General features: G+C 29.1%; 4 protein-coding genes across 5 annotated transcripts; 1 reads left to right on the top strand and 3 right to left on the bottom strand.

The window, feature by feature from the left end:
* Positions 1 to 2,858: 2,858 nt before the first annotated feature.
* On the bottom strand, positions 2,859 to 5,979 carry LOC111034453. Its single transcript, XM_022315711.1, has 5 exons — positions 5,813 to 5,979; positions 5,020 to 5,279; positions 4,741 to 4,956; positions 4,108 to 4,444; positions 2,859 to 4,044 (listed from the first exon to the last, which is right to left on the bottom strand). The coding sequence occupies exons 1-3, from the start codon at positions 5,813 to 5,815 to the stop codon at positions 4,743 to 4,745; spliced, it is 477 nt and encodes a 158-aa protein (XP_022171403.1). The 5' UTR covers positions 5,816 to 5,979; the 3' UTR covers positions 2,859 to 4,044; positions 4,108 to 4,444; positions 4,741 to 4,742.
* A 14,896-nt stretch (positions 5,980 to 20,875) lies between these two features.
* LOC111034452 (esterase E4-like) lies at positions 20,876 to 32,078 on the top strand. The gene is made up of 8 exons (XM_022315709.1): positions 20,876 to 21,344; positions 23,978 to 24,115; positions 26,007 to 26,355; positions 27,982 to 28,172; positions 28,273 to 28,614; positions 30,135 to 30,291; positions 30,362 to 30,488; positions 31,790 to 32,078. Exons 1-8 carry the CDS (start codon positions 21,108 to 21,110, stop codon positions 31,998 to 32,000), a joined length of 1,752 nt encoding a protein of 583 aa, XP_022171401.1. The 5' UTR covers positions 20,876 to 21,107; the 3' UTR covers positions 32,001 to 32,078.
* Positions 32,079 to 34,206: 2,128 nt separating this feature from the next.
* On the bottom strand, positions 34,207 to 38,545 carry LOC111034467 (serine/threonine-protein kinase STK11-like). 2 transcript variants are annotated; one of them, XM_022315731.1, is made up of 8 exons: positions 38,420 to 38,545; positions 37,872 to 38,246; positions 36,252 to 36,425; positions 36,036 to 36,168; positions 35,828 to 35,964; positions 35,568 to 35,753; positions 34,642 to 34,808; positions 34,452 to 34,570 (listed from the first exon to the last, which is right to left on the bottom strand). In XM_022315731.1, exons 2-8 carry the CDS (start codon positions 38,213 to 38,215, stop codon positions 34,452 to 34,454), a joined length of 1,260 nt encoding a protein of 419 aa, XP_022171423.1. In that variant the 5' UTR covers positions 38,216 to 38,246; positions 38,420 to 38,545. The 2 variants fall into 2 exon arrangements, with proteins under 2 accessions (XP_022171424.1, XP_022171423.1); XM_022315732.1 differs by lacking the exon at positions 38,420 to 38,545 and having other exon boundaries at positions 34,207 to 34,570; positions 37,872 to 38,215.
* A 5,629-nt stretch (positions 38,546 to 44,174) lies between these two features.
* On the bottom strand, positions 44,175 to 56,167 carry LOC111034459 (glycogen debranching enzyme). The gene is given in 20 exon segments (XM_022315720.1): positions 44,175 to 44,252; positions 45,711 to 45,929; positions 45,997 to 46,182; positions 46,251 to 46,468; positions 46,535 to 46,898; positions 46,972 to 47,188; positions 47,251 to 48,195; positions 48,694 to 49,016; positions 49,410 to 49,675; positions 49,750 to 49,873; positions 49,968 to 50,097; positions 50,425 to 50,607; positions 50,666 to 50,878; positions 50,962 to 51,200; positions 51,664 to 51,882; positions 51,955 to 52,089; positions 52,472 to 52,655; positions 52,724 to 52,955; positions 53,032 to 53,135; positions 55,703 to 56,167. Coding segments are annotated over 20 exon segments (4,605 nt in total). The 5' UTR covers positions 55,729 to 56,167.
* Between the last annotated feature and the right edge of the window lie 4,781 nt (positions 56,168 to 60,948).

A 60,948-nucleotide genomic window follows, 5' to 3' on the forward strand; every position in this document is an offset into this window, starting at 1 on the left:
TGTGAATTTCAAATATCTGCAATTATTGGATTTCCAGTTACAAAAAAATAAGTGAAAATCACTATATGAGAAATGGAGTGAATATTCAATGTTGTCAAAATGTCAACTTCAAATGGTCATAAAAATTTAATTTGACTTTCACTTATAAGGAATCTTGTATTAAAAACTTAGATATAAATCGAAAAATATTTATGAATTTCGAACTCAAAATATTTTGCACATTTTCGTGACTTATACTAATTTTGTCAAAATTCAAACGCTTATAAAAATGTGTTGTCAAAATTGTATGGTTTATAGAAAACGCCGTAGTAAATATTCAGTAAAAATTTCATGTATATCCACGGTATTTTTTTTTTTTTAGAGTTACATCAATAAAACCAAAATCGATTTGGTCGAAAACGGGTTTCTGTAAAAATTCACTTTTTTCCTTAATTTTTTGTTTGTTTTTCCTGCCGCTTTTGAAAACTATATAGAGAATTTTTTATTTGGACCCCTCGAACTACCAATACTATTTATATTTCTAACAGAAAAGATGCTGTTGAAGAAAATCGAAGCACTTTTACTCTCCCAAAATAACTTAAAGACAGGAACAAAAAAAATTTAAAAAATAAATTGTAAAATCAATACACTCATCGCTCCGCTCGAAATCTTAAAGAAGTTTAAGGGTTAACATTGAAATAACTTTAAATTACCTTACGATCAGGGAACAGAAAAAAGACGACGACGAGCGGCGTTTGTATATTACTCGATCTCTCGTATTGAATGCATTTACTCTCAGAAATAAAAAATGTGTCTACATAGGGGTAGCATATTTCATGAAATTAAATTTTTATTTGAAGTATAAAAAGTAAATTTGACCACTAAAAAAATATGAAACCAAAATTAATTACTTTAAATATAGACGCTTTCGGGCTTCGGCGGAATCCTTGATTATTGTGTGTGCACTGCGTAATAAATCAGATACCTATGACTGAACTTAAGTTTTGCTTTGCCAACTGAAATTTTAGATCGATTGCGTCTTTGCAACTACTTAGAAAATCGCCACGGATCGCATTATAATTTATACTACGTCAATATGATAAAACCATAGATATATGGTATATAACAAATTTTTATATCAAAGAGGTCTGTGTTTGAGATTAGATCATTAAGATAATGAAATGAGTAGGTATAACACTAACCAAAATAGTTTATAATTTTAAAATTTAAATTACAAAAATATATAAAGTACCTATTATTTTAATTTTTAATTTAATAATTAATAAAGGTAGTGTTTAAATATTCGAAGCACAAGCATATTTTTCCATGAGTTATTAAATAAAAATTGTATTGTAAATAAATGTGATTACTACTTTTTAGATTTAACATAAAGGTATTCAGTGCCTAATACATCACATTTACGGTATACCGACTAACCAACCATAATTTGTAAAATTTCAAGTTCCTAAATCTTTTCTCTGAATACCTACTGTCGAGCACGAAATTAATAATTAATATTTTATGTATTCATTTTGAGTGCATTGGTTAGGTAAACTTTAAGCTATTCGAGAATATTTAAATTTTAAAATTACCTTATTTAATTTCCGACGGATATTCAATAATCGGCAGAGCGACTTTCCCAGCTTTATAACATAATTTGATGTTTGATGTACGACGGCTTCACTTTAATTCGCGGTTCGACCACAAGCAGACGGCATAGTAATATTCATATATTACTTAACATTTATATAAACTAAAAATAAAAGTTGTTGAATTTTGCAGGACATAAAAACTCCCGTGTACTACTGTAATATGACTAGTATGTACAACACTATTTATATCTATTTAATTTTATAAATATGTTATTATTCTGCGACCTAGATATGGATATGCCGTCGTCGTTTGTGATACCGTATTTTTTTGTGTTGCGCGCTCGGGAACAAAAAATATGCCCCTACTTCACACGGGTAGCAAATAAAATTTTAATTTTGAAACTAAAAAGTAAAATATTTAAGCCCCAAAAGAATAAGTAATCACTAATCAAACTTACGTATACATCGACTGTCCGGGTACCAAATACATAGCTGCAAGGCGCCATATCTTGAGTGCAGACACCATATCGAGGAACTTCTTCCTTCATCGAAATCCAAATTGAAAAAAATCGAGATTTTTTATACAAATTACTTGAGTTGAATGAAATAAGTGAGTAAATGTTCTTAGTTGCCATACACATTTCTCTTTTGTTCAATGAAATTATTAGAATTGCGAATCGTCTCCGGCGAGTGACGACGATCAGCTTTTGCCATAGATGATAGGTACCTATTATAATATAATATGTTGTCATCAGTTTTCGAGTTTTTGACTTCTTTGGATTACACGATACATTTTTTATTTCAAATTCCAAAACAGAATATTATTGGGAGTGTTTAAATCTATACAATGCAGAACACGGCACTCTGAGTATAGGCCATTTAGAGTTTTAGATACACTACTGTCGCGAGTCAATTTTTACGTCCGGCATCTAGCATTCTAGCAATATTGTTTTTAGTCTTAACGTTTTAACTATAATGTGTTATTTGTAATATGTATTTATTTATTTGTGGGATTATTGTATAATTTAGTTTTATAAAAAAGTAAGTTTTTATACATCAACTGTCAAAAGTAGCTGAAGTTAATTGTTATTAACGAGATGAATACCTTTATGTAACATGAAGACAAATATTTCCAAAAAAAAAAAACAAATGACGTTTGAATACTTGGCTTATAGAAAATAAAACCAAAAATTTGTTGGTATATTTTATGAACAACAGTAATTGACTCTAATGTAAATGCATGATAATAAGTAGAAATTATCAATGTTTTTTTTTTATAAGAAGTTTAATACCTGTCTCATACCGTTTGATCTGTTTTGTCACCTTTATTTAGATAAACATGTAAATAAACAATAAATAAAATATTTCTACATTTTAGCTATTGGTAAATTTAAAAGTACTTGCAGTGCTTGGACTTTTTTATTTAGCTGTATTGGATCAGCACCATCTAATACATTAACTTAACACCATTACAAAACAGTATTAATTTTTATACAGCAGATACCAACATTATATTTTAATGATATTTAAGCAGTCTTCAGCTTGACACTTTTCTTCGTACAAATAATAACATTTATCATATATGTTATCCGGATTTTGTCTCCTAAAACTAAATCCACAAGAATATTGTTAATGTGCTGGCATGGCTCTAAAAAATTGGTATAAAAATGAACAGAAGACCCATTTGAACTGAAAACCACAAAATACTATATTAATTTTATAGACTTCAAAAAGAAATTCGTGGATTTTTAACAAATAAAAAAACCTACACAATATTACATAGTATATTGTGATCTTTTTTATTATTATTTTGTCCCTTGTTTACCTACAATGGGCTATACCAAGGGCTATACAAGAAGTTAATTTATAAGTCCACTTTTAAACGCTGTACCAATTACAGTTATAACTGATAACCTAACGCAGTCAATCAAGAGAACAAGATTATTAAATTTGATAAACCTATTTATATCGGTAAATATACTTAACATTTTTATGTTCAACATTTACTAACACATTTTCTATATTTTGTTTAGAATTTTGTGTGCTCGATGTTTCCAAGACAAAAATGTATGACTATCACTATAATGTGTTTCAGAGACACTATATGGGGACAAGATTAGGTTTATGTATACTGATCAGTGTTGTAAAAAATACTTTTAAAAAGTATTTGAGTAATTACTCAAATACTTATAAAATAAAGTATTTAAAATACCACCCAAATACTATCTATAGTGAAGTATTTGAAATAATTTTCAAATACAAAACAAAAAAATCAATTTAATTCTGAATCATTCATAATATATTATATTAATCAAACATTTGAGTGTTGCATTTTAAGAACATTATTTGTTCAAAATGCTGATCCATCATATTTGATCTTTTTTTTGTTATTGTTGCACCACCAAAACTAAAAACTCTCTCTACTGATGCACTGCTAGGTAGTGGAATGTTGTACTTCACAAATAACTGAAAACTAAGTACAAATGTTTTTGTAATATTACTACTAATAGTACAAGAAGTTTTCAACCAATATTACTTTTTTGAGAGTGGGTAAATTATGCAAACATTCTAAATTCTTTGTTGGAGATGTGCCCAAATATCTATATCTATTTCATCACTAACTGTTGATTTTTCCTCTCGGGAATTTTGTGACCAGGTAAAAAAAGTAGATAAATTATCATTCATTCGGTTACCTTCTACATCATTATTGTCATTATCACTAGTATGTAAGTCATAACAGACACTTTTTAAATATTCTGGGGCCAATTATTTTATATCATTTTTAATCCATTATTTTTTAAAACGTGGGTGGAAGACTGCAGCATTAATTAAAAATTTGTCTATCAAATAATCGGCAAATCTTGTTTTCATACCTAAAAAACAAAAAAAATATCAATAAAGTTTATTTAGCTCATGAGTATATAAATGTAGGTACTACTACGCAGAAATATAAATATAAATAATAGATCAGCTGATTAAAATTTTACATTATACATCAGTAAGACTGTAAAAACTAAGAGACACTATATATTTAGTACTTAGTAAATAGTATTTACCAATAAAGTAAACCAAAAACAACTAAAATAAAAAGAAATTAAATGTGTACAATTTAAGCATGTACTTGGCTAAATAAGATTAATGTATTTAAAAAAAATTAATTATTACATACCATTAAGTATGGCAGTCACCAGAAGTTTCATATAGGTAATTAGAAACTGTTTGATCACTTGTCATTAATTCATATTTATAAATTAATCCTTCAATTGTAGATATGAGATGACCAAAGTACATGTTGGTATCACCCTGGAGTAAATCCAAGCTTATTGAAATTGGCCATATAATTGTTTGATATTGACACATGAAATCAATATCACTTCTATCAAATCTAGAAATAATCATAAAAAATTTAGATAAAATAATTAATAATATTTTAGGATTTACAATTTACCTGCCAATAGCCAATTCGTCTATTAATATTCTAAACTTAGGTTCATTATTTTTAATTAATTTATTAAGCAGCACCACTGCATCAAACAGTGAATTCCAATGTGTCTCGTTGGGTGTAATTAAATAAACACCAAGATTTTGTTTAACTAAATCAACTGACTTAGTAGAGCAACCTTCTTTGTTCCACAAAGCAGTAGACTTGGAAAAAGTGCTTCTTGACTGTTGTTTGTATGCAAGATTATATAAAGCTTTTTTAAAGTCCTAGAAAAAAACAAGTTATATAAATAATTATTTTATTTTGTATTTAATTTGTACAAATTTGTAATTAATAATAAAAATTAAACCAACATAATATATTGATATTTAAAATTGAAATTTGGGTATGGATCATAGAAAATAGTTAATGCCGATTATATTCATACTTATATCTTAGACTATTTTTTTTCATATATTTTTATCATTTAAATTGAAAAAAATTTAACTTTTAAATGTATTACAACTCATACAAATTTGATTATGATTATTAAGTGTTAAACCTACTATCTAATAGTTTTGATCACTATACTTACTCAAAATATATTCTTTTTGATAAAAATAATTTTAGTATTTTATAATTTAATCTTACGATTCTGACCTGGAGTGTCGCCAGTGGGCTGTAACCTTAATTGTTATCACTTAAGCTTATTATACATAATTTGTATAGATTGTTTAACTCAAATAAAGAACAAAAAAAAAAAAAAGTATTTTATAATTTAACTATATTAGGTTATCTACTTAAATAAATGTTTAATTACCATTGTTGCTATTAAATTTATTGTGTGTGCACAACATCGGTGGTGTTTTGGTAATACATATGGCAAATCATGGTCTTCATCATTTAGAATGTACAAGTTGATTGCGTCGATTCCTTCTAAATCATCAACAACCGTATTATTCACTAGCAATGTATCAGTATAATATAGTCATGTAGTCATGTAAATATCAACTACTTTTGTTAATGCTGCAACTAAAAACTATTTAATAAAACAAAAAATAAAAATAAACAGTACACATTCTTACTTTGACTAGTTAATCTTTTGCTGTTCAAAAAATCTTATAAAACTGGTTGTTTTTATGTGATTGTTTTAAAGAACTACCAGCATTATGCTTCAATGATCCATCATTGCATCTCTTTAAAGTGTTTTTGTTCGCTGCATTATCAACGTGATCAATTTTCTTTAATATAGTTGAATGTTGTGTCTGAAAAAAATGAAATAATATAACCTTTTACTTAACATTATAAGTTTTGATAAATAATTTACATTTTTTGATTAGTGGCGCAACTGAGATTTATTTTTGAGGGGGGAGGGGGTTATTTATTTTATTTTATTTCATATACACAAGAATACTGGGCCCCTCTGAGATGACTTGTGTGGGGCCCAGGAAAATTCATAATATAGAATAATGAGATCTATGATACATCTTAGGCACTTGAAATTTGACTTTTAAAAAGCTGAATGCCACTGTTTTTGATGTATTTTTGTAATATATTAGATATTTGTGGGGTATTTAAAAGTAATTTTAACACACAAGATATTATATGGGTCAACTGTCATAGGTAGGTATGAAATTAACATTGTACTTACACTTAAATGTTTTCTCTTATTAGAGTTTGAACGTGAATCCACCTTGTAACACTTTGTACCGACACAACTTAAGCACTTCACTGCCAGTTTCTTGTAAAAAAATTATCCTCAATGACTCTTAATACTTTAAAATATTTTAGATAATTTGGCCAGGGTAAAATTGGTTCTTCCGAATCTGCAACCTGATCGACTTCAGTTGAAGAATCACAATCACTCATTGTACTACAATTTAAAAAAATTTAAACAATGAAAACAAGAGTATACTGTTGATGCAATACAATTATTAACAATCTGTAGGAAGTAGGAACGTGAAGCAGACAACAGCGAACACGATACGAATGATAATAAATATTACAATAGTGTAAAATAGCGTAGGGGGCTATACATGCAATGTTGTAATAGTATAACTGATTGTGCCTGTGCGCTAATGACCAATTGGAAATTGGTTATTCGTAAACCGTACACATAAAAATAATATTATTGTATAATAAAATTATGAAAACAAGATAATACCATATTCCACATATTATTATGGTGCTTATTAATAGGCAATATAGCCATATTCATTTATTTATAGCAGAATCAGTAATCAGTCAAAATCTATGTTTATACTATGTTGTCTCCATACCTTTGATTATAAACAGCGTCGATAAGGAACGCAATTAGGTCTTTCAGTGAAAACGCGGATTACGACCATTTACATTATCGATTACGATAACGCTAATTACCTATTGAATTTATACTGTCCAAGATATCCAGATATACATGGCAATGCAATACGTATAAATGACGTTATAAAAAACGTTTTTATTCAGTTTCTATCGGTTCGCAGTCGGAGTTGTACATCTTTTCCTTAGCAATGCCTAATCCCGTGCCGCTTAAAGCTTTAATTTCTTAAAGCTTTTAATTTAATGAATGTAGAATGTATGTGTATAATATTCATAAAGATTATACCTAATATGTACATATTATAAAATATGAAACAATGCAAATGTACATAAAAATTTTAATTTTTAAAACATTGAAACCTGTCTACAACGGACACCTGTCTATAACGAACAATTATTTTGGTCCCGTGACTGTCCGTTATATACAGGTTTCAGTGTTTTACTGTATCAAACATTATAAAAAATAGCTATAAATTATTGTAGACGATTGAGATAGAAACATATATTTTCTGGTTCATAAATTGCATTATTTAAATTTAATAAAGGATAAATAAATTAAACTACTTGGCAATTATACATAATATATAAAAATGTAATGTTATAAAAATAAATCATAGGTATAACTATAAATTACCTATAAAAGGTATTAAAACAGAAATAATTTTTTTATGGAATGTTTTCGGGAGCTGGAAGGAACCTTTGAACATAAATATAATCATTAGGAAAAATCACAACTAAAGAACTACAATCATTGTTGTTGTTCATGAAATCATATAAGAACATGTTTGTTGATTGTTCAACATAAAAATATAATCAATGGTCAATGCACATATATGTTGTCACACATCGGGTATCGATTTGTAGCCATGTAGGTACATAATATTATGGAGGTAGAAATGTCGGACGACAGCGCTACAAGAGCATGGCCCAAAGGTGCACATTCTTAACTTTAATAATAGTTTTAATGTTATGTATATACTATGTACATCCGGTCACTGTCCTCCGCCAACTGGGTGAATCAATAGTTTTTAATGAGCTGAAATATGCAGGCCCGACGAAAATCAAGTTGGAAAGTCGTGATTTCACCGCAGGCATTGCAGTGCACATGACTTCGACTGGTGATACACCCGTCATCGCGGATTTGAACTAAAACGAACCCGCCGTTGCACCCGGCCAAAGTGTCATTATCAACGACATCTATATAATATTAATATATTTACCTGTCATGTACTCATGTCCCGTCTTCTGCCTTGACCACGTGTGCGTCCAAGTGTCAGCCATGTCGCTATGTCGCGACAGTCGTTGTTGTATAGCATCACGTATTATTTTATCAATTACACTGACGGCTTATGGCCGTTTTTGTTACATGTCCGCCTTAGCCGTAAGTGTCATCTTAATTTCAATGTGCATCCGTATTTTGTTGTGGCACATTCCGCCTTGAGTGTTACTGTCGAGTTTATACATTTCATCATCTTGAATGTGGTATGTCACGTTTGTTTGCGTTCCGTATCGCTGTGTTCTTGCACGCCGTTCTCATGCAATGACAAGTAATCCGTTCTTTTCCGTCCACGCTTCCCTTATACCATGGTTTAGTGGTATACTACTGTCGTGTTGGGCCGTGTTGCGTTTTCGTCCTTTGTCGAGTCGGTCACGGTGTAACAGGATAGTCATGGTATAGGCCCACTGAGTTTCATTAAATTATATATTTCTATACTCATGTTTGTACTCATTTCTCATTATAATAAAAAGAAAAAGTTACCACTTAACACTCATAACTGGCCCATATTTTGAGTGGCCCACTGGCCCACCGAGATTTCCTGGGCAGCTTGCCGATCCGACCATTGCCTGAACTGTTGAATGTCATACAATATATTCTTCTGATGTACCCTGGGCGTTTTGTTTCATTCGAGGGTGTCAGCCTAATATCTGCCCGCGGATCACGATACATATTGTTACATATACCTACAACATAATACATTTAATTCTTTAAATATTGGTTAGTGGTTACACAAACGATAAACAAATTATAATATTACTACGAGACATTCCTTGCTTCTGCGACGAACGGCACGTTTTTGTTACCATATTTTTGAAGGCCTCACTACACGCTCTTTACCAACCGCGATTGGATGACCGTGTTATTATATATTTATAATTTATAATATTAAAATAGTGATCCGTCCGACGTTAGATTATGATATAATATCGCACATGCAGTAGGAAGTGCAATCGTACATTATTTACACTTGACCCTATTCTGTGTATTACAACGTAGCTTAGGTAAAAGCGGACCAAGTCCCTCAAAGGCATAGGCGTAACTTGGACTCTAATCACGTGGGGGCAAAAATAATTTTTGACAATCTCTACACTCTACACATTTTCATAATCTTCTTTAAATTTAATATTTATTATAAAACTATTTTATCATTTTTACCACCATTCTTCATTTAATTCATTTTAAGCAAACATTTTTTTATATACCTATACTATAAGTTTTATACCAAACTATAATAAAATGACTACTTTTTTTTAAACCATAATTAATATTTATAATTGTAAAAAAATTAAAAAGAAACTTTGTAGAAAACAACTTGTTTTAAGTTTTATATTTTTTTTGTGTGTGTCTGTCATCACTCATCACGGTTTCGGGCAGTAAAAGTCCTACTTGGGTAGGTACTACATCTATAATTAGTATTTGAATAAAATGTAAAAGTGTATGTGTTTTAAATTTATAAGCACTTATTATTTTTCTTTATTGTACAATATTATTATATTAAAATATATTCCTATAAATATAATATAATATATCATATTATGTATGTGTTACGGTCAAAATGTATAATTGTACTACAACGCCCGGATGGCGGACAATGTATACAAAATACAAATATACAATGCCAAATTTCAATGGATAATGTGGACAATTATACACTTTGCCCAGGCATTGCACAGAATGACCAGAGCACAGTGGGCAATTACAATGGTATAAAACAATTTTTGTTATCTTAATAATTTACAATCATTTATTTTATGAATATTAACTATTTTTTTTTTTTGCAACTTAAGCTATTATGACATTTAGAAGTACATAGTTTACCTGTACCCCTACATTTACATTTATTTGTCTTGCATTGCTATTTACAGTTACACTGGTCATATCCTTGACCGCCAAGATTTGAAAACATTAGCTATGTCGTACCCGTACGGCCGTACGTGTGTACTGTGTACGGAGCATTGATTATAAAGGTTATATATAGTATTTATAATCAATGGTAGTATATGTATGTATTTTTGTCCGTTATGAAAATGGATTAAATATTAGTGTCCGTGTCCGTAATAGGAGTCCGTCATAGACAGGTCGAAATACATTAGAATGCCTATCTTTTTGCCGGGACCTGGTCATTTTGTCTGTTAAGTCAGGTTTCACTGTACCTAGTTACTTCTGGTGTGGATGTATCCTATGTAAATATAATATATCCAATTAATTCATAACGCTGTTTAAAAATTACAATACTAAGAAAAGTAGCTACATAAGTCCTAAAAAAAATTGTTCTTGTTCATTTACTCGTATTAGTCGTATTGATTGAAAAATTAAGTTTTTACAAGTATAAAAAATACACATTACAAGTATAGGACTGTTTATATTTTTGTCTATAATAGTAGATTTTAGGAGCCTAATTGGTGCCTTTAATTTTTTATTAAATTATTTCTATTATATTTCTAGTATATAATAATTAATAACATAGGTAGCCGATACTCAACTGAAAAATAAATGTATGTCTTTCTATTTTAGATTAAAGTTAGTTGGGTTATTGTGGTATTTGTGGATTCGAATGATTACAGCGCAGTACGAACAAAGTGAATAGTTCAAAATGACACAAATTATCTAAAAAATAGTAGTGTACGGTTTTGTAAATGGCCACTTGGTCGAGTAACCAGTACCTTACTGACATTTATGATGCCCTAGATCCAGAAGCAACTTGGTTTGAGTATGGTATTAAAATAGTTTGTGGCAATAGAACATGGGATGTAAAATAAAATCTATTCAGTAGTTTACAAAGTTTGTATTTATTATTATTTTAAGTATGTATTCATAATGTAGTATGTTTATGGTATCATAATAAATAACCAGTATGTTATATTTAAAAAAATGTAAACATTAATTTTAAAAATTAAATTTACTTAAAATGGAGAATATAAAACCACCAATAGTCAGTAGGTATCAAATATTGGCCAACTACACCTGCAGTTGTGAGAAAATGGTGATTGATGGCAAGAGCTTTGGGTAGTATTAAAATTATTAAATGCTCTTAAATCCGTGATAACTAAATATTGATAAGTCGTAAAACTTGATCGGTGTACCTACGTTGATTATTACTTTATTTGTGTATGCACGGTACTACGATGTATTCAGCTACGCGTTAAATATGAATTAATGTCAACGCCGTGACATCATGAAAGTTTTAAAAAAAACAATAATCATGATATCGAGAATGATAACCATTGATACGGTTCTGTCCATTTTTATTTACTTATGAAACCGGCGACCGGCCCACTGGAATTTCCTTATTTAAGCCTTATAATGCAGAGCATGACGGCACACCAACATAATATTATGTGTAATAAGTAATTATTTTACGCATACAAATAACAAATATGTAAAATATATACCTGTTAAACAATATTACTTAATGACCAAACCAGAAAAAGAGGGAAAAACAATTTGTTATCACCGAAATGTCTAAGCATCGTAACACTATATACACGTGATGCGGGCATTCCGGCGCTATCATATTATGCATGACGCACAAGACAATTAGTATTAGATCTGCACTCAGTATTTAGTAGTGTCTTGAGTGAATAAATTAAGATTTATTAATGGAGAGAATATAATACGAAGGACGAAGGGTTACCGCGGTAAAAAATGCAGTCCAGTTGTGGAAAACAGCAAACTGTAATCCAACATTGATACGTTTTTATAAAATTTTAATTTTATTCAGTTCAATATTATTGTTTGATTATTATTTTTTTTAAATTTAAAATCAAATTTGTCATCAAACGGTCAATGTGTGAAGCTGCACACAGTCTTTGAGCGCAGTAAACACAAACGACAAATGTCGATCACGATTAATATAAAAAAACACGCTTATACTATTTTCATTGTTGATGCCTTATTAAAGCTTAATATTTTAGGCTAGGCCCAAATTAAAACGACCAGTGTGATGCGTCGACGTCACCTCAAGCGGCCGCTTAAGTGGCCCGGATGAGTCGCGCGAATCGGAGCAAGATCAGGAAAAGAGCAACGATGTAGTGGCCGCGCACAACGACGCTTGTTCTATCGGAACTCGGAAGCACGCGTACGGGGTACCGATTCTCACACATTTATTTCAATGATATCGTAAAACCCATTAACACCATGAGCAACGGCGCTATATATCGTTTGAAATAATTTTTACGCTTGCTACAACCCGCCGGGGCCACGTATTGTGGCCACCAGTTATGGTATGGCGATAGGTGATTTCAGACAAAACACAGTCACTCAAATATTTAAAATTTGAAAATAAACTACGATGAAGACAAACCGATAACAGTAGGTTAGGATAACATTCAACCACTCAATAATATGGAAAGGTTCTTGTTTTATTTCATTAAAGTAGGCATACTCATACATACAGATCAGCCACAAGCGTACAGGTACAACCGTGAAAACCGAATCAAGGTAGGACCTTTGTCGTATGCAAAGTAATAGTCAACCGAACGACGACGTCAGCTCCTCTATGGGAAGACGGTACAAGTACCTAAATTCAGCTAAATATATTCTAATAAGTTTATTTCAATGAATTTGTAAAAACATTCATCCAAGAGCAACGACACACAGCTAGATTACCAATAACTGAGAAGATAAACACAATTTAGAAGGTCGAAACACAATGCTTCGAATTGAATTCCAAACATTGAAATGAACAAATTCGGGGTTTTTTTAGGTAGTTTTTATATGATGGATATAAATATATAATTATTATATTATGTAAATATAAACAGTTGTAGGTACTCATTTAATATTTTTGTATCTTACTAAGTATATAATACCTAGTAGGTATCTGTTTCATAGAATATTTTGTGATTTTTATTACATAATAAATATACAGTAATACTCTATTATAAACGCTTACACATACGCATAATATTTTTCTTTGAAAGACAACTAAATAATACTAATTTATAATTTTAAGGAATTAGTTATTATTTTTTGGTTAATTACTTACTACTTATTAGACAGATAACTACTGTTCTTAAAAATACAATTAGGTACTATTTGGAAATACTGTATGAAGTTTAAACATTATAGTTTCGGTAAAAAAATTAAGTACGCTAACGCCGTACAAATAAACAAAAAATTAACATTTTTTAACTTCATCAAAAGTTTTTAAAAAATTGGTATTCACTTTTAACTTTTTGTTATTGGTGCATATTAACTTAACTTAACCGAGTAAAAAAAATCATTAACTTGCCCAGCCTTGCAGTAAAATTACATGATAAAAATACAATATTTAAAACATTACCAGCTTCACTTTAAGACTTCAGACTTGTTATTAAAATATTTTAAATTAAAATACAAAACAACTTTTAATATACCTAATATCATTTGTAATATTTATTAAATGTGTTACAGTATGTTTAATGTTTATTGTTTACAATGGTAACACTGGGAAATAGATGGATCCGAATCTATAATGTACATTTAATTGTCATCAATATTTTGATTTATTTTATTTGAACATTACCTAACAAAAGACTCCTCGTGGAAGTGATAGACGGCTTTTTTCTCTTGAACGTATGAGACCGTGGATACCACAATTTGTCAACAAAATTCTAACCATAGAACGCATGGCCATCTTGTTATGTTGTACATAATTATATTTACGTAAAAATATGTAATTTTCGTTGAAAAATCAATGCCAACAATATGCAGTTCATGGAAAATTCGTAAATGTCTTTAATTTTAACAAAATAACTAAGTTAAGTTACAGTTATTTATTTATGAAATAACTTAGTTACTCTAACTCACTACCTATGTTGTTGTATAATATTCTATTTTTTTAAACTAGTTAAGTTTTCAAAATAAATTATTTATAACTTAATTTTTAACTTTTTAATTAGTGACTGCCCAACTTTGCCTTTTGTTTTCCCATAAATATGATTAAGCAAAGCAAGATGTACATATATGATATAATAGAGTGATCCGTTAAAAACATGATATGAGAACAATATTAACTGTATGATAATATATTGTTTCATGGGTGTGTTAATTTAGAGAAGTTTAAATTGATATGGTTCTATTTATACAAGTATAAAACGATGTACAACATGATTAAGATAAAAAAAAATATTTATCACACCATACTAGGTACTAATTATATAACTATTTTCAGATGGCTATGTTAAATTTGAGCAGTAGAGTTGTACACATCGATTTCAGTAAATATAATAAAACAACCGAGACGTTCATAATGGTACCTATATTGATAAACTCGTGGCTTTATCTTTTACTCTTAACAATTCTAGACCAATTAGTAATTACCATAATATAATAACTAATAAGGCAAAAGTTGCTGTTCAAGAAGCGTTCAAAACAAACGTGGAAGATGTTTTTCTTGGATTAGCTTGTTTGGTAAAAACAGTTTATTATAAAGAATTAGATTTAGATTTAAAAACTATGATTTGGCCTACTGCACTGTTGATTAGTATCAAGGTTATTGCCCAGCCCTGCCCTGCTTACATATAATGTACCAGTTGGGTCCCAAGGTTTGGTAAGTACTGCGATGTGTGACCTGTACTCTTGTATTTTAAAAACAATAATAAAATATCTGTTAAAAAATACCAACCTACCAACCACGTCGATTTGACGCAAGACGCCACGAGATTGCATATAAATGTATTGCGATTGTAATAAATACATTATTATTATTATTTGAAATATAATTGGGAAGTTTACGTATTTATATTTCCAAAATTACGACGTTTAAGACGTTTTTTATTGTTAATTGATAATGATAAAATCGCCGGAACAGCGAGCAGGTCGGTCCTATCTCTGATGTACCTACATACAGTGCGTGTTTCCTACATGATACAAACTACAGTACTACACTCTACAATTATATATAATAAAATAAAATCTTCTTATAACGAGCGTTCCCTATTCAAGAGGAAAATCTATTTACAACAGAAAATAACAACAATTCTGTAGAACCTATTCACCGTTTGTTTTAATCTACCTATAACGGAAAATTCAGTTGTTACCAAGCGATTCAATTATAAAGAGGGTTTTCTATAATATTATATTGAAAAAAAGTAAATTAACTTTGAACTTAACTTAAGTCATTATTTTCCTGAAAATGTGTAATTTAACTTAGTTATTCAAATTCTTTATATTATAAAATTAACTTTAAATTGGTTAACTGGCCCAGCTTCGGGAAACGGTCATATACTCATGAAAAATGGTCATAATTTGGGTACATATTGTACCTAATACCTATATTGTACCTATTTGCATTATTTTATTTATCCATCATTATTAAACTTTTATTGATGTTTAACGTCAAAACATGGAAGCTATTGGCCAACCAATACCATGTACTTAGTTATTTTATTTTACTAATTAGAAAATCTAATACTACACTAATTAAATTGTATCTTATTAGAGTATTAATATATAGTATAAGACGTATCAGTATAATTATTCGTAGTAAATAAATTTATGACCCTATATATATATTCGAAACGAGAAATGCAAATTCGATAACTTTATGCATCAGATAAGAGATTACCATTTTATTATTTTATGTTTTAGACTGATCAATGAATACATTTATTTTAAAATCATTTAATTTTTTTGTTTCTAAATAAAATTTATTTAGATATTAAAATAGATGCTTCGATATCTTTTCTGATAGGAATGTGAACCTATTTGTTACAAAAGGAATGGGGGGGGGGTCAAAAGTAAAAACTCTCAGTACTTTTCTCAATAAATAAGGAAAATAAAAGAAATTGGAAAAACAGAAAAAGCAATAATAATAGCATTTTTTATACATGGTACAAAAAACTTCCTTTTGAGCTATTTTTTAATATTTTAAATTTTGATATTTTTTTTGTTTCAGTAAATCAACAATTGTTTTTGTAAGTGTTTAAAGTTAGAATTTTGTCAAAATCACAACAATTTGCAAATTGAATGAAGTAAAAATTTATAAAAGGCTTAATTTATATGTTTTTGTCTTGGAAATGTATTACAAAATTTCTCTTAATTAGTTCACACCTTAACCAAAAAATCTGAAAAATTCAAAAATATATAAACACAATTACTAACAATAAAATAAATTCCAATAAAACTCCTCCCAAAAATCTCATTTCAATCAATTCGATATCCTTGATCAATTTCGTGTTACCTTTAAAAGGAAACATACTAGAATAAGTTTGTAAATTATTTGGATTAAATTATAAATATGTGTATAATTGAGGAATTCCAGTAGATTTCTGGAGTGGTATATCGGACTTAGTGATTCAGCAATTTTTATTTGAATTTGAGCGGAACGATGAATGTATTGATTTTAGTATTTTACAATGAAGAGTTTTTTTTGTGTGTGTGTCTGTGTACACGATAAGGAGTCTAAATAATGCTTCGATTTTCAATTTCAGTATGTTTTCCCTTGGTAAAGTGAATCTAGTTGGGAAGTTGGTGTATTTGGAAGATCAAAATTTTAAACGTCCAATAATTTTCAAAAGCACCGAGAGAAACTAAAAAAAAAAATGAAGGAAAAACGGCATTTTATAGTTATCGACAAAATTGATTTTGTTTTTTTTGTGTAATTCATGTAACGCATAAAAAAATTACCGTAGTTTCATAAAATTTTCTCTGAATGTTTATATTAGCATTTTCTATTCACTATACAACTTTCAAAATATTTTAACTGATGTTTATAGGCATATAGAATTTTTAATTGTATTAGTTATTTTAAAACTTACCTATGTCGATAAAAAAAATTTTGCTCAGTCAAAAAACTTAAAATATAATACAAGGTCCCTCATAATTAGTTCTAAGTAGAAATAAAAAGAAAGTTGAGATTAAATTCACAGTAGTTTTTTACGAGCTTCTGAAGTTCGAATTTTGACAAAATTGGAAAAGATCACAAAGATTCGCAAATCATTTTTGAGTTAGAAATTCTTAAAACATTTTCTTTTATATCCGATATTTTAAAATTTAATACACGATTCCTAGTAAGTTTTTCTACCTTTATCAAAAAAAAAAAGTACCAGAAAGTTAAATTATATTTTTATATTGTAGTAGTAGTTTAATATATATTAAGTTAAAATTTGTAAGACATTGGATAATTCACTCCATTTCTCGTGAAACGATTTTCTAAAATGTATACAAGATGTCTATATTAACATTTCCTATACTTGATAAAAATTTCAAAATATTTTGACTCGTATTGAGTTGCTTAAGGAAGATTTCAATTTTTATTTTTCATTTCTTTAAAAATCAATAAAATGTTGATAATTTGGTCAAAAAGCTTTTAAATATCATGCAAGACTCCTGATATATTGTTACAAAAGCAGTTAAAAATTATATAAATACTTGGGCACAATTTTCTTTATAAGTATTTAAAGTTCAAATTCTGACAAAATGTATCAAATTGAAAATTTACAAGCTATTTTTTAGTTAATAATTTATAAAATGTTCAAATTTATGACATAAATTAATTTAGCCCATTATATAAGTACTAATGCCGCTATTTTATAGTAAAATAAATTACTTAAATCACAATAATATCATAAAATAATAAGATATACCTATACTTAATACTTAGTAATATTATATAGGTTGACACACTGTCTTCGCTCAGAATCATTTTTCGTATACAATAATTTTTATCATTGAATTAAAATTTAACACATTCATTACAGCGACTTCCTAGGTTAGGCATAATATACAGCAGAGCATTATCCACTTACCCGCTTTTTTTAATTCTAAATTTTATTTTTTGGTCCTATTATTTATGATTTTTTAAATCCTATTCAATATCTTCAGTTCGTGTTTTTTGTCAACAACCATAATCCAAATAAAGTTCCAAATAAGTAATTTAGAATTGACTTATTCAAAAAGAAGTATTACCTAAAAGAATAACCATTTTTTTATATTATAGGTATTTTATATTTTGTTAACATATAACGAATCAAGAATACTTACCTACCTATTTAAAACAAATTCAATACAAATAAATACTCAGCTACAAGTCAACAATTTTTATTTTCTTCATCGCTCGATGGATATATTATCATTGCATGGCATATAAATGCCTCGCCAACAGCATAGAAATTATCTAAGATAAAATTACTACTTACGAACTGTAGAACAACATTCTACTATAATTAAATTTTTTATCATAACCTATAATTACACAAGTTTTAATTTATAAATACCAAACTAATATGAGTAATGAGTTTCTATGAATATAAAACTAAAAAATCACGTAACGTTTAAAAAATATACTTTAGACACGGATAAAACAACTATTTTAATGCCTAATTAAAAATAACTAACAGTGTTATAAAATGTATTCGGCTGTATAATAAACAATCTTATACATAAAATACTAATTAAAATAAACAGTTAAATACAGCAATTGAATAGGAAAAAAAAAAAAAAATGTATTACATATTCATAATATCATCAAACAAAATATTATGATACCTAAAGCCAACATACTCAGTGACTTCCTCAGTACTCTATCTAGTATTAACAATTCATAATCTGTAAGCATTGGGACCGGATAAACACAATACATCAAACATATTTATAATTTCATAAACCTTTCAAAATTGTACAACTTTATCTAATCTAACATTTATATACGTATACTTTCCTGATTTGTTCTTCTCTATTTTTAATATGTATACTAGTATACTTAGCTATAAGCCAATAATCTTTAAAGTTGTGGGCTTAAAATTAATATAGATAATACAAAAAAATATAAAATGTAATACTTACCATGCAAAACAGATATGACTATCAGCTTTTTGTCCTAATTTAATAATGTAGGATCTTAAATACAAACTGGATTGCGTTTTATTGGCGTTGTGTAAAATAGGAGGAAAACGCAGTTTTCTTCGACTTATATTTATTTTTATTCATACAAATATTATATTTTCTCAAAAGAAAAAAAGGTACCTTCATTTCCATAATAATAATGAACAAGTATTGAGAAATATAAATTGTTGAGATTTGACGGTTGTATTAGGTTGACAGTGATTATTTCGTAAGTGGCTTGATTAGGGAAAACGTCACTTACTCGTTTGCGACAACTTGGTAATACGTGGTATTAAAATGTATAACGTTGATCGGTTAACAAGTACTATATTATCATTTATCACAACAAAAAGTAAAAACTTGGAACGTGAGAAAAAATGCCGAATAAAACAAAAATATTATGTACGACGCTAAAGTTGACATAAAAAATAATAACATGATAAACTTCACAGAAAACAACCTTGGCGGTTTAAATGGGTGAACTCTACTTCGATAATATATTAATATACTGTGTGTCTGCGGAAAGTACCTTGTTAGTTGTTACTTTATCACTCATTACCCCGTAAACAATTTTCAATTCTGTTTGAGGGACATTCAACTATGCTAATGGATCATACATTTCTATGACTTACAATTTTTTTAACTTGTGTATTTGCCACATGCGCAACACAACTTAACCCTATTTTAAATATCATTTTTGTATTAGTCGGTTTTTTAAAGTAATTTTGATTTATCATCTTATCGCTGTATTTTTTTTTTTTAATTACACTTAGCTCTTATTTTGCAAAATTTTGGGTATACAAATTGATAGATCATAATTACTTAGAAAAAAACGATAAATCCGAAAATAATATTCAAAATAAGGGTTGCCATTTGATTAATATTTAATGCAGATGTTAAAATAATAAAATATACTAGTATATATAGGTATTTATAACAAATGGTACCACGACTACCACAGGTTACGGGGTAACGGGTAACCATCGGTATTGGTATAATAATGTACATTTATCAATGTAGCCATGTAGGTACCTTTTCGTCGTGCGGGATCATATTGTGTTTAAGCACGTTTACTGAAGTACTTAGTACCTACTTATACAAAGCCCGCGGAGAGTGTCTGTGACGCGTCGTGTTTTATTGTGTTAATCATACACTGTATACATATTGCATATTATTATCAAAGCTGAGGCCTACGGGCTGCGAGTGCTGCGACCATGTGCGACGACTGCGCCGAGCGAATGATTTACGATGGTCGGAGCGCAGGCGACGGCGTGACGACGATCGTGGGTCATGACGCAGTTGTTACAGTTTTCTCGTTGATAAGCGTCGAAGTACAATATTATAATATTATCTACGTATGATTAGAGGCGCCCGAGAGTTGTAGTAGCTCATATCGGACGGAATTTTGTTTTATTACACTTAACCGAGTAAACACTGTCGGTGAGATAAGACGACTCACGTCCGGTATAAAAGCATGTTGTGGCGACGATGATGAGGCACATGCGTTCAACAGCCATCACAGTGCACCGCTCAGCGTCAGTGTGGTCACGTGTGTCGCCGTCGCGGTGGTCCGTCCGTTCAACCGAATAATCGCGAAATCGACACGACAATAACGTCACACACACTTTTCGTCGTACGGAAATAGTTTGAACGCTTAAATCGTAGTACTATTACTGTTATTTTCTGAGGCAGTGAGGCCGCTAAAGCAGCAATGGCCGTATCTTCGTGGTCTATCGTCACGTACATCTGTCTAACGTCAGCGGCGATCTGTTACTCGACCGCGGTCTCGTCGTCATCGTCGCCGCCGCCACTGCCACTGCCGAGAGTGCGCATCGAGTCAGGCGAACTTTCCGGTGGCGTGGAACACACAGCCATCACCGGCAGACCGCTGTACGCTTTCCTGGGCGTACCGTACGCCAGTCCACCCGTCTACAAGAACCGCTTTAAGGTGGGTGTGTCAGGGGCGCACCCGCGTTTTTTTATGTTTTTTGGGGGGAGAAGGTAGATAAAATTATTTTTAAATATTAATTGTTTTAATTTTAAATATTTACAGAAATCCGAAAGCAAGCTTGTGCACGATCTTAATTAGATAGTTGATAATTTTTTCATATTTTAATATAAAGTCGATACCTATATTATGTACCTTAGTACATATATGTACTAAGATTAACAAAATATTATAGGATAATAGTTTATGAAAAAAAGCTTAAGCCTGTTAACCCCTCCTCCTCCTCCCCTTTCCTAATTGAGTACGGCGTTGGGGTGTGCAATGACCACCCGAGACTTTGTTATTATGATGATGTTAAACTACGATTATATAAGCTAACATTAAAATAGAAATATTTGTTTTTAAACTTATAGGTAGATCTCGATAGTATTTGTCTAACATCAGTACCCCGGATATAATGGATACCGAGGTCAGTAGAAACTCATTTTGGTAACTGCTTAGAGAACCTCAGACTCCATCCCTAAACGATCAACCTTGTATCCTTTGAGATTAACAAATAAATACCTATACACTTCGAAAAAATCTCAGTTGTGAATCATAGACATATATTATACGTCTATTATAGTCCATGGTGTGAAGGCACATATAACATCTATATGTTTACGATCGTTTATCTCGATTGAGAAACATTGTTAACAGCAGTCATATTTTGATGTAAAGCTATATGATTAATTGATTCTTATAAAATGATCACCAAGTGTCAAATTATATAAATTCCGATCGGAGTATAGACGATAATATCATTATACCAAATTATTACCAATCTATAAATTATAAAGTATTATATACCATTGACTTTATAATACACTATACTATACGAAACCTATGGTATTACATTTTCAAGACATGTAAAAGATGAAAATTGTATACATTTTTAACTACAAAATATTTTTAAATGTTCGTGATTTTGTTTGAACACACTCATTTTAAAAATTATGCCTGTGTAATTTTAATATTTTTAAAAAATTAAAAAAGAACAACTATCGAATGTCGCATACCAATATTGACAGACGTTACAAATAGTTGAATAAAATAACAATAGCTAAGTAATCTAAATATGTATGCAAGTATATGTTTAGTGTTGACGACGCAAATAAGCTGAGACAACAATTTGTAATTTTTTCATTATTACATTATAATACAAATTTCTATAGCATATAGGTCAACTAAAAATGCTTAGTTGCCCATACAATGTACAATACCTATTGAATACCAACAAAAAATTTTGATCAGAAGTCAGTCTGAAGATGTATGACGTAACGTATGTGTGTTAAAAATTTTAAATATCTATAAATAACTTAAAATTTATCTAGATACTTCAAAAATCTCATTGTATAAATAAAACAATATTTTAACAATATTGGAATTTTGAAAATTTAAATGATCAACATTTTTTTGAACAATAACAAAAATAAATCAGTTGAGGTTACATCGTTATAATATGTTTTTTATCCATTGTCAAAATTTGAAGTTCAATCGCACAAAAAAAATTCTGTGATTTTCCACTAATTTTTTTTTAATATCTTAAATTTTAAATTATTTTTACTAGTTAACTATAAATAAACTTATGACAAATTTAAATTTATAAGTCTATTATAGTTGATAAAATCAAACATTTTATGAATTGTAAATAACAAAATAATTTGCCAATGTTTGTAATTTTAATGAATTTTGTAAAAATTTGAACATCAAAAACTTATAAAAAAAATGTTGACTATACTTTCTGCAGTATGTATTTTTAATTCACTGACAAAAATGTAATCATTTGTAAGTCGTAAAAAAACTAAAAAACTTCTGATATTTCAAATTTATATGAATAGCACAACAAAATATATTGTGTCTAGTAAATGCAGGTGATATGAATATTTTGTAACAATATCAAGTCTCTAGCATTAATTTTTTTTAAATTAAAACAAAAAAAAATTGATATTGATAAAAACTAGTTTTATGAAGGGATTCTAGTTTTTCCAGATTATTTTAAAAAGTACTGTGGATTTTTTTTCTTTTTCATTTCCAAAAATACGAACTAAATCTAATTTCATACCAGAAACGGCAGAAACCACCAATAAGATAAGACGTATGTACTGAGTACGGATACAAAAAAAAATACACACCATTATACAACCAATACATCCTGAAATGTGTTGAATATGCAATGAATTAGAGCTTATTAAAACAGTGTAGCAAAATTATTTCTTTGCCTCGCTTTAAAACTTGAAAATACAGCTTCCTCCTATTCCACCTTCTAGATTGCACTTAAGCCCTGTCTATGCAGACTATAATTGGTATAACAGTTAAATAATTAAACAGATAAAGAGACAAACATGAGGGCTCATTTAAGCAAACAGTAAAAGGGTATAAGTATAATACCTTACCTTTATCACTCCCATTTCCTAGCTGAAATATTGAGCACTCGTTTCTTTTTCGTGACTTTCACCTGTCATCGTTCACATTACTTGATAATTGATACAGGTACTTACATTCTTTTGTTTAGGTATAGAGAAAAAATGCAATATAGTAGATAGGTGCCTTGATAAATAATAATTAATAATTAATATTTTCTGTTTTTTTAGGAGCCACAACCGGTAAAACCATGGGTGGGTGTGTGGAACGCCACCATTCCCGGGAGTGATTGTATAGGTCTAGACCACGCACAATTCAAGGTAGTCGGAAGTGAAGATTGTCTATACCTCAATGTATATACTCCAAAAGTAAGTTATATTATAATACTTTAGTAACAATTTTAGTTATGAATTGTCTTATTTGATACCAACTACTGTATTAACTATGTATATTGATTAGTAATTAATATAGGCTTTAGCATATAGGATACGTATATTTATCTTATTATTCTCGATCTTTATGCCTATTACCTATTAGGTTTATTATGTTACCGACATAAAAATTTGTATATCTCGGCACTATGCACCATTCCTATAATTATTTTAAATGTCTAAGTAGTATAAATTACAAGACCTTTACACTTTAAGGTCCATTAGCTTAATATTATATACTTAATAAGTAATAACCAATGATCAATATGATAAAAATAATATTAATGAACCATTTATACGATCCAAGTTTAAAGTATAAGTATAAATATCTAAGTTTCCTATAATATAGGACCTATATTATGATTAATTGTTTGCACCAATTCACCGTGTGACGAACAGATTCTACGTACGACGTGCCGGGTGGACTGAGTCCATGCCTAAATACAGTATTTGCGCCTATAAACAAAAACCTAGATTGTGCTTATTACAATTAAAATGTGTTTAAAGACTTGTTTGCGCCCCACAGTTACACTACAAATTAATACATTTGGCAACAACGCGTAATTCAAAAATATATTATTTATGCTATTTTATGATATTTATTTTATAAATAATATTATTTCATTAGTACATGCTATAACTGTAATTTGCAGTTGACTCATAATAAAATAACGTTGATACAAAATACAAATCATAAACAAAGAAATTCAAAATCAAACCTAAATAATTAATCTAAATTATTTACGAGTACTGATATAATATATAATATGGGAGATTGTAAACTCCGTCCGAATACCGGTTAGATAAAAAGGTAATGAAAAAGTCTAATGTAAACTCCACGATTTTCATTTTTTCACCTGTAATGGATATATGGAAATTCCGCCAGTGCTTATGTAAAACTTAATAATATATCTCAACTAAAGAAGCTCAAAAATCTAAAATGTTATAGTGTTAGAAAACTTTATAAATAGTTATGACTTATGATAATGGATTTGTATTAGACTGAGATGTCAGAATATCTACAAATAATATAATATTATATCAATGTTTATACCAGTCCCATCGACCTTCATATCCAGCATTAACAATAATAATTAAAATCAGAAGATGACATCTATTAAGAACGAAAATTGTCTACTCGATGTTGACTCAGCAAATATATTATTTTATTCTACTCTACAAATTCAAATTTTAAACTGCTTTGTTCAAATAACAAAATATTTATTATATTGTATATAAATCTGGCATCAATACACGACAATAGGTACCTACATATAAATCATCAAATTCTTACTATTTAAAAAATGAAAATTTTACTTTATTTTATAAAAATAACAGTCACTACCTATTAATTGGCACAGATATGGAGGAAGGGAGCTCAATGGGACTTATAGTCCCCCCAATTTAAAATTCCCTATTTAGTACTAAACACATTTATAATTTTTAGATTACTATAGGAGGGGGTTCCCCCCCACAAAAAAATTGAGATTTTTACGCCTATTTACTTATTTTAGTTACCTATATTTTTTTTGTATGAAAGTGTTCTATTTTACACCACAAAATAAAGATTTAATATTTAAAATTTAAAGCCATCACTGAAAAAATAGTCACCATTAGTAAAAAACTATTATAGGGAATTGATATATTATATCATAAAAAACGTGTGATAACTTATAAGTTGCAGTGTATAACTTGCAGTTCATAATGTATGATATAATTATACCAATACATGACACCAAAATAGCGAATAATCGTTCGATATACCAATAATACTGTTATAAGTGTCGAAAAAAAATCACCTTGTAAAGTGTATGTGTGCCTTACGCAGCTACCCCAAGAAGGGCTGATATCCGGCGGCCTGATGAACGTGATCGTGTATATCCACGGCGGCGCGTTCCAGTTCGGAGCGGGCATCGGTTACGAGCCTCACTACCTTTTGGACAGTGAAGATTTCGTGTACGTATCGATCAACTACAGACTGGGGCCTTTGGGATTCGCGAGCACTGGTGACGATGTGTTGCCAGGAAACAACGGCCTCAAGGATCAGGTGGCTGCCCTCAAGTGGATCCAGCGCAATATAGCCGCGTTCGGCGGTAACCCCGGCTCGGTAACCATCGCCGGAATGTCGGCCGGTGGGGCTAGTGTCCATTACCACGTCCTGTCACCCATGTCAGTGGGTAAGTCATCTAAAATACTTGCTACATTTATTTTCAAAGTCAATTTTGTGTTTTTGGGGCGAGTAAAGATGTTTTTATATTATTTTAAGACGTTACTGCTACATTTTAGGTATAAAAGGAGTAAAATTAAAATATTACATTTACTATGCACCCCAAAACATGTAGCTCATTTCTAAATTTTGAAATTTAAATGCTTATTAATGAAATAATGTTTAATAAAAGCTCCAATACAACCGATATGGTTGAAGGTACGAACGTTATTTTTATAACTTTTCGATTAGTTTAATTTGTTATCTCGATTCACGAATAGATATCCGAGAGTGAATAATATACTGAATATACCTACTGTAACATAATCATTCAGGTATATATAATATTTAGCATATTATAATATTCGTGTGAACAAACTTAGATCAAAGATCCAGGAATCCAGGGTCTTATAATTAATTTCGTTAACCTTCACGGTTTCACTTTTCTTAAAATATTAATCTGTGGAATAATAAGTAGCATATTATTATGTATATAATGAACCTTAAGTAGGTATCTTAAAAAAAATAGCATACCATATATACATATTTGTATTTGTATAAGTACTGAGATTAGCGTAAACATTAACATTAATCTTTTCTATAAGTAATATAAACACACGTGATGAACATTAAAAATGCAAGACATACGCACATACAATAAGGAGGTATATCACGATGTTTTTAATCCGTAGGTATCTTGTTACTATCAATTTTAGTTACTACGATAACACCTAAGGTTAGAAGAAAATTAAGGTAGTAAACAAATAGACGTAGGTAATAAGATGTGATAACGGATGCTTAAATAATTATTAGGTAAATGCGTGTCATTTTTCTAATTTTATTTTTATTTTTGATACTTTTATTAGTTTGTTTTTATTTTATAACCTACCTACCAAACGTCAAATGATGACTAAGGAAAAAACCGCCAAGTATTTTATAATGACATGAATTTCCAAATAACCAAACTGAAATTTACTTTCATAAAAAGGCTGTAGGGCTTCACTTAGAGGTACTATTGGTATCCAATGGTTTTCGAAATCAATTTCCGCTTTTCAACTATTTATACTTCTCTAGTCTAGACTCATTTAGTTGAGTGCGGTTCCTTCAAAGAAACTATTACATAACTTTTATTTTAAGTTTTGAAAGTTGAACTTTGAAGTTTGTCCATTACATGACGAAGTCACTAGTTACATCTCTTCCATTTTTGTTCTTAACCAATCGGCACACACTGACCATCTAAATTATAATATAGGGTGGTCGGGTAGAGCTATGTCAGATATTAGGTATGTACATTTATTTAGATTACCATATTTTTTAGGCATTCAGTGATTATTCTGCAAGATCTTAGATTTGTGTCCCGTATTTGTGCTCTCGCATTTGTATGTAGAAAAACATATAAATTATTGTTCTAACGACGTTTAGTTCATTTAAAATAGTAATATAATATAGGTACCACGTTTAACTTTTATCAGAGCGAGCGAATATCGAAAGTATTCAGTCAATATTTGAAAATTGTCTATATGGCCTACGTATTAACTATTAAAATCGGTAAATAGTACAATAATAATTCGTTAATTACACAATATCATACTTACAGGTTTATTTAATAGAGGAATTGCCGAAAGTGGAAGTGCTTTTTGTGGCTGGGCTTACACAGAGAACACTGTTCAAAAGACTAAGGAATTAGCTGAGTCACTGGGATGTCCTACATACTACTCGAAGGACACCGTCAAATGTCTTAGATCAAGACCAGCACTAGCCATTGCAAACTCTTTGAAAAATTTCTTAGTAAAAATATTTCTACTTAAAAATAATCGTTCAGTCTCGTAAATAGTATACTTTAAATATTAATGTACTGTTGTATTGTTCATTTGTTAACACTCGTTAGCCGTGGAAGTACAATCCTTTTACACCATTCGGTCCAACTGTCGAAACAAGCGGAACAGAGCGGTTTTTAACAGACTTACCAGAGAACTTACCAGCTCAAAATGTCCCACTGTTGTTCAGTTTTACTCAAGACGATGGTCTCTACCCAGCCGCTGAACTTATATCACTTGAAGAAACTCTGGTTGACCTGGAATCGAACTGGAACGAAATATTACCATTCATACTTGATTACAATAACACAATTTCAGATGAATCACTGAGGGCGGAAATCGCACAGAAGATAAAAACATTTTATTTTGGAAACAACACAGTGTCAATAAACACTAAAAATGAAGTCGTCGAAGTAAGATAATTAATATTTTAAGTTCATACTTCATACTGCATACGATATACATAGTTAAATAGGTACATTGTAGGTACATCGTGCAAGATATATCAAATACAAAATAGATACCTTATTAGTTATTATAATATAGTGAATTCCGCTTAATGTGATCATTTTGATGCAGGTCATTTTGATTCTTTAACCAGTTGATTCCATAAAACATTTAGGTAGAACATTTTTTTTTTAAATCCAATCATTTATTACAATTACATATTTATTTATAATTAGGTACAAAAACATTTCAAAAAACACGTCTGATCATGAACTGCAAAAAACTGAATAAACTGAATGACACAAGTACATGACGTACAAAGATAATTGAATGACGTAACGTACACCGTATACTGTCATTCTGATAAGTTAAAAAAAAATATGGGTTTTATAAATTAATCAGTTTCAAATACCATAAAAACGATAAGATTGTTCATACAAGTGATTCAATTGTCCGGTACTTAGAGATTCTAATAAAAGGTCAATTTTACATTAGTAACATTCGATTTGGTTTTGGATTTTCATTTTTGATTCTAACAAACCGTTGATTCTATAAACCAGTGATCACATTAGGCGGAACTCGCTGTATTATGTATGCGAAGGTACCTAGAACAATAATTATATACCAATTTAAATATTTTAGAATAATACATGTTAATTCTTATTGAATAAATATACTAAAATGTGTGAGAATTTAAACGGATCATAGATTTATGCGGGTCATTTATACGGTTCATAGACATGACGTGTCGTCGATTCTAAGTAGCTCAACTAAAAATTAATGATAGTATAACTACTAAAATAAAAATTTTAATTTATAAATCATTAGCGTGTCCAGAATACATTTGAAATTTTGAACCACCTATTTGAGAAAATTAAAGGGTAAATCTAAGAAAACAAGAAAAAACTGTTTTTACGCTACCAGTGATGCATGGTTATTTCTCTTTCATACCAATTATTTACTGTGGTAAAATTAAATATTAGTTTGCAAATGTTCACACATGATCCGTCTATCAATTGATAACACATTTCATTCAATATGTCAATTTGTGATATTTTATGACTTACGTCGTTTCGCAAATAGGTAATTTATTAGCACTGAGGCACTTATTTATTTTGCCCATTTCATAACTACATACCTAGATAGATAGACACATTAAAATAATTAAAATAATACATAATGGTTGTACTAGTTAGGTATTTATTTAAATAAGGCTTTTGGAAAAATAAAGCTCGTGCTTCAACCCCTCCTAATAAGTTTGACGGGCTGACCTTATAATACATCTGTGTCTCAAAATTAGTTTACTTACAAGTTAATATAAAAACCCGATTTATGTAAAAATCAAAAATAATAATCATTTACGACTAACACAAAGATTATGGGCGGCTCCGACAAGATTAGAAATTGCCTAAATTTTTCCCCTTCAATTAATAGCCACTAAAAGCCTTAATACCTAAATAACTTATGGAATTATTATTCATTACAGATGCTTACAGACAGGTTGTTCAAAGAACCGGTGGGTAGAGCAGCCCAGCATTTGGCTTCAATAAATACATCGCCGGTATACTTTTATGAATTTAGTTACAGGGGTAAATACTCACTTTCAGACAAATATTCCAAAACTGGATCCTCTGAAGGAATGGGTAAATAGGACCTAGTTAAGATAAAATCTACCAACGTTACTAGTGTATAATAATTATTTATTCGATGTAGGAGTATCCCACGGTGACGACACAATGTACGTTATAAAAACCCGATATGGAAATCCACACGACAACGTCGAAGACGCCAAGTTGATTCCAGTCATGGTGAACATGTGGTCATCATTTGCCAAAACCGGGTAAGTTTATTATTTATATTAGGTACTTATATCTACAGTGAGATATAGACAGGATTCTGAAGGGGGAGAGGTAAGTATAAATTCAACTACATTTTTACAGTTTTCGTGTATAAATAATATAAATAATAAATGTATTAGGGGGGAACATGACAATGGAGGAGTTAAACTCCCAAAAATAGCTACACCACTGCCTATAGTTTTTTATGAGGTAGCACAATATTATTAGGAGTAGCTGTATTGGTTCCAGTTTGAAAAAGGTATTTTATTAAGGTTTTCCGAATGTGATGTCTTTTAAATTTAGGACGATCCCACTACTGGTCGAGAAGTCAACCAGTCATAACTTAAGTAGGTATATGAAGAATATAATAATTTTTAATTTTTAATTGTTAAGCTGATAGGTTGGGACCCAGCCGTTAGGTTAAACTGATCTTACAAATTTACTTTCATCAAATATTCTAATCGTGTACGTTTTCCATTGGGTATATAGTTAGTGTTACACTTTTCCAAGTATTTGTTGTTTTTTTGTTAGGTGGTAAATTTCCTTGTATTTACTATTGTGAAATTCAATTTGTAAATACTGTTCAAAGTCTCCATAAAATAAACAAATATTAGGATGATAATCTAGTAAATTCTTTATATGATTTCATAATACAAAAAAAAAAATGACTAAGAATTAAAATTGAAACTATTTGACCTGAACAGAAACGGGAACCAATTCAACTCATCTTAGATATAGTACAGCTTTCATAACTTCATAAGCGGGAACTACTTCGGCATGTGAGGTAGAGGCTCGTGAAGTCGTGAACCAATTCGGTACCAGCCATATTTGTATACTGACGCCTTTCAAGCCTTAACGTGTTCCGCAGTCATTCATAGTTTGAATATTTTTTTTTTTAACTGGAAAATAACTAATATATTGCCAGGCAATTTGAAACAGATTCAAAAATATTTTATTACTTGGAATGGATAATTCTGAAACCTTGACGTAAGCATACTCCAAGGGATGAATCATTATTCAATTCCACATTAATGGCTAATTTAGAAGTTATTTTAAAAATACCGATTGCTGACATTTCATATTTGTTAAGGTAACTAACTGGCCAAGAGTCAAGACAAACTAAATTAAAAAAACCTAAATATATTGTTTAACTTAAATTTTAAATTTTTGAGTAAACGTTGATGGTTACAAGTTTTTATTTCTGCAATTTATTGATCTATACACCTACATAATATATGTATAATAACGTACTAAATACCTGTTTGTACATAATGTACCCACACGTCTACATATTATGTTTCAGAGTTCCAGACGTAGGAAACTCTGCAATTTGGTTACCAGTGTCGAAAAACCCTGCAGATCCATTAAATTTGATTAAGATCACACAGAACCAAACAATTGAACCACAAGAATACTCAGATCCCGGCAACTATAAATTCTGGAGCACGTTGCCGCTAACCGAGTTTCCTGCAGCCGTTAACCCTTCAGAAACCATAAGCCACAACGAACTATAAGACCATCGAAAAAAATATTGACATTAGATAATTTTCCTGATTTTATGTTTTATAATTAGGCACCTACGTGTTAGAAAAATAAGTCAAAATGAAAATACAAACTTGTTATATGTGTCTTAAATTAAATGTATAGGTACTCAAAACAATTTGTACCTCTTTTTTATTTACCTTTTCCACTCATACTATATTTTATTAATTCAAGTTATAAGTTATGTTTTAAATTAAATTGCCTACAGTATGATTGGTCAAGAATATTTAGAACATCAATTATTTTAGCATTCCCTAACTTGTACGAAGAAGTCGAGAAGCACACAAAAAAAAAATGAACTCAAAAATATAAATGAAGATCAGGATTTGAAATCTATATTGTGTATATACTTACCTAGCCCCCAAGGTAATAATTACACAAATGTATAGAATAGTATAAAACAACCAGAAAAATACATTTTTCTTTAAATTTGATAATAGGTCAATTCAATCGGTGCTGAGACATTAAAATGACAATACAATATTATTATTATGTTATTGTAAGAAGGTATGATTTAGATTTGCTGTTTCTCTTTTTCATGTCGATAAATGCACTAAAAAGGGTCAAATTAAATTAATTTTGTTGATATAAACTAACTAATTATACTTGTACAAACAAGTAGAGACTACAGTTAAGGACAGCAAATTTGTATTCGTGTTTGGACCTTAAGTCCTAATGACGACTTTGAAAACAACCTAACAAAAAAATATAAAATCATATTCTGGTTTAGTGCTAATAGGGATTTAGTTTTAGTATCTATAGGCTATATTCTTAGTCGACTTTCTTTTGATGGTAATCGTATATAATTATATAAATATATATTAAAATGAAAATGTTTTTTATAGTTGTTTAATTTTCAATTTATTTGATATTTGATGTTTATCGTTAAAAATTGAGTTGGAAGTCCTGATAAGACAGATGAATAGAATGACAGAATAAATATTTCATAAGCTAAAATACCTATTTCATATTTTTATTAAATTATATTTTAAGTGAACACAGGATTCAATTAATATCGTTAATTTAAATGTTTTTTTTTTTTATTGAACTTAAGCCCAGCGATGAAGGCCATAAAGCTGTGGTAGGGGTAAGGTATGGTAGGCTGTTTTTTTACGATTGTTACAGTTGATACGTTGGGTAGCAAACAAGTGTATGTGTGGCAAGGTTTTAACTACTATGAACCCGGGTGGTCACCCATCCGGAAGTTAGTAGCTGTGGCCGTTACTTACTCCCAATCACATTCCGCAACTGTTAGCAGCCAACGCGTCATGCCAAGCCACTTAAATGTGTTATTGTCATTAGATAACATAAATCTGATTAAAGCTGTTAGACCTATAAGACTAAATACATTTATACCTAATAAATTTATCAAAAACAATATGGTATTGCCTTCAATCATCACACATTTTACATAATCAAATTTTATCATTAATTAACAGTTATTATCATAGATTATTCTTTGTTATTATATTAATTTGTGATCAGGTATTGATCCATGAAAGTAAGTAATAAATAATTTGTAAATCATGTAATAGAAACAATGAGTAGTTGAAAACTTCTCTGGGATTATGACTTATGGCAGGGCTGGTTAATAGTCAAAATATTAAACACTTATATCTGAATGTAACATAGAATTTTTAGAATAGTCCGTGGTTGAACCACTACAATAATATAATAAACATAATACATATTTATATATATTTCAGTGTTACAGAATCATGCCACATTGCGGTCACAAAATTTTAATAATACAATAATGTATATTATAAAAAATAGAAATTAAACAGTGTAACAAAAGATTTTAGGTACTTACTATAATCTGCTTGGACAACTAAACATCAAACTACTTTATTCATTTCAAATACTACAACACCAAGAAACTTGTCTTTAATTATATTCTGATTTATTGTGTTTTTTTTTATATATATAAAGAATAATATAATATTTGTATATAAATAAACTTAAAAAAGCAAACAAAATGTATTTAATATGAAATATTTTTTTTTGCATATTATATATATATATAAAAGTAAATAATGAATAAACAAAACATTTAAGGTATGTGAGCATTAGTTTTTCTTTTTAGTACATCAAGTCTAGCAGTCTTTCCCGCAGTACTTATAATTTTACAAAACATATACACTAATTAAAAATGTTGCGGTTTCCATTGTTATTAAACTTTAAATAATCAATACAATTCAAAAAATAATTAGGTCAATAGTTTATATTAATAAGTAGTTTAACATGGATAATTTCATTGTTACTGTGAAATTATATATGTTACACAAATACTTGACTTGATTCTATAAAAGAGAAAACAACCAATTCACGTGTACCTCGAAAAATAATTAAATCTTCTCAACCAATAATGGTTATAATATAAAACAATATGAAAGATGCAGTACTATATTGAGTGACAAATGTCATGACAATCGACATGAGGCCATTTTTTTAACATTACACATGATTGGCTTGTGCCACGGTCGTTTAGATGGATCATTAACATCATCAATGGGAACTGATGCACTCCCATTTGGTCGATCTGGATTGAGATTAATAAAACTCGGTAAAATTTGATTTTTTTAGCAATAAAATATATATAAGATTTATTACCTTTAATTAATTGTTCTGTTATATATTCTTCTTCGTTATCTGAAGGCGTTTCACATGAATGATAGTTAAATAGGTATGGCAATACAGTCATGTTATGCATAAAATCACCACGCAAAGGAGGAAAAGGTACCTTTTCAGATGTTCTTGGATGTCTACAAACAAACCACCTAAACAGTAAAAAACAAATAAGAATAAATATGAAAATATATATTCATTTTAAACATAATGATAATGAAGTGTGAAAAAAGGGTATTATTTTATAAATTAGATATAACTTTGAAGTTGTATACAATTTTTGTAATATAGTAATTATAAATAATATTCAAGGCAACAATATTTATTTAAATCCATACATAAAAAGTACACCCATTTGAAACTTTTAATACCCATATGATAAATATTATATTTAAATGGTAACTTGACAAAAGGAACCACAAACTATCCAGTAGATTCAGTTGGTCGTAGAAACATGGTTTTGGTATCATAATAATGAAGAGAAGTTGTATTAAAATTTGTTTTTTAACGGTTTATACAATAAAAAAAATGTATTTATATTAATAAGTTTACAAATTCTACTAACAATAAGTTTAGATGACATAATGTCAGGCAAACTTTAATACAAATAAATAAATAAATAAGTGATATACATAGGTACAGATGTTAACTTTTTAAAAGTATTTTAAAATTGTTTGCAATAGTTTTTATTGATTAATAGAAATTGTAATTATATAAGTACAAATATTTCTGATTTACATGGACAAAAAAAGAATTAGGAATATTTATGAATGGATTAGTTAAACCTAATAAATAAAGATATATTTACTCATATCCAGAGAATTTGATTAGTTAGTTATGGATTAAAGAAGCACACTATTTATTTATTTATTTTAGAAATATCCATTGTTTATCTAAAATTGTTAACTTACGGATGTGTTTGTATCGTTCTTAAGGTAAATCGCTTCTTTGGGTCTTTTTTAAGCATTCCAACTAGCAAAGATCTCAAAGGTTCGGTCACAAAGCCTGGAATTTGTATATTACATTTCCCAATCGCTTCAAATAATCTATACACATTATCACCTTCAAATGGATACTCTCCGGTAACTAAGTTATACCTTAAAACAAATTACAAAAATTGTGATTTTTATCTTATTATACAAATTTTTAAATAATTCATTGACATTCATACAATGTAACCCCACTGCTCCAAATATCTATTTTAAAGCCAGAGTACTCATCAGCCCCATTTGCTATTTCAGGCGGTTGAAATGCTGGTGAGCCTTGACTAGATGCACAGATACCTTCTGGATCAAAGGGCGACAGTGCCTAAAAATTATGATAAACATATTTTAATATAGATGAATATTTTACAATTAATTATTATATTTTCAACATACTTCAGCAGTTCCAAAGTCTGATATCTTAAGTGTTTCATCAAGTGTGAGCAATAAATTCCCTGGTTTGATATCTTTATGAATTATTCCACGGCTGTGTAAATAGTCTAGTCCATTTATTAACTGACTGAAGTAACTAATATCAAAGAATGTTAAACAACATAAATTAATCTTCATAACACTACCTACTTTTAACTAAATAATTATTAAAATACATACTTATGGGCTTGCCAGCATGGAAATTTACTTCCTGGAGAGTGTTCTAGCATATCTTGAAGACCACCGACACAATATTCCAAAAGAAGATACATCTTTTCTTTTTCTTCATTCACTATCACATCTACTAACTCTATGACATTTAAATGTCTCAATGTTTTTAGAAGTTGAATTTCACTATAAAAAGTAATAATAATAACAAATGATAGGTATTACTTACAAGTGGAATATAGTTGAATATTCAACACATGTATTCAAAATCTATTGAATAAATTTTATCCTATAACACTTAATAATATTATATAGTATTTATAACATATTTTTAATGTCAGCAGTTCAAAAAGAAATTAGTTAAAAAATATTTTACGTTTCTACAGAATAAAAATATCCAAGCCAAAAGAACAGGCACATAACCAACATTTTTTTTTTTTAAAGGGGAGAGGGGAGTTAATTTGATATTAAACATAACACGTGGGGCTTTATACCATTTTAGTCATCATCTTATTATTAATAATATCAAACATGAAATAGAATCATATGATAACATATTTTGTGGAAATCTGAATAATATCATATAGTAGTATTTTTTATAGTACAGATATTTTTTGCATAAATACAGGCAAAGGTGAGGGGGGTGTTTCAATACTCAAAACACCCCCTCTCCTGTAAAGGAATTTTTATTTTCTATAACAGTGCATCTGAAGTAATAGCTAAAATGTATAATTACTACAATGGTTAAAAAATAAAAGATGTCAATGTAACTGTTTACATATTATGGGCAACATTTATTCATACTTTAAAAACAACTACTGACAACTCATATGATATAAAATTAAGAACCTATAGCAGCAAATGATAGATATTATAAAATGTTACCACACTAAAAAACAAAATGTATTAAAAGTTTAATTACTATGAAGTTCTTAACATTTTACCTACTATAGTAAATTTACTATCCATAGGCCTAATCTGAGCAATGCAAGGGGAGGGGGAAAATAAAAAGATATTTATCTGAGGGGGCAATAATTTATTTTTACCATATAGATTTTTAGTCTTACCACAGATAGTTCCCCCCTCAGAATTTACTCGAGATAATGCCTATGGATCTACCACAATAGTTCAGTTATTAGTTAACTCGTTACTTAAGATTTCAGAGAATGCAATACACACTTATGCTGTCTCAATCTTACCAACACACAACAAACCTACCAAATTCACATTAAAGAGAGCTAATTTTATGTTATTAGTTTTAATATTAAAGTGAGTCGACCTAATATGAAACTTTAAAGTAAGAATATTATCCATGTTTATCCATTGGTTTTAATTTTTAAATTGTTTACTTAAAATAAAATAGTACACATAACTTGCTAAAAACTTAAAGTATTAAAAAAAACCAACGTACAAGTATAGATGATGTTCTTAATTTTAACTTTGATAATATTAATGCTAACCAAACAAAATTAGTACTGCTGATATTAAATTTGCTGTTTGTTAAATACATTTGTAGCCTTGTAGAACAGAGACAAGCATACAGGTATCACATCTCAAAAATAAGCAGAAAAGTTGAGATATTTTAAGAGATTATTAATACTAGTTATCTATGTATAAAAATTATTTTATTACTTGAGCACATTTTTTTCTCCATTAGGTATTCGTTTGAGTTTTTTCTTTTTTAATATTTTAGCTGCGCAGCGAACAAGCGTTTCGGAGTCGAGTACTTCTTTAACTTTACCATAACTACCTTCGCCTAATAAATCGCCCATTACATATTTACCAACCGTTTTACATGGTTTCTTTTGGGCCCGATATACCACTTCGTTGGGATCAAATGAATTGAAAATACCGGTAGCCAAACAATCGTTTGCCGACCAATCGGCCGGTACATTTAACAAGTCTTTGAACACATCTTCGTCATCATCTATAGCACTTGGCATAACAGCCTCGTCAAATTCTCTCTGCTCCATCATAATTACATCATTTTCATTTAATATGCAATACCTATTTTTAAATTTCAAATTTGTTATCTCATTAATACTCTTCGTATTCAACCAAAAAAACTGTAGGATAATTCGATTAATTATATATTTATGATAATTGATATGGTATTATGACGGTACGATCGCAAATCCACAAACAATTTAAAAACAATTACAATGTTCACAAATATGTACCTGCATCACAAAATATGAACACTCAAGTAGTCAGTCTAATAATGGTGAAATTTGTTATATCACATTGCTTGCTAGTTACTACACTACTTCTAGCAGTAATGTAGTAGTATACTATCGTCCATACTGATAATATCCCATTGTATTTTTGTTTGGTAAACAGTAAATCATATGTTACTCACGGAGGTCGGAAACTCAAAGACATTCCAAACAGAACTGCGATTATACGACGCACACAATATTGACAATATTGTGACAATATGCACAATGCCTACAATCGGAACCACGACATTATTATAAATTAAAAAGTAATAAATAAATAAATAATAATTATAATATATTTCATAGGTAATAGGTACCTTTAACTTTTTAGAAACTAAAAAATATCAAATACAATTACAAAACTAATAATTATTAATTATTTATACTTGAATACTTAATAGGAATTGGAATATTGTGGACCTTTCTCTGGAATCTAGATCAAACTAGCCAACTCTATATTATTATTTATTTATTTATAGATCTTGCTCTGCTCAGAACTCTGGATCTATAATAATACATTATGACCCAAAATACAGCAGGTTCCAATAATAGTTCTTAATTACCTGAAAACATTACCTCAAAGTCCCGATCGAATAAAGTTTATTATATTATATATTTTTTACGCACGTTATTTGTACGATTCCGATGAAAAATAAATGACTATTTTGTGTAAGTAATATAATAATTAATATTATGACTGCAGTATACTGTATAACTTTTAATTATTATTATTATTTAAATGTACAATACAATGTACACAACACAGCCCACAGGCCACATCACGTCCTCCTCTAGCGGTTTAATTACGAGGGGATAATTATTAATAGAAATAGAATATCCCTCCAGAAGTTTACTATAAGTTATAACGCTGTTTTTTACCCCTAATCACCGAATTATGATAAAATAAAACTTGTACCTAATAGAATTAATATTGGCTGATTATTATCACACTTATTATCCGTTTTCTTCCATTGTATTTTTAAAATTCCTGTTTCAATTATTGAACGAGTTGTGAGCAGTCTTAAATGAAAATATTTAGAATATACATAAATATATATCATGAATTCTAAAGCCTAATATATTGTCATGCTCTCCCCCACTATTTTACATTAATAGGTATATTCTATTGTTTTGGACTGGATTATCCTAGGCAGGGTCTCTACAAAGAGGAATGGGTTAGTGAGTTCTATGGTCCCGGGGCCCGGAAAAAAAACCTTGTACCTATATTTAATATGTAAACATATTATTAATTTAAAAATGAGTAGGGCAAATTTATAGGTCAATGGTCGTGCCACCTCAGTCACCATATCTATATAATACAATATACAATCTACCTATGTAATAATCTATGTGAGTACCTATATTAATTTTTCTTCATAAAATCTGTCCACTTGGCATTGGTAGGTGGGCGAGGCTTGCAGCTCGATCATTTTTGGAAAAGTAGCTGGGAAAAAATGAAAGGAAAAAAATCCGGGACCATACGAGCAATGAACTAGTCCCCCGCCATTGACAGTTAAGTTGAATGTCGATGTCTGCCGGCTGCTGGCTGCCGCCTGCCCTACTGTTGCTATTTTTTAGGGTCGAAAATAATATAAATTATCTTATTAATTTATACAAATATATTTTATTGGGCAGTAGGTACCTACCTATTCGTATTCAAACTTAAGTACTAATCAGTAGGTATACGTTGTAACTCATATTTTCTATACTGAGCTGGGATTTAGGAGCAAAAGAAGCTGTGTAACCAATATTTTAGGTACATTTTGTAAAAAAAGTTAAATGTTAGATTTTACATGAAAATTGTTATAAAATATACTTGGTAATAAGTAATAACATACAGTGAAGGGCCGGAGTTATTTACAGTATCGTAGTTGAAAAATTCTTGTGAGGTGCCTGCACCTTGGTAATTGGGTTATTACTTATTTGCGATTTGTCAAACTCATTTTTGACCTACCAGGAGATTTGTCTCTGCGGGTTAGTCCTTGGCTGTTTCATTTACTAAAACAAATGTAAACTGGGCCCGAAGTTACCTTTTTTGTTGTAAACTCGGCCCGAAAATTTTAGGTAATAAAAATAGGTAGATTGTAAACTCGGCCCGGAAATTTCAGGTAGTAAAATAAATCGATTGTAAACTCGGCCCGAAAACATACATAGGAGAAGATTCTATGTTTCCGCCTGAAATGTGGGCCAGTGCATCAGCTGAAACGTATTTAACAACAAATGCATGTGAATCATTTCATGCGCATTTTAATTCAAGTTTTAATTCCACTCACCCCAATATATATTCCGTCATTTCAAAATTAAAAGAAGTACAAACAGAAACGTACATTAAAATCAACAGCCTAGATGCACCATTTAAATTTCAAAATATAAAAACTAAAAAAAAAAAGAACTCTTAGAAAGAACACTTACAAAATATAAAAATAAAGATATATCAGTGAGTGAATATGTAAAATACATGGCTTTTTACTTAAAAAAACTAGATTTATATATTATTATACTAAAATTTTTCACTCATTATTTACACTACAATTTTACTTATTTATTTTTTATTATATTTTTACACATTTTTACACTTATACATTTATATAAATACATTTATTATTATTTTATTATCAATATCATAACATTTTAATTACATTTTTCATTTAAATAACGAATTTCATACTATGAATAATAATATGAAAATGAAAATAATTTTTGGAGGATAATGAGAACCGCCTCCTCGTAGTGTCCTCTGGTTAATGCGAAATGTTTCTCAAAAATATTATAAGAAAAATCATGGTTTTTACATCTAAATAATTTTTACATGAAAAAAACCCGGGCCGAGTTTACCATCGACCTTTTGAAAATGTTTTTTCCTCGGGCCGAGTTTACAATCTCCCAAAAGTACTGGTCTGTTGTCCATTCCTCCTCGAATAGTGAACACTACTCACTGGCTAGCTACTGCTCAGCCATATGTCCACATGAAAGTATGGGACCCAAAAACTGTGGTCAATATTCACAGATTAGAGGGCGTAAAGTGGATTTTTTTTAGCTTTAACCATGATGAGGTACCTATACTCCAATTCCAATATGAATAATTTGGGTCTCAAATCTCTGGTTGATCTTAAAACACGATCTTATAACCTGCGTTACCTACATAGACCTTTTAATATTATTATACCAACCGTATAAGTATAAGGTCTATGGTTGCCCCTCCCCCCCCCCCAGCAAAAAAAGTAAAATAAATGGCTCCATATTCTCCAACTTAGCGGAGGTTAATTTTCGTGTTCCTACTCTCTACTAAAGCCTTGAATAGGTCGGGCTGGTCGTTCGCGCATAGCCATACATATTCTGGGCTTATTATCCGTGCCGAATATTTTTACATTTTACAATTCGCACTAAACCGGTATAAAATTAAATATATTTCCTAAGAATTGATCATTTCCCCATACCATACATATATTTGAGTAAAATGGATCAGGTAGGTTTGAGCTTAAAAAGTAAGGCCAACAACTATACCCACTCCAATTTGCATGCCGTATTTTAAACCACTCTGTACCTACGCATGTATAACAATCCCATATTCCAATCACCAAAGTCCTTTGCCAAGAACCCTTCATACCTCACATAGCTACCCAATTATTTGATATTTTTCGGTTTTATGATATATTATTTTATAATTATCATTTTCATTAGTTATGACTTCACGGCTCAAATCCCCACCTAGTTTACTTAACCAATTTCGAGGATGAATAAACAATATAATTAATACCTAGGTATACAAAATTGTAAACTCTCAAATTGTTCTGAGCTACATTTGGATTATCTGTATTCAATTAGGGGGACTGGTATTATGTTTCAAGGAGTAATAATTAATCAATTAATACGACATGTACATTGAGGCTATGTCTATGTGCAGGGGTTAAAGTGGGGGGCGCAGGAGGACTCAGTCCCTCTACCTCTGACGACGGTTAAAAGCCGTCCCCTTTAACAAATTAGGATTTTATACATTAGACATAACACATAAAATTATATATGGAATGCTTAAAACTATATGGAGACATTAGTCCCTTCTAGAATTTTTTCCCACTTTAAACTCTGTATATGTGTGAGTAGTAAATGAACATTAGTGTAGTGCAACTAGTGGGGTAGCCAGAGTTATGAAATGGGGAAGAAGAATTTAAGTAAAAATTCAACTATTTTTTTTTACAGTTTTGTGTATAGATATATAATATAAATTCACCATTCTTCCTGGAATTTTATTGAAATTGCAAAAAAAAAATAGTTGACTTTGCACTTTATTAATCATTTTCTTAATTTGCCCAGCATAAATACATATATGTATAAGACAATTATTTCATGGGAGTGTTGAAAAAAATATCTTAATTTTAAGGTACTTTTAAATTGAAAGTTGAAAATCGACTTCCTAAAAATCCTAGATATTTTAGAAAGAAATACATACATATATTAAAAATTTTAATTGCACATTCCGAAGTATGTGTAATTTACCACCGCTTATTGATCTAAAACATATGAAAAATATGTGTGCTTTGATCCCCTTAAAAAAATTTCTCTGTAGTATACTGTAATGTTTTAACTCACAAGATAAAGCATATTTTTATATGGAATATGTATTTACAAAATCAAATAAGAAATACATTTATATAGTGTTCATTTTTAATAAATTAATGAATTTAGGATTTAAAATAACAAAACAAGAATAAAATATAAATTATAAAGTAATCAACAAGTTAAAATTTCTTTTTTATATAAAATTAAAAATCACATACATTTATTACATTATTACTGCATTAATTAAAAGAAGAATAAACTTTAGTATTTTAACTTAATAATCCAGAATCGTATAGGTAGTATTTATAATTGTTTTCTATGAAACTTAGTAATATAGAATAATATTAATGAATATCAGTTATCACTTTTATTATAGTACATAGTATAAAGACTACACATTTCACTGAGAAATATTTTATTACATTAATAAATATTTTATTATTATTTTTAGTTATGTCAATAATAATAAAATGTTTACTAAAGTTATTACTAAACAAATATATACAACATAAATAATTTATATTTTATATACCTGTGCAGTGTTTTCCAGTTAACCTATTGGTTAATAGTTTAAACTTTATATACATAAGTGAAATGATGTAATCTATAGTACCAACTAAATAATCATTTTTCTAACACTCTTAAAAACCAAACATATAATGATAGTAATTATTGAAAAAAAAATCCATTTATAAAAAAGATTGTGTATCTTCAAATGTAAGTAGTAAATTATATGAATTAGTTCTTTATCAAGTACTCAATTAATGTTAAACTATAATAAAAAATACAAATTTCACAATAATTTAACAATGGTAGGTATGTATGAAAATAAAATTAATCTGTTCTGTAAAATGAACAACAAATATTTTGTAAAAAAAACTCTTATCAGTCTAGTTGAATTATACATTTTTAACTTTCACAATGATTTTCATTAAAGTAATAGCATTTAATATAAATAATAATGAATAAATAGTATATTTACAAATTTGATTTAAATTTGGTTCAAGTTTGTAATAGCCATTAAAGTCTGAAAAATAAATCAAACATATTATTTAATGACACAAAATGCAACTATAAATAATTATAGTGATATTACAAAATTAGTGCTTATTTGTGTATGTTAGATGAATGCAAGTATATTACTTATTAGTATATGGGGTTAAAATATTTTGGTGATCAATGCCAATACTGCAGACGCATAAGTGCGCACTTGAATAGTTTGTTTTTCATGATACAACTATAAAAAAAAATAGTATAAAATTGTATGTAACATTGATGAAACTTTTTAATCATTTAACAGGCCTCAAAGCCTTAAATAGAAGTTTGAGATCTTGAACACTTTATTTAAATTATAAGAATAAAATTAAATACTTCTATAATAGGTACATAAAACAATTTAGTTACATTTTAATATAGTTTTCATTTGTTCTGAAATTTAAATATATTTCTAAATGTTAATGTTTTTGTAATTTTGACACATTAACAATAAGATCAATGAATTACTTACATAATTCAAGTTAAGAAAAAAAATTATGAATTGTATTTTTCAGATTTTGAGTATAGAAAAATGTGTTATTGGTTTCACTACAATGGATATTTTTGTGTTACACATGTTAATCATATTATTGTAGTTAGATTTTTAAATAAATCTTAAATGTGAATGAAGAAAGCATTTATTAAATTCCAAAAAATAAACAAGTACAGAAGCCTTATATTAAATTTACCGTTCAGATATTACCTGTTGGCAAGCTTGTAGCTTGGCAACAGGTCAAATAAAACAGGCCCCCTACATGAAATGTAAATAAAATAAATGATTTCAAAATGTAATTACATAATTAATTAATTAATTAGTATTGAAAAAAAAAATGATAAATTGATGATGACATTTTATTTTATTTATACATTTCAAAAATAATTCTACAACTTTAAAATACAATACAACTAGTAAATGATAAAAATAATAATAATAATTATATTTTAATTTTATGTTATAATATTTATTGACTAAGAATAAATTGATATATTATTGTTTTATTATGTAAATATGACAATTGAATAAATTAGTAGTTCAAAGCTAAATGTATTAATAGTCAATACTAAATTGTGCAACTAATATTAAAATTAAACTAAATTTTGAGCAAATAGAGAAAGCAATTCTTATTATAAGTAAAAATAATTAATTTGTTGAACAGTATAAGCTATATTATACCCAAAGCATATTATGAAATTAATTATAATTAGGGCTCAGATTTCAATGCATTTACATTTTTATTTAAAAACGCTTTTAATTTCTTTCCAATTTTATACCAATATGTTTCATAAGTAAACTATTGTAATAACAAATATTTGTTTTGAACATTTTTGGCGTTTTTGTAGTTTTTAAAGTTATGTGTCCTTTTTTAACATTTTTTTTTTAGGTTTCATGCAATAAGCAGCTGCTAGTTAACTGCTATTTCAGATTGAATAACACTGACTATAAGAGCCAAAATTTTTTTTATATAATTATTAAATTATATTTCTATTGTATTATCAAAAATACAATATAAAAATAAACGATGAGCAAATTTTTAATTTTTTTAGGTTATAAATACATTTTGTTTGGGCATTCGAATCTGAGACCTGATTATAATATATAAACATTTCAAATTTAATTGTTTAGCAAATACTAAATATAGGTAGTTCATTTTCTTCTTACCTCAAGAATTGTAGCGATGCTCCATGCTTGAGTTGGGCATGATCCAGCACAAAAAGCTCCATCTTTATTGGTTAACTCAGGTAAGCCTTTCCAAACCGATGTTTTTATGTGTTCAAAATGTTTAGATAATATACCTTGAATTTCAGATGAAGTTTCTCGTTGATTTGTGGAAAATATTAGTTTTGCTTTTAAAAAGAAACCAACAGGCCATAACCATTCCTAAAAATGAACATGACTTTTAATAACAATTTGATTTCTTACAAACTCATAAATTCAATGATCTTACAGGTCCTTGGTGATAATTGAAACCATTGGCTACTTTTGAATCAGTAGTATCATTATCATTATTGTAAAAGCCATCATACGCCCAATCAGATGGATCTAGAGTTTTCATACCCAGTGGCCCTAGAAGTACATCTGTTACTGTTTGTAAAGCTATTCTAGCATGATCCGGATTAAACATCTCTGGTGCCTAATATATGAACAGAGTATTAAGAAGTTACAAGAGTTACGACACATAATAGTCACTATTAAACTTACCACTGCCATTGCTACAGCATAATTACATCGCAGTTGATAGTCTCCCCATTTATTTGTAGCACCGACTGTATCCTTGTAAATACATCTACGATTAATTAGTTCTGGATGAGGTTCAACTTGCATTTGACCATTTTTTTCCTCAGGTATCCAAAAGTGTTTTTCAAAATTGTTTTGAATTTTATCATTCCATTCTTTATATGTCCATGTAGTTACTGATCCTAAAATTAAACACAAACATATTGCCTGATATACATTCAATTTTATTTTTGTTTTTTGTTACATACCATCCTTATATGTACGAGTAACTCCTGAATACTTAAACTGCCCATTTTTTTTCAATTTAGCTAACCATGCAACAGTTGACTTTGACAATGCAATCAACTCAATAGCTGATCCATCACGAGGGGTAGCAGGTCGTCCTCGGTTACCAGCTTTATCTGAAGAACCCATTTTATCCATCCAAGTACCACAATTCCACTCATTACCACCAAATACAAAGCCAGTAAGAGGCTGTACTCCAATTTGATTATCAAAGCCGGCACTTTTCATGTGGGCATCAATAGTAGTTCCAGCATTACGTTCACGAAAACATAACCCTTGGAAATGTTTTACCATAACTTCTTGAATTACTTCATGTAAAGGTTGTTCCTGGTAAAACAATTAAAATATGAAGAAGTAAATGATACATGATATGAACAACTTATTCCAATCCAAAACTTACAACTGATGTAGGTTCAGAATCATCAGTTGGAAAAATTCTATTTACTGGATCATCCAAAATACTTATACCTCCAGGTACCATTGTAACATAATTTTGAATTACATATAACCACCACCAAACAGCATCACGACAATTATAACGAGGGTTATTGCCTCCATCTAATAGATTAGGAATAAGACCATGTCTCAAACAACCACCAAATCCTAAAATAATGTACCTAAAAATAAACATACATTTTTAATTACAATATTTAATGATACAAATTCAATAATGGCATACTTGGCTTCTTCATAACGACCAGTAATCAGCAATAATCCTCTCAACGAAATGAAAGTATCCCGGCCCCAGTTTCTCATGTAACCACTAGAAAAATGAGGTAACCCAGCTGCAAGTGTTATACACTCAGGACGATATAATCCATCAGGTCCAATTTGCATTCTGAGTAATGGTGCTAAAAGATTTGGTGAAAGAGTTGGAAGAGGGCTAGATTTAACTACTCCAGCAAATTGAATTGAAGCAAGAGCTAAATTTTTACAGAATGTAGAACCATTTCTTATATCACTAGGCATCATTGACCATGTCCGGTTCAACAACGCATTGTATACTTTTCTCAAGGAAAATTCAAAATAACAGGGTACTAAATACGATGGCAAGTTCCTGATAGGCTGTAAATATCTTTCTAAAAAGTCTCCAAATTGATACAATGCACAGTTTTCAAATTCTTTACGTTTTAAACGTCAACTGATGTAATCTAGAATCCAAAAACCTTTTCGGAGATTTTCACATAGTGGATGGCCCAAATCATTATTTGAAGCCACTGTATCTAAAATTGACATGAATCCTTGGATTCCACAATACACCAATTTACCAAATCCTGGCACATCATAAACATTCCCTTCGTCTTCTTCCGGACATCTGAACAAAATATAATTCATGTCGGATAAGGTTAAACGACTCACTGCTTGCTCCAAATCAATATCAGATAATAACTGTTCAACCGCTATTTTTGTTTTCTCTACTGGTAAAATAGCAACTGCTATTACACAACCAGGTTGAAATTTTGCAGTGAAATTCAATCTAGCAGAAAATTTATCAGCTGAAGGTATTATATCTAACATTAAACATTCGTGAGGATTAACATTTTGTCTTAAGCTCAGTATATAATCATCTAGGCCATTGATCTTATATGCATCTTTTTCAAATTCATTTGTATTGTCCAATATTCTAAAAAAAAAAAATAATTAATAATGTATAAGGGTCAATATTTAGGCAATATGCAATTTCAATGCTGCAGTCCATGGCATTGGACGCCGTCAATTTTATGATCATTAGTGTGAGTATTATTGTATGCAGGTACTGGGCTACATGCACACACATATCAAAAACATATCAACACATCATAAAACGGTTTGAATTGATTTTTTTTTCTCAATAGAAAGAGAATAATTTTCTACAGGGCATATTAGATATTTAATTACGTTGCTCAAAACAAACATGATAAAAATAACAAAAAATTGGTCATATTCAAAATCAAAGTTTAGGTTTAGAAATTTGAAATCCAAGTTCAATGTGCCTTGTAAGAAACGGTTCTCTTACCAGAAAAAAAATTAAAGAAATCTATGAGGCATGAGTTTTTCTTGTAAGCCATGTTTTTTAACAAAAAAACAGTTCAAGTTCAGGCCCCTCTATCATTTTGAAATAAAAAAGAATTAATATATTTACATGTGTCGCAATGACGTTTCCATTAGTATATTATCAATTCTTCCAGTTACAGTTATTCCTTTTCCCAAACCATTTTGGTTAGATGGGGTTGAAAAGGAAGTATATGACATAAGTACAACACTCTCGTGCGTTTTGCTATTATGACGTGTCACACAAACAATATCAGTATCAATTTGATCCACATAAACTTGATCAAAACCACGTTTTCCCAGATCAAAGTGAAGTGTATTTAATGCTTTTTTTCCTGCTACTATCCCTGTAGTAATATTGATTTCCATAGGTGACCATTGCATATATTCTCTTTCCTCTTCAACAACATGAATCTAAAAATAATAAAAATATGCTGGAGTATAACATGTGTTTTCGGGATGGATACATATTTTTCTGTCCATTAAAGTTGCTATGGTAGCCAAACAATAATAAAAATGAAATTTATGTTATAATGTTACAATTTTTCTATTTCAGTACTATGAAGTTGGATGCCACTAGTAACCAATGAATAATATATTTGCATATATAAAATGTAAGATTGCTCTTAGCAATTAGCAGTGTTCATAATTAATATAATGGCTTTTCTATAGCAACCTCGTTAATACATTTTTTTAAGATCATAATAATATGATTCAATACTTTTCCATACAACAGAAAAAGTATCAAGTAGCACTATAAGTTTTTATTTAAGATTTTGGTGATTCTTGCTATACAATTTAACATACATGATGTGGAACTAGTTGATCATAACCCATATTGCTTCCACTAGCGCAACGTGCCATGGATACTAAAGCTGAACTAGGCAACAAATTATAAACTGAATGTTTCTCTATAGGAGATGGATTATCGTGAGTTTGATCCATAAAAAGAGCATGGGCAATAGTCGGACATACAAGTTGTTCTAGTGGCTTAAAAAATCCACCAACTGGTTCACCACCATAGCGGTGAACCAAGCGCCCAAGTTCATGTGAATTCCATGCAGACATAGCTTCTAAATAATCCAATATTAAAAATAAAATTACTATATAAAATTATGTTATGTATGAATAAGAACTTTTATCTTACCACGAATAAGTGATGTAATTCCAAGTCTATTCACAAATATATTATCAGTAGCATCTGAATTTGTAAACAACTCCGCCACAACATATAAATCTGGTTTAATTTTTCGAGCAGCATCGAGCAAATACTAAATACACAAGTTATCACAAATATTAATTATTACTTTTATTTTCTGTGAATTATTATATGTATATTTGAATAAATTTTTATATTCAATTTACTTCAGCTACATGCAATGGCGTCGAGTGGCAGTTATCTAATCTGACACCATCAAATATTTCAACTGTTCGTTCCACATAAGACTGCATATGATTCCATAAAAATGGGCAATCCTTAGGTTCATTTCCATATCTAAAGGCAACAGTTAATATTGGTTTTTAAATAAAAAACAAACAAAAGTTTTATGTCATAATATTACGATTTTAAATGTATACTTAAATTATAATAATACATGTATGTTTAGAGATTAGAACAAAACTGGAAATATATAGAACTTCAAATTTCTTTAAATTATATTTAACATATGACAGATAGTTTAATAACAAACCTTCATATAGCAGCATCATAAAATATATAAATATATAACTAAAGAGTGTATTAGACTGATAATTTAGTTGAAACAAAATTATTTGCCATTCCGCCAACAAAGATTTAAATATTTAATAAATTGAAACATACCTTAATTTAACACTGTCTCCCCAGGCAATTAATTCTCTACGTAAATAAATATTAGAGTCCGGTCCAGCGAAATTTTTAAGTGGATCACCACCCATAACCCAACCATTGTGTGCCATTACAAATTGTCCATTTGAAGAATGCAACACCTCTTCAGCAGTTTGATCTTCATAGTCTGTAAAATACCTAAAAATAAAATATATTTTTTACTTAACAAGTCATGTTTTTTCTTCTTTTTTTTTACCTTGGTACAAGAGGATTAGTTATAGAAACTTTGGTTAATTTAGGTCCATCTGGCTGAACTCTGAAATATCTTATTCCAGCAATACTATTATCTACAGCAGCTATTAAATGTCCTTGAACTTCATTAAACACTATATTGTTCAAAGTTTCCAACTTTAATTTCAATTCTAAACTACATCGACCGAGCCTAGTATCTTCATCAAAACAATTGCTTCTAAAATGATTTTGTTTAACAATATTGTCACATAAAATAAATTGATATATTTTTTATTGTTGTTCCTGTAATATTCAACATACCGATATATATTGTATAGTTGCAATGCTTTGTTCATATCAATTGTAGCTGTTAATCGGCCAAATTCTGAATCAGGTATGATAGTTAATTCTTCATCACATTTTTCTTTTGTAGCTACCGGAGGCAGACCAGTGCGGACTTTTTCTTGGAACTCAGATACAATTTTGTCAATATTTAATTGAAACAGCTCATGAATTTTTACTTTTGGTAATACTGATGTTAATAATGCATGTCGTATGGACTGTAAAATTATACAAAGTTATTAAGGATATAATTTTAAATGTAGTGACTTAGTGATCGTTAACCATGCACACCCATTTAACACTATAGACAGGCATAATATGCATCAACACACTTTATAAATAGCCAGTAATTCCTATATATTTCTAAATTAAATACACATAATTGACTAAAAATCAATTTTTGCTAAAAAAAAACATCTGAAGCTTTCTCGAAAAAAAATTTAATTGATTTTTTAATCAAACGATGTAAAATTTATTAGATTGTAAAAACGAATTACACAAATATGTATCAAAGTTATAGAATATTAATGAAATTAACAGATATGACTTGAATTTATGAATATGTATTAATAAAAAAAAGATACTAAATGTGTATTCATATTCTATTTCACAGTTACAAAATATAAGTAAAAATAAATAAACCGAAATATCATTATCAATAGTTAAGTTCAAAACACTTACTGCAAGATGTTCTTCACTATTGACATTCACAGGAACTCCATAAAATTCCCACATACCTTTAGCAACTTCCACAGTAAAGTGATACAAAGTATAATCTAACAAATATGCTGGTCTTAAATATGGACAATTCACCAGGTTGTAAGTAGATTCAGGATGTTCTAATAGCCATGGACTATCATTAGATGTATGATTCAACACTATATCACATATACTTAACATCTGAAAAATATTTAAGCTTACATTAATATAGGTAATGTATAATTTAGTACCTTAATTAATCTAAAATATTACATTCCATTCTTTTTTCATTTCATCAGTCAAAGACTTAATGTCATCAAACGTAACTTGATGATTAGAATAGTTGAAAGATGGATTTAACACCAATTGATTTCGCAAACTGTATGATGATTTTGAACCTCCAAGCTCCTAGAAATAATAATTGTATTGTCATCTAAAAATATTTCAATTAACAAAACTACTTATTTACAGATCAATTATAATGATTATTTATGTACTAATATAGGTTAAGATACTACATAAAGTAACATTAATTACAGGAATTAAAGTTACATTGTACATTTAACAATTTTGCGAATGCTACATTACTAAATGTAAACTTACTTGGTTGCTGTTAACGGTTTTATAAATTAAGTAAAAACTAATTGATGTTAGTATTATTTTCATTCTTGAAAATATTTACTTAAGCCAAAATATTGTAACATTATAGAGATATAAAATAAAAAATAAAATTAATAATAAATAGAAAACTAAGAAAGTGGGTCCAAGAAACGTGGTTTAGAAATCATACTTGAATGGGTGTAAAATGCACCATGTTGTATCCAGACTCTTTCGCGACATTTAACTTAGATCTCCATGAAGAAAATGGTCCTAAACATTTTGCTAAAACAGATACAGTTTGCAATGATTCTAAAGGTATATCTGTATTTCCAGCAACCAAATCTGGATCAACATTAATATAACCACATCCTTTCCTAAAAAAATAGGTACAAAAGTAAATGTTAATTTCACAAATTCTACAATAAAATTAATACACATTTACTTTTGTCCTTTATGTTCATAATAGTAATGAAAAGATCCAGCTTCATTCATTTGGATAAGACAAGACAAAGACGAATCATCAATAATTGTATCATCACTTGACCACTCTCTAATCCAATCAAGGCAACGATAAGTTTTTCTATCAAAGGCTGATCCTTCTGTTGGTATATTGGTGTAAATAGTAATGTCTTGTCCAAAAAGTGATGGACCCATCCGAAATTCTAAATACCAGCCTATAATATAAAATATAAGCATTAAAAAAGATCCAAAATACTAGTTATATTTTTTAAAATACAAATTTATATTGACCTTTTTTCAATCTATATAATGTTTCATCTTGAAAATTACCATCTTCCAATGTCAAAATATGCATTTTATGGTTACTCTGTGGTTTAACATCCATAGCTTTATTCCTGGAAAATATTTTAGTAAATAGTATTATTGTCAGATTCCATATAAATGGGATAAATAACATCACGAAAATGGCAATAATTACAAAAAAAGCTATAAACACAAGTAGAACAGACATGGTTTTGCCATTGTGAATTATTAATTATTAAACTATTTTTAATATTCAAATGTACAAATTTTAAATATAATCTTTAATCTTATCTAATTGACCTTTATACATTATAGGCTACATCTGATGAATAATATTTTCTGAGCATAACAATGTGCATAAAAATTAAACATAAGTCATTAAATATTTTAATATCAAATAATATAAATTAAAAACTTGAATGAAAACAGATTATTTCATACATATAATAATATAAGTATTAGGTATTACTTAAATAAAATAAAATAAATTAAAAACTTAAAAGGATTTAATTATTTCATACATAATATAAAAACATACCAGTAATACTATAAAATGTCTGCAAATTGAAGTTTGTTAACAAAGTATATAGTTAGGTATTTGAAAAGTAGTATTACTCTAATAAAAAACAGCACTAATAGTACAGTGTAGTAAAATACACCAACTGAGCAACATTTAAATGCACACATGTACTACAACACTTGAAATTCTGACAGAATTATATAACTATATTGTTAATTGTTATAGATCTACCACCACTATAACATTTTTTTTATCTACCTAACAACTAATACATCATACAATTTGCATGAGTGCATGTAGTTGGTACTCAGAAATCAGAATATATAAGTTTTGACGACACATAAATAAGGTCATTAGATCAACTATCATAAATGGGTAAAGATAAAAAAAACAATAAAATACACAATTTTATGAGTACGCCAAGTACAGGTAGTTTGTTAAAAAAGCTGACTTTTAAACTCTAAAAAACAAGCATACTTCAAAAAAACAAACCTATTAGTTATTGTATTATCCATAATAGGTAGCATAAATTTAATTCTGTGGTGTAAACAATAAATATTATTTTTCAATGAACAGTAAATTAAAAACTAGTTGCAAATAGGTATATCCCAGTGAAGAATAATCGAACACTATGTAATAAAATAATATAAATCTGGCGTCAATGTATATTTTAATTTTATTATTATTCTTTAGGAAAACACATATTATTATTTATTAATTATTATTTATTATCGGTAATCATGAACTTGTGATTTCTCGTGCCGAACTGCCAGCACTTGATAACCTTTAAACGAAGACAACACGTACAATCGTTTGACCTAGAAATACTATTTATAAACCTCATAATGTGCGCTGCTGATGATAACGACGAGAACGACTAACGAGTAACGACTGTTCTGTAGAGATGTTGACTTTGTTGAGTGTACTGTACTACAACTGCCCAAGCAGTACCAAAGTCCGTCTGGCAATCAGCTTTTGTGTAATTGTGTGCGAAAATAAATGGGAAATATACAGTGGTGAAATAGGACACATTTTGTCAAATAAACACATATAGGAAATCAAGCACATGACACTGCGACACACTACACACTAACACGTTAAATTATTTAAAAAGCCTAAAAACGCAAGTAATGTAATACATTTGAGTCAATTCTCGACACATGGGTTCGGTTGAACAGCTTTATTAATTATTTTCAAAGTATAAAAATCGTCAAAATTCTTGTGTTATAGATTTTTGGTGTCATAATGATGTGCCGAAATTAGCCAAATTTGCGTTCTCATCTGAATTTATAGGGACTGGGTCCGACAGAGGCAATATCAAAAAGCATGTTCTAAGTTATAACTTATAACTAATTAAAAAAAATTAAAAATGTTGGAAATACGAAATGGTCGGTAACTCCGTTTGCTCGATGTTTATAAAAGTACTATCCTAGTATCCTCATAACAATGCTCTATTTTATCATTTTTGATTTTTTGTTTTATCATTTCAAAGATGTCGAATTCTTATCTATTTATTACCCCGAATAATTAAGTATAGTCACATAATGTATATGTACCTAAATTTAAAATTTGATATAGCCAAATATAGGTGAAATGGCCACACAATACTTATGAGTTATGGCCATAGTTACTAGTTAATAGTACAGAATGACTAATGACTAGGTCCATTTTCTTAAATTTAAATTTTAAATAGATTCGGTTGTATAAGTAAATATAAAGTATTATTGCAAATATTATTATTATAACAACTGCTTATTGAAATCGATCAGTTAATCCACGACAATAATGATGAATTTAAAATTTGAATCCAACGATATTATAAAAAAAATGTATTTTTCTAAAATAAAGGAATTAGAAATATTATTAATCACCCATATTATAATTTATTAATATTACTAACTATTTTCGTCGTGACTCTTGGTTAAATAAACCATTTGTTCGTTTACAATTTTAACATACTATAGCACGTGGTGAAGTTTTTCAAATCAAATTCCAAAATACGATAAGCTTAGACACTTAGCAATTAGCTGTATATCCAGATATAGAATAATAATTACTACTGTGCTAATATATTAGTGTACAATATATAATGGGTAAAGAAGCATAGAAATATGTATGTTAGCGATAAGACAAACTTACTGGATTTTAGTGGATTGTCCTCCCATAATTGACAGCGTTTTTCTGTTCGGTTTCTAAACAAGAAAAAGTACTCACGATCCGAACGACTTGAGAAAATCCATATACTTGACGTACGACAGTCTGATCGTCTGAATAATTAAATCGCAACGAACAAACAAACACAGTAGACGTATTTTATGCTCGAAACGTATTTAAATCGAAAAATATTTGGAATAGGTAGTGGGTATTATACTATTATTATTGTAGAGATGAGAGACGAAACGATACTACCGAACATGACTTGACCGTGTGAAGTGAACCTCTTCTATAATAATGACTAGGTAGGTAAAATGAGTAAATTATAAACGAGATACGGTTTATGTCGCAGTTGTATAGCAGGTAAGTTATACCTTTGCGAAACGCAGTAAGTCACCGGACAAAAGGAGCGAACGAGATCCAATGAGCTGCGCAGCGGACGGTCGATAATAAATATTAATAATAACAAAAAAATAAAATTGTAGTTTATGAGAGTAGGTATTATATTTGTATTAATAAAATAATATCAACATTACAATTATATCATTGTAAAATTCGAACGGTCAGTCTTGCTAAATGCTAGGGGTATTTATAAAAGTAATCGTGCAATTTGTAGTGAATATGACTATTTACGGCTGATAATAAATAATAATCCGTACATATAACAAAATAATTAATAATATTTAATTATATAAAGTCTAAGCAGCCGAACGACCATAAAAGCCCGAGAAGCTATAGAGTTCGAATTATCATTTAGGTATTTACATTACTTATCTCTTTCGAACAGAAAATTTAAAAGTTAGCCACAACTCACAAGTTATTTATTATTTATTAAATATTTCTCAAAATAAAATAATTTATAATCACGATATCTTTGCAACTAAATATACATTTTTTTTTTACCTACCTAAAATCTAAATGAGCCTAAAAGTGTTGAATCAGCTATAATTTTATTATTTGGTGAATAATGTAATTTATATCACACATCTAACTAATAATATAAAGATTAAATTTTATTTCGAATATTTGTTCATTTATTTCTATAATATTTATATGTACAATTGTGTTTCTATACAGCTGAGAAGATAATTTAATAGTGTCGATCATGATTTTTTAATTATTACTCATGAGTTAAGACTTTAGGGTTGTTAACTAACTGACTGGGGTTTTTGTGCTCTAAAGACATAAAGTCTTTTTTATGTGCTTGGATAAGATGACACTGATGGCAGAAATTCTACCTATATACCTTTTTTTGTGGTCAATAAGGTATGAGAATTTAAATGTTTCCGGCGTGGTATAAAAGTATATATAACATACCTACATAATATATGGGTCATATTATAATTTATAAGCACCTATCTATAAAGATTAAAGACATATATAACATAGCCACATAGATATAGTTTATACTAGGTATCTGGACAGCTGGTATATATTATAATATTGCATAAGTACTGAGCAGTAATCAAACTTGAGACATTTAGAATATTAGAAAATAATATTTTTAATCAAATACCTATTAATTCTATAATATTTTAAATATAAGCACTATGTTTTGTAAATTAATGGACGTGAACAATTATATCGAACATAAACCAAGAACTACAGAACATAAACTAAAAACATAATAACTATTAACTCATAAATAAGCTGTACCTACTGGCTAGTGGCCACAGCTATTGATACTAGTGTCCTACTGTTGTACTGGTGCGCTGGTGTTCGGGTTAACTATTGTATTGATATTTTATCTGTTAAGCATATAAGTATAATAAATATAAAAAGAATGATGCTGTAGTGTACCAGTTTCAGTTATAAGTTATAACCTTATATTATGATTATGTATTTATGTCTTATCATAAAAAATGTTTTATCGATAATCGACTTTCGGGACTTCAATACAATTTATATCGACTTTGAAATCGGCGTGGGCATCCTTATACAAGGCTAATTTAAAATTTAAAAACTATATATTTCTCTACTCCTTGAATCACAGATTAGATAAAATAGCTGGTATCTATAATAAATAAAAATTGATAGTAATAAAGTATATTGGAATAGGTCAGGCGTATTGAGCGTGTACCAGTTCCGATAACATACGTGTATGATTAATGATTATTAATTAATATGATATTTTGATGGAGGTTGGAGGACTTCAGATATTTAGACATCTATGTTATGGCGAAAATGTATATCAAAATACCCGAGGAGACGTATAAATAAAAAGTTAATTTCAAATTTCGCTGTTACATAGGTGATATACCATGTCTGGGTATACCTATCTACTTATTTGCATTCTATTATCACCGTTATTTTACAATATTATTTACATGCTACATGCCTACATTCATATTTACTATTATACGAACTATGAATTCAATACAGTGAATTTGTAGTATGCATTCATTCGATTCATATTGATTTTCAATCCTAAGGACTAAGACACATTGACTCAAACTGAAGATAATATGTACAACTGTACAAGCGTCAAGCACTATGTAAGCTCTTATAAGCATGTATGAGAGCAGTATGAGCTGTAAATAGCATGGCTACTTTTACCACAACTATATCATCTACCATCTACAGTCGTGCTTTTTACGATGGACTAAGATATATCTAAGACATAGTTCGAGTTCTTTACGTTATCTACAATAACTGAAAATTGAAATTTATTTAGTGATAAATAATGAATAGTAAATACTAGAGAGCCTAGATAATCATTATATAGGCCCTCTACTTCTACTGATTAAATTATTCACAGATTGTAGAATAGCAATTAGAAATCTGCGTAATTATGAAAAATATATCAAAAAAGCGGAAGGCTGAACTCATGACCGGCAGATGACGCTGCTGTTTTCATCCGGTCCAGATGTAATTATCGCTGAAAGACTCGTCAGTCGTCGGCCATCGCCACCGCAGTTGTCTTGGAATACAAATTATATACAATTAGACATTTTTTAGTATAGAATTCAGACATTTACTAGTTTTTAAAGGAAGTGTACGAAGAAACACATATTTTTATTTAGGTGGATTGGAACTAGTACCTATATAAAATTGCCTACATTGGCTATAATAATTTATGAATTATTAATTAGTAATTAAAAGTAGAGCATATACATGTGTTCACATTTATATTTATTTTTTTTTCCGTTAGATTTTTTTTCTGGGCATTTTTCAGCGATTCGTTTCTGCTAAAGCACAAACAATTTTGAAACCAATGATTTTAATTTCCAGACTACCTACGTGTTATTTATCACGGAATAGTGCTTTTAAACTTTGTGAATAATCCCAAAGACTATACAATAGCACACAACGATTATCGTCAATAGCGGAATTATATAAGCCTCGTCTAGATGTTTGTCAAAGCCATAGAAAAATATTATTAAGTGAAATTCATCTATATTTTTGCGGAAATGGGAATCGTAAGTATCTTTTTTGGGTTTGGTGGAAAAAGGCTATTCATATATCAGAGAACAGGATTTTTAGCTTAAAAGGTTATGCCTGAGGTTTAGACATATTTCAGGCGCATCTGGAGAGACTCCTTAATCCTTAAACCATAACTAAAATCAATCAGGTGAATAATTGTGCATAACTGTATCAGCAACAGCACTTTGTTCACTAAAATTAACTTTTTTTATTAACCACTCAATACTTATGCATTTTAAATAATTATTAATTGTACATTTGTACTTACAGTCTACATGCTCTGCAGAACAAGGGGGTTAAGGGATACCCCCGGACATAGATCCCCAAATATTCTCTAACTGAACTTTGTCAGTATAATAAATTATGTTAATATGTGGTTAATTAATATTTCTAGCTTTAAAATATCAAAAATTTAAATAAATAAACACGTCATAATATATTATTCTCACACTCAAAAATCCACAACTTTTTTATTGTTTTATTGGAAGTACAATAAAACATTTACATTACAATTAGAAGAATAGGTACACAAAAAATCAGGATTTAAAATAATTAAAAATGAATTGATAATCATTAAAAAATCTGACTTTAGTCATACATAATTCTACTTTAATGAAATAAAGAGATAGAGAAAAAACCAGATTTCATTTTGTATAATTTGTAGGTCACTTTAAAAATAGTTGTTTTTGACCAATAAGTATTTATTACTTTTTTTAATCATTTATTTACCTCAACTGCTAAGGTTATTGGCTAGTTATTTATTCTTTAAATTATTAGTTATTATAAAAATATAAATTGATTGTATACAATTGTATATTTAATAACATCGTGGTTTTGGTGAATTAATGACTTGGAGAATATTAATTTGAATTTAAAATTAAATAATTTATTTTCAACATATCACAACTTTTCACATTTCAACGAGCCCCATGATGTTTCTTTTATAAATCATATTTATTATTTTATATGTTATATGAGGTTATACCACAGTTGTGAAATAAGCCAAATATTATCATCATAGATGGTTAATTACTATTTTAGAAGTGATTTGTTATTGTTTAGAAACTATTACTATGTAAACATATTCAAACTGTTTTTTAGCCAATAGGTAAATTGATTTTTATTATTATTATTATATATATTGTTTCAACTTTTTAAGACTAATTCTTTTTACATGCCTACAAATAAATAAGTCAATATAATCAAAATGTTTTTATGTACTGGTTAAGTAACAAACTAACAACCAAACATAATTGGTGCATATTTTTAAATTATAATTATATTACCAAATTAGATACATCAAATACGACTTCAGACATTATGAGTGGATCGATAAATTTATTGATTGTTCAATGATCTATATTTTTTTGTGTCTGTGTACACGATAAATAGTTGAAGTAATGCTTCGATTTTCATCTTCAGTATTTTCTGTGATGGGAAAGTGAAACTAGTTGCTGCAGTAAGAAAAAACGTGAAAATTGTTTATACTGGAACCAAAACATCTAAAAAATATATAAACCCAGTTATTTTTTTACAGACATTTTGGGATCAAATTTGGAAGAAATTACATATTAAAACCAAAAAAAAACGATTTAAATTATTTTGTTGTAATTTAAAAAATATTATTCGTAGGACTTTTAGATTATTATAGTGTATACCCACAATGGTATTTTCAAACGCAATTTTTTTGGCAAAAATTAATTTAACCTATAATAATATCATCGAAATACTTAGTAATATTATAGACTGACGCTCAGAATCGTTTTTTATATACTTTGGTTTTATATCATTGAATTCAAATTTAAACC

Source organism: Myzus persicae, unplaced genomic scaffold, assembly GCF_001856785.1.
Source record: "Myzus persicae strain clone G006 unplaced genomic scaffold, MPER_G0061.0, whole genome shotgun sequence".
Classification (NCBI taxonomy): Eukaryota; Metazoa; Arthropoda; class Insecta; order Hemiptera; family Aphididae; genus Myzus; species Myzus persicae.

Bases quoted from the DNA above. Each gene is read 5' to 3' on its own strand.
- LOC111034467 (XM_022315732.1), bottom strand. From the start codon at position 38,215: ATGATGGAGCAGAGAGAATTTGACGAGGCTGTTATGCCAAGTGCTATA. The intron at 36,426-37,871 runs GTAATAAAATAA...TACTTTTTATAG, and splicing joins GGAGAAAAAAATGTGCTCAA to TGAAATTCAACTTCTAAAAA. The intron at 35,965-36,035 runs GTATGTTGAAAA...CATAATTTTTAG, and splicing joins CAGACTTTGGAACTGCTGAA to GCACTGTCGCCCTTTGATCC.
- LOC111034452 (XM_022315709.1), top strand. From the start codon at position 21,108: ATGGCCGTATCTTCGTGGTCTATCGTCACGTACATCTGTCTAACGTCA. The intron at 26,356-27,981 runs GTAAGTCATCTA...TCATACTTACAG, and splicing joins CCTGTCACCCATGTCAGTGG to GTTTATTTAATAGAGGAATT. The intron at 28,173-28,272 runs GTAAAAATATTT...AACACTCGTTAG, and splicing joins ACTCTTTGAAAAATTTCTTA to CCGTGGAAGTACAATCCTTT.
- LOC111034453 (XM_022315711.1), bottom strand. The intron at 4,957-5,019 runs GTAAATTGTAAA...GATTATTTCTAG, and splicing joins GACGAATTGGCTATTGGCAG to ATTTGATAGAAGTGATATTG.